Source organism: Atractosteus spatula, chromosome 3, assembly GCF_055471065.1.
Source record: "Atractosteus spatula isolate fAtrSpa1 chromosome 3, fAtrSpa1.hap1, whole genome shotgun sequence".
Lineage (NCBI taxonomy): Eukaryota > Metazoa > Chordata > Actinopteri > Semionotiformes > Lepisosteidae > Atractosteus > Atractosteus spatula.
In genome coordinates, this window is record NC_142708.1 from 70,350,546 (window position 1) to 70,420,297 (window position 69,752).

The 69,752-nt window shown below is 46.4% G+C and overlaps 3 protein-coding genes and 4 non-coding genes across 8 annotated transcripts; 4 read left to right on the forward strand and 3 right to left on the reverse strand.

The window, feature by feature from the left end:
• Nucleotides 1-2,474: 2,474 nt before the first annotated feature.
• nat16 (N-acetyltransferase 16) lies at nt 2,475-31,198 on the reverse strand. Of its 2 annotated transcripts, XM_088912211.1 has the most exons (4): nt 31,062-31,198; nt 20,353-20,575; nt 18,696-18,920; nt 5,496-18,133 (listed from the first exon to the last, which is right to left on the reverse strand). In XM_088912211.1, the coding sequence occupies exons 1-4, from the start codon at nt 31,196-31,198 to the stop codon at nt 17,570-17,572; spliced, it is 1,149 nt and encodes a 382-aa protein (XP_088768337.1). In that variant the 3' UTR covers nt 5,496-17,569. The 2 variants fall into 2 exon arrangements, with proteins under 2 accessions (XP_088768336.1, XP_088768337.1); XM_088912210.1 differs by lacking the exon at nt 31,062-31,198 and having other exon boundaries at nt 2,475-18,133; nt 20,353-20,611.
• A 2,652-nt stretch (nt 31,199-33,850) lies between these two features.
• Nucleotides 33,851-33,924, forward strand: trnan-guu (transfer RNA asparagine (anticodon GUU)). Its single transcript has one exon. It is a non-coding gene; the product is annotated as a tRNA-Asn (tRNA).
• Nucleotides 33,925-41,527: 7,603 nt separating this feature from the next.
• On the reverse strand, nt 41,528-41,601 carry trnan-guu (transfer RNA asparagine (anticodon GUU)). The gene has a single exon. It is a non-coding gene; the product is annotated as a tRNA-Asn (tRNA).
• Nucleotides 41,602-41,986: 385 nt separating this feature from the next.
• On the forward strand, nt 41,987-42,060 carry trnat-agu (transfer RNA threonine (anticodon AGU)). Its single transcript has one exon. It is a non-coding gene; the product is annotated as a tRNA-Thr (tRNA).
• A 621-nt stretch (nt 42,061-42,681) lies between these two features.
• Nucleotides 42,682-42,763, forward strand: trnal-aag (transfer RNA leucine (anticodon AAG)). The gene has a single exon. It is a non-coding gene; the product is annotated as a tRNA-Leu (tRNA).
• Nucleotides 42,764-43,019: 256 nt separating this feature from the next.
• On the forward strand, nt 43,020-49,031 carry snapc2 (small nuclear RNA activating complex, polypeptide 2). Its single transcript, XM_088910788.1, has 5 exons — nt 43,020-43,064; nt 44,727-44,940; nt 46,016-46,189; nt 46,891-47,509; nt 47,953-49,031. The coding sequence occupies exons 2-5, from the start codon at nt 44,734-44,736 to the stop codon at nt 48,711-48,713; spliced, it is 1,761 nt and encodes a 586-aa protein (XP_088766914.1). The 5' UTR covers nt 43,020-43,064; nt 44,727-44,733; the 3' UTR covers nt 48,714-49,031.
• A 2,331-nt stretch (nt 49,032-51,362) lies between these two features.
• Nucleotides 51,363-56,615, reverse strand: LOC148838579 (mucin-17-like). The gene is made up of 8 exons (XM_088911210.1): nt 56,554-56,615; nt 55,783-55,922; nt 55,291-55,365; nt 54,422-54,584; nt 53,257-53,418; nt 52,773-52,864; nt 52,111-52,325; nt 51,363-51,407 (listed from the first exon to the last, which is right to left on the reverse strand). The coding sequence occupies exons 1-8, from the start codon at nt 56,610-56,612 to the stop codon at nt 51,363-51,365; spliced, it is 951 nt and encodes a 316-aa protein (XP_088767336.1). The 5' UTR covers nt 56,613-56,615.
• Nucleotides 56,616-69,752: the final 13,137 nt, after the last annotated feature.

Below are 69,752 nucleotides of genomic sequence, written 5' to 3' on the forward strand. Positions count from 1 at the left end.
GTTCACGCTTGCATCACTCTCTGTCCCTCTCCACCTCCCTTCCTGGAGACACAGGTGGAGTAAAGGAAGGCATGCATTTATCAGTTCTTTTCAACACAAGATGCCCGGCCACTTTCTTCATGTTGAATCCCTAGGAAGACTCAGGGATCAGATCCCTGGGGAGAAAAAACGCTTAGTGAGGAAATGCAAAGACGCATGCTAGGTGGGCCAGATGGACTTCCCTTCTTTGTGACCTTCCTCCTGTTCTCCTGTTCTAATTCAGGACATACTCTGGGCATCTGCTGTGAGAGGGGGGGTAGAAACAGGTGTGTGCCATCTTCCCCTTCACTTTCTGCCCGTCCCGTGCTAGTTCTGAAATAGCACACAGAGCTTTTACACCAGCGATGAGGGCACCATTGCCGTTGTGAACCATAGACATGTGAAACCACCCTAAAGAAGCCCTTGTTGTGGTGGATCATGGAAAGGCATTGTCTGATGTACTGTAGTTAAGCACAGAGAAGGCATGAAGAAAGAAATTCATATCCAGAGACTGAACAGATGCAATTGTCAGCAGCTTTTCGAAAGTGTGCTAAGAGATCACACCATTTTCTCCTGCTCTCTAGTGATACTTTGATAGCCTGTTATAAATTTCTTCTCCTCCATTCTTCTTTCTCCCTGACTCTCCCCTTCTCTCTCTCAGCTTTGTGGTCCCTCAGGTGTAACCTCTATATGGCTCTTTCTTTGTCTCTTCTCCCAAAGTGCCTTCTTTCTCTCCCTGTCTCCCTTGTCTACACATTCCAACTTGTCTTCCCACCCTCTTCCTCTCTCTGTCCATCGTTCTTCATCTATAATGTAAGATTTCCCTCGTGGGTCACTCTCAGCCATTTGTGTGCTTGTGCCTGTCTGCCTCCTGTCTCTGGTTCTTATTCCAGTGCTTGTGAGCCCTGAGCCTCCAGTGCAAAGAGGTGGGGCTGTCTGGGTAACACACCCAGGTGCGCCTGGGGTGATCAGAGAGCACACTGAGGGGAGGTGTGAGTGTGGGGTAAGGAAAGGTGGGGCAAGTTATGTAAGATGCCTGCTGTCAGGTGCCAGTTTCTTCTCTGACAATGGATCCTCCGGCATCTCAAGGGCACAGATATTTAGGAAAAAGCACCCGACACCTGCTGCTCCGTATGTGTTAAGCCTTGCGCGCAATGCGCCTAGCAGTCAAGTCACCATGAATCTGATGAAGCCACAGAAAAATGCCTTTGTGCTTTAAGAACAAATAAGGTGGAACTTTAAATATCACAGCAAAAGAAAAATCTTTCTTAACTGGGTGCCAACAAGACATCTTTAAAACATTAAAATGCTACTTTCAGTGTATATTTACATATCTATCGTTCTGCAAAAATAGGCCTAGATCTAACAGTCATGTATAACCCCTCTGACTAGGAGATGCCCTGGCTTTCATCAGTAAAAAAAATGAGAGACGCACAAAAAAAACTTACTGACTTTCACCCAGGCTGTGCTTTAAGGAAGTGTGAAGTGTGTGACTGTCAGTCATCTCTAACTAACTATAACTGTCATCTCTTTCAGCCATTGCTGATTGTCCTTCCTGCTTTGAGCATAAGCCGGCAGTGGCTAGTGTGGCACTACACGCGAGGGGCGTGTTCAGAGTGGAGGCAGAGCCCTGGAGGAAGGTCGACGCCCTGCCTTTGGAGTGACAGCTGTACGTACTAATCAAAGATGAGCTGCAGCTGTGAGGGCGCTTTAAAAGCACACTGAGCACCCCCCCGAAGAGGATGAGCAGGGCACACCCCCGGAAGGGGAGGATCGTACACTGGCAGCCCCGGAGGGGGTTGTATCCCAGTGTGAGGCCATTTTTCTTCTTTTTATTTTCTTTTTCTTTTAGCCTGTCCCGTCCTGTGTCTATACCAGGACAGGCTTACCTTTTCCCACAGGTTTAGTTTTTATTTTGGCCTTGCGCTCCCTGCCTGCTCTCCCAGACTGGACCCCGCGAGATAGGGCGTCCAGTCTGGTCCCTGCCACCAAGTGGGGTTCTTTTCCCCGGGCTGGACCCTGTTAGATAGGGCAAGTCCAGCCTGGGCGCCGCTCTACACGACGGCGCAGCGCCGCTGTACTTAACGGCACATTTTTGTATTGTTCCTTTTTGCTTTGTTTTCTTTCGTTTTTCGCTTCGACTTATACCGTTGCTCGCCACGGCTCCTCCCACTGCCGCGTTCTTACACTAGCTTTCCTCTTCTTGTTCGCTTTGTCACGATTTGCCGTAGAAATACAGCTAGAAAGGAAAGAGGCGTCTCTACGTGAGGAGGGGGATGGAATGGAGGTTAAAGAACAATCAGAACGAATTGGACTGATGGCGTCAGGAGAGAGGGATGGGAAGATAGGCTGACCCAAAAACAAGATGTACGTACACTTAAAATCACATCAAGAAGATGATCCAGAATATGTAAGGACATCAGAGATGGACAAGCAGCTGGGTAGAGGGACAGATGAGGTTAATGTATTTGCGTCATTTTATTCTTAAAGAGCTAAGAGTGTCAAAAAAAGACCCCAAACACAATCAGGACCACTGCCAGTATTGAATATGAAAGAATACTTTTTTAGATTTTGTTGATGGCATTGTTTTTTTTTTTGTTGTTGATTTTTTTTTTAGATTTTTTGCTTATTATTTATTTGGGAGGTGCAATACAGGGCACATTGTAAATAGTATCATTGCTATAACTAATTAATTCACAACACAAGATCAGCACCTTGCTGAGACATTTTAAAGGCAGGATAGAGGCACAGCCTACAACACAAAAACACACAATAACACACATGCACACAAGCACTACATACTAGCTAGGCCAGCTAAGACAACACAACACCATACAGTGCATATCCCAATGAGAGAGACGTCCATGATCCTGAAAGAACTAGGCATGGTTTAAGAATTAAATATGACACAATTTTTAGTGTCTAAGCTGATTAAGTACAAGGAATGCTAAACAGCTTTAAGATTAGAGAATTTAAAACTGCTGAGTTTGCCAACATCCTCCGACAGCAATGCTCCGAGGATACAATCTCTTTACCATTATAGTTCATTAACTAGTAAACTAATGGCCATAGCTGTTTTGGGAGGGAAATGGGCATCACAAGCTGTTTGCATATAGGGGGACGATCTACACAAACCTTGAGCTTCAACTATATTCATTTTGTACTCAGCACAAAAAAGGGATGGTTTTCAAATTCCACTCTTGTCAGCACAGGGGAATTAGGTTCTCTTTACCCTGATTAGGACCAGCATATCAGTGCCTAGTACTTAGCAGCCAGTCATCCCATTGAGCTTATTGACTATAAGCAGCACTGCAATGATGCTCTTCACTCTAGGGAGTCCGATCAGCCAATCAGCACTGTAAATTAATTTCAACGAGAGTGGTCAGCCTGTTCACTATAACTTTGACTGCCATTCAGCAGCACCAATATAAGCTGTAGATGTAATGGAGGGGATAGGCACTGAGGGCTGGTATAACCAAAAACAAACATCCATCTGAGATATCCTGGACTTAATGTCAAGCCCAGCAGCTACCCATGACATCCTGGGACTCTGCCTCATTCCAACTTCCTGGTTACTTTTTTTTTTTTCACGTACGCTAAAGTTCTGCTGGTGTGGACAATAAAACACTTTTCCTCAATGAGCTGCTTCACAACCGTTGTAATTTTACCTCCTAATAAGGTATTTGTATTTTGATAAAACAATTCCTGTTGATAGAATCTACTGACAATGCTAGGTTAGTGTCACAGCTTTGAGACACTCATCTCCAGGTTTCTTGTGTGTCAAAAGCTCCCTGTGGACAGGCATGCTTCTGCATCTGAGCAACGGAACGTTACCGCAAAGTGTCAAACAGGTGATGTGTGAGAGGCAGCGAGTTCACAAGTGTATGGAGCTGACTTACTGACGGGACCACAGTTAGTGGTTAGACATGACGCTGTTATGGCACAGTTGTGAATTGGGTCCACTACTGAAGGAGCTATGATTTTGCTAGCAGGTGCAGACACCACTCCAGCAATGTTCGCAGGCCAGAACGGATTTTTACATCAATTCCATCACCGTAACTCTGAAAACGTCATTCGGACTGGTTTGTGTAATCTTTTTACATTTTCTCAAATACCAACACGCAGCTCTCACAATGCCTTCCAGCTCTTTTAAATATGACACTACTTTATACTTAGGCAAGGGTAACTAGGCTCACGACCTATATCATTCTTGGGTAGTGATCAAGAGCGTTCTGGGAATTTCTGGGAATTGTGTGTTTCTGAGATTTCCAAAAGAAGTGATTGCAATGTACTGGAATTAGTGAAAAATGTCCTGTACCAACCTCTGCAGTCCTCACAAACTGTATCCACAACACAACCGTATGTCTATATAGAGTATCCATATGTGTTAAGTATCTGTTATGCTTCCAAAACCTTTCAACATTGAGAATTCAAATCTTTTCTGATCCTGTTATTTTGGAGGAGTGAGAGTGAATAGAGGATTTCAGGTTTACTTGTTTACAAGCCTCATGGTGTATCAAGAAGGAAAATAAATACTTTTAGAACTGTGGAACAAGCCGCATTTAGGATAGACAAGCTTGGAGAAGGGACAGTAAAGGTTTCAATGTACAGAGTTCAGTTATGGTAATGGTGAGGGCAGGGAACATGCTGGGTTTTAGGGCAAGAGTTAAATCCTGGAATTAATTTTGGCTTGTTTGAGTTAGGGTTTGGTTGAAGAACATAGGCTTTGGGCCAGATTCATGTTTAGCACCAGATACAAATTTAGTATTAGTTTTAGAACTTAGGGTTTTGTTGTAGAGTCTGGCTGGACCTGACGTTCGGAATTGTGAATTTCAGGATGAGCCGGGCATAGAGTTTAGAAAAAACCTGGGGCAGCATCAGGGGAAAAAGTGAGATTCACAGCTGAGCAGGATTTCTAGTTCTCTTTAAATCTCAGACGTTGTACGTCTTGTGCAGAAAAATGTAGTCTACCTGAGACATTAACTCCTGAGGCGTGGAGTGTGTCATCACTGGCGTGACTGATCATCTTAATAAAATATGATTTGCGAGTTTGAGAGACGTGACCATAAATAATTCTTGAAAGATCAGCTGGAGAGAGAAGGGTGTCCAGTGGCATCATTGGAAAAACCCGACAATTTCAAGTATACCCTCACTACTCGGTGAATTGAAAACACTCCAGAAGCAACCAAGACCTGCCTTTTTTTCTCATTTTGTCAGTTCCACAATAAGAACACAGCTGTGTTGATTGTTTTTTCCTCTGAGGATAAATAAAGACAAGTAAAATATGGTGTCAAACTGGGATCTGTTCATTTGGATGCTGGGAGGGGCTGTCGGAGGGGTTGCAGGATGTTCTGCTAACAGAGGCCTAAGTGGATAAATCTGGAGAGCTTTTCCACAGTCCCAATGGAAACATTCCTAGGGCATTTATCCTACGGAACATATGAGGTGACCCCTGCAGTTCTGTTTAAGATCTTGTAGTTTTCTCTTTTGTTTTTACTGGCACCAAACCACAATGAACATCTGCATGATGGCCTCAGCTCAAAAGGATCGCATGCATTTTATCGACAGATTCCTCTTTTAACGACACCAACAAAAAGCACAAACAAGGGATACAACTCAAAAAGCAAAGCAAAAATAAAGGCCTGAAAAAGACAAGGCGACGCGAGTCCGCAGTGCTGTTTCGACTCTTTGACATTATTTTTTTCTTGTTCACTGCTTTCCTATCTCAAGACTACTACAGCACACAATGAGCGGGGCTTGTCTCTGAAACACTACAGCAGCACGATCACCGACTTCAGCAAGCTCTACAGTTCACAAACATTGGCTTTTACAATGCAACAGCTTCAACCTTTGCTAACAATTAGGTTTATATTCTAGTTATGAAAGAACTAAATATGTATATAGAGATTTACACTAAATTACTTATCGTTTCTATAGAGTGGTTCTCCTCTTAAAGCACACAAGTACAGTATTGTTACTATTGTTATTACAATGTTATGAAAATGCAAGCAAACAACGAATACCGATTACTAATAGCGCCAACCCAAAAATAACAAACTAAAAAGTTATTTTATACAAGCTTTAAAATATATGTTCATTGAATGGCTAGGTTTACAACGAATTTTTTATATTACTATTATTATAGTTATATTTTTCACTAGACTTTTCTCTAACGTTCTCGTCAGTGTCCTGAAAATTAATGAACCAGTGCCCCCATCCCCATCTCCCATTCTGATGCAGCGTCTGAAGACTGCCTCCCCACCAAAAAAAAAAACGAGGAGAATTAGAACAAAATCAAACGTTAAGCGATTTTTACTCGTTATTGTTGTCACAAGGCTCGTTGTAAACCTATCCTCCCGTCTAACGTTCACACCCCATTACTGTCACACAGTGCAAAAACCAAGAAACTCCCATAGACCTCTCGCGGTTTGTCATTTAAAAATCTTGTATTTAAAATAGTAATGCATCTTTTTTTTTTGAAACATTGAACATAAAATCGGCGAATTCAAAGGCCCGAAAGGCGCTCTCCATCACAAGCGTCGTCGGCTTGCCCAGCGATTGTAAACAAACATTGCAAGAACTGGAAAATATACATCAAGGAACATTTTGAACACCGAATCATCCTTTTTTTGTTTCCATTTTCTGAAAACATCCTATCACCCGCCTCAGTAACTGGCGTGTTGATATTTTTTAGACAAATCTTTATTTCCAAGCGTTTGAAACAAAATCCGAACTGTAATGTAGACAGGAACCGGAAGTTTAAATGGTACCCTGCCCGCCAAATAGACAATGGACTGTTCCACTATTTCATCATCTTAAGGGGAGAACTACATGGAGACTAGTTGAACGCGAGTCATGATGGCATTTCTTGAAAATTTGTGATCGATTTATAATAAACTAAGTCATTATATGGAATGTCTCGTACTTTTAACCACTGTTAATGTTATATACCACTCATTCTTAAAATATGAACAATTATACATATCCCCCCTTTTTTCAGAATGGGTTTTGTCCTTCCTTTTGTGCTGGCGGGGGTATGTTTTCTGTGCTCTCCGATTTTCTTCACAAAATTAGTTTAATGGAGGAGTAATGGTGTCTGTCTTCAAACATAGAACTTTTGGATTAAACAATTTTACCTCCTCTAAATGTTTTGTTATGAGAGCAATAAATGTGACATGAAAACCGCAGCCCTTCAAATGACTTTTGAAAGACCTCTACAATGACGGTATTTATATTATCCATATGTGCCATACTTATTGGCCACTAGGTGGGGCAAATGAGAAAATTGAAGACTGGATATAGACGTATTGATTTCAGAAATTAAGAGGTGAAGGGTAATTTAACATCTGGCAACTGTCTTGATTTGAATGAACTATCGTGAGTGAGAGGCTGAGGACAGGTGAGCTCAGTAATTAAGAGCAGGATTTGCTTTCAAAAACCAGACAGCTGACAGACCGGCTAGCAAGAGGAATGTCCTTTCATGGCAAATCCACTCTGTTGTTACTAGATTTTATTGTTTTAAAATGTTATTTTTTCAGATAATCTCGTCCGGAGTTCAAATCATCATGCAGGATTATAAACCTGCTGGATTAATGAAAGCATTGCCTTTGGCTTTCCCATTCTCAGACTTTGTGCGCAAGAACAAGTGAGGGGATTAACTGAGACTTGGATTTTTGCTTTTTTTGAGTTTGCAGAATTTTCTCAGAAACTTCCTGAAGTAAACTTAGTGCAAGGCTGGTCATAATAAAGACATTTCATTGCCAGCAACTACTGCTGCACGCTGTATTGTTGTGCATTTGATAAATAAACTTTGATTTGATTTGAGAAAATGCATGCATTCCACAGTGGGGTTAAATACCAACTGTGGGCAATACATGTGGTCATTTGTATTTATAGGAGTACTGCACTATTTCAACTGCAGTGCAAAGGGGTGAATGTTTTAAAATAAAGATGATTCGGTGTGTCTTACATCCAAAAACCAGGAATGGCCACAGGCTCCCAAGACTGAAATAACAGTGCCCTCTGTTGGGTGTTCTCTATGTAGTACCTCCGCACATGACTCCAGAACACCTTTCTCTGGGGTCATGCTCTAAAATGTCATAATGGCACACAGCCATACAGCGGAGAGCTGTGTGGATGGATTTTCAACTATGGGTGTGACTTAAGCACATGATGTAAAATGTCTTTACCTAACATTTTGTAAAGTGCAAGTCCGTGTGGCATCAAGCCTCTCTCTAAACGCATTGATTTATGTAACTGTATGAGAGGCCTACACAGACCAGCTGCACTATGTATTGTATGCCCCAGAAAAAACTACTGTTGGATCCCTACTTGCGACTCTAAGAAGAACACCCAACAAGTCTCTCTCAGTGTGCAAACAACACATACCCCCTCCCTCCCACTCCTCCATTAATATTCAAGTTCATTGCTTACAGTTCAAACAGTGTTTTGCATTATGCAATAAGACCAATGAAAAGAGGAAAGCAGAAGAAGAGGAAAAAAAAGCAAATGTTCTGAGCTCAGATTGTTTCGCTTTATCAGTGCGTTATTCAGTCTGCTGCCACATGGTCTCTTCACTGTGCCTGCTCTTAAATTTCGAGAACAAATTCCTAGGTTTTTCAGAGATATGCCAGCTGCTATGTGGAAGCCAGAAAAAAGATTTTGCAGTCTGGCTTTTGCGTTACTGCATGGGCCCACAGATTGAAATTACTTATAAATATGCTGTGCACGCGTGTGTGGTTCTGTGATTGGTCAGCATGTGGCTGGCGACAGTGACAGAGGGAAGAGAAGGCTAGCATACCCTCTGCAATATTGAGATGGTTTAGGAATGTGTAGAACTTGGGTGCACTGCCTCTTGCGTACTCCAGTTCAAAGTCTCGCCATCTATCCCTAATGAAATGAAATGAGATTTTCCTCTGCGTTGCAGACAGTGTAGTCACAGCTCAGATCCTTGCCACCCTTCATATTGAAGAGGACAGTGGTCCCCCTTGCTGGTTTTTGTACTCTTCTTTCTTTTCTTCTATTCATTTTCACAGATGTGAACCAGTTAGAAAAATATATATTATATAAAAACATTTATATTGATCAGAGAACATGGCTGCAAAAATAATAAAATGACAGGGAAGGAGAACAAAAAAAAAAAATTTAAATCCAAAATATGACATCGTGTTATTAAACAATGATTTTTCTTTTCTTCTGGTGAAAGCAAAATCCCCAGACACTGGGATTTCAATTTCTGTACTAGTTTTTAAACAATTAGAGGGTAGGTATTTTGCTTTCCGAAATTCTAGAAAAATAAGACTCTTTTCATTTGTTGTTCAACAGTAAGTTGCAATTCATTAGCTAAATCGCCCTTCAGTATGAGACACTAATTTGAAGCAAGAAAGATCTACGTTCTGTTGCTGGAATTGTCATAGGCTAGCACCATTCAGCATCTGCCCTAGTCTGGGGTTTTTGTTGTAAATGCTGACTGTAAAGTGGTGAACCAGAATGAAAGGAATATACTCCTTTTTCCATTTTTGGTTCACATACTTTTGTGAGGTGCTTTCTTTCCTAAGCCAGCTGTTTATATAGGAGGAACATGGGAAAATAAGGAGCCGTGTCCAATAGCTCCTTTTTTCCTGTGCCCCCCAGGTGCTGTCCTCCTGAATGAATTGGTAATTGAATCGAGGCAGACTTACACTGCCTCTCAGGTAACAGGTCTCCCTGTGCTGACCCTTTGCCTTTGTTTCCATTACTAGAAGCGAAAGTGGAAAACTCACCCCCGACAGAGAATCTCAGTTTACATGTGCAACCTATTCAGAATCTCCCCAGTTAAATCCATACCTTTGCTCCCATCATAAACTTTTATGTCTGCATAATGTCCAGTTAAAAATCCTAAACCTAGGTCTGGGTGAAAATAAAGGAAATGTGTTCACACTCTATTTTTTCTTCTCTTTTCAGCATGGAATAAACCTTTACTTGTTCCTTTGCAGTCTACTCATGCTGACGCAGCTACAAACTGGAACCATAAAGAAAATATGATTTGTTTTTCTTTTGCTTCTCTAATGCTCTTGCCACATTATTCTTCCAAAATTTATTTAAAAAGTGGCTGTCAAAAAAATGCACCTTGGACCAAATAATCATGGAAGAACCATGCTTCCTTTTCTCTGGTTATGCTGCTGCCTATTTGGTCTTTTTTCAAGGTTTGGATAATAGTTACAGCTTCCTTTTCAGTCGTTTGTCTCTAGTTGCCCAGTGACTATTTCACTTTATTGTTCTTGAAGAATGGTCATATTGATAGGCTGTTCACACCAATTGGAGGAGCTTAACTGCTCTCAGTGATGTCACTGCAAGCCTGCAGGTGCATAGCAGGCCACAGGAGGTGCTGTTGAGCTGCCTTTTAAAATAACCTTGACTATGACATGTCTAATAACCCAGCCTTTGTGGCACTGACCATGTGACTATGATAATTTTCCACTGTATTTTCTTCCCTGCTGTTAGTTAGGTGATTGTCCTTGTAAAATGATGTGTAGATCTCAGCCTCATCACTGACTTCAATTCAAAATTGCACAGGTATGTCACAGCCGTGAGCAAAAGTAACAGAAATAGAGGATGTATCACTCAGGAGGCAACTGTGACATAATAAACCTATCTGGTCAGTTCTAGTCAGAACAGGGAAGGAAGTAAATATTTCCTTTCAGCAACACCTTTTACATTAGCTTTTCCAATTGCTTGTATTCAAAATACAGCAGTTCCCAACAGGGAAAGCTACAATGCCACGGTTTAAACGGTTGACCAATGGCAAATGTCCAGTTTAACATTTTCTGATCTCTCCCTGCTCACCACCTGCTCCTCCACCTCACATCTCTAATCAGAAGAAATTAAAAAAGATCCATCCTTCTTCTAAAGGATGGGTGGGTTGTAGATAGCCTGATCTTAGGTAAAGATCTGTGGTAACGAAAACAATTCGACTGGAAACAGACTCCCTTTATAGTACTCAGTTTTCCATTTTTTTGTTTTTACTTTGAAAATAGATTGCTCGAAAGCAGATCTATCAGAAATGGGCTATTGGACTGAGATTTGAAAGATGTTGTATGGAGCAAATATAGATGGGGGGGGGGGGGGGTTGAAATGATCAGGAATTATTTTGACAGAGAAAATCAGAAACAAACCAAGTTACTAAAACAGAAAGAAATGCTATATATAATGTAGAACAGAACCCAACAAAAAAAAAGGAGAATGAGGAGGATTTCAGTGTTAACAGTTCTGACAATCCCAGCATGTGAATGCCATGGGGGAGTTAAATTCAGTAGGCGGGTCTACTGTACCTGCAAAGTCGCAGCCACGCGGCTCTGCAGAATACGAGATACATAACTGTAATTGTGCAGGTCACCAAGAGTAATTCATTTTGTTGTTACTTCCCAAAATATCCAGAACTCATTCCACCTTTACCTATACCGAAAGAGTGCAGTATGACCTCTTTGCAGCTTCCTGTTTCTAGCTGTGACTCCCTACAGACTCTATCCCCAGCTACACCTCTGGCAAAAGTGGGAAAAGTCTTAAAGTGGCAGAGGGAAAATGACTTCACTTGTCTAACAATCCTCCCACAGTTTTATAAAGTGCTGCAGAGATACTCAAATACTCTGGTGAATAAAAGGGCACAGTACGTTCACACATGGACCCATTCTTTCATGTCAGACTAGTCTACCCAGCCTTTACTGCCCTTTAATATGATATTACCATGTTTCCATTGTACTTGACTGCACTAGACCAAGCAAATGCCACACTTTTCCATGTTAAACATCCAATAATTGACTATACCAACATTACAAGCTACTACTAGGAAACTAGGACTACATTATTACTACATCATAGTGCAGACAAACATGGGAAGTAATGGTAAAACCTTTGAAGAACAGTGAAAACCAGGTAAATAGTGTACATCACAGAGGAAATGTATGGTAAATGCAGAAAATCACCTTTCAAGTCTTACAGTTGCACAACCAGAAGGCATGACGCCATTAGATTGCTTCAACATTCTGTCATACGATTTCATAGTGCCCTCTCAATGCAATTAAATAGAAAAATAAAAACACAAAAGGAGATTATTGATAGCAGTCCCAGTACATGTATATGAAGGATATCCATGTACACACACTGCACATATGAAAACTGTTTAAAAATATAGGTTTGTAGTTTCCTGGTGTGCTGAAGGGTTTCTGTTAGTGCCCTCAGCGCAGTGTGTGTTACTGGGACCATAGTCTAAAACGATCAGAGCCTCTCTAGCAAAGGACATCAAAGACAGAGGGAATGGGAGAGTAGGAGCTTTTTTGATGAAAACACTGCTTGTAAGCCCTGTCTTATTCTTTAGTTTTGAGATACACAAAATTCAAACTTTGAATAGAAAGAAGTTGCCTTGGAAAACCTAAAAACTAAACAATGGATGAAGGCCTTTCTGAACAGGGCTAATATATGCTTGTGCAGGAAGTCACAGGCAGTGTGAGGACATCTCTCCCTTTCTCTCTGTCAGTTTGCCTGTCTTATCTAAATGCCCTTCAGTTTCTATCTATTTAGTAGGGCTGTGCAATCAGGGTATCAATTAATCTATTGTATGAATAACTCACAGCATTTACAGTGCTCATCCAGATTTTGATATATACTAAGAGGCATTAAAGTGCAACAAAGTATTGGTTCCAATACTCATTTGTTGAGTTGTGACATTTGGCACTGGGTTTGGTGTTGGTCAGGATGAGATGGTGGCTTTGATCATAATGCCCTTCCATTCTCCCAGAGCTTGTAGCAAGCCCAGAAGAGCAGATCAAAGATCAGAAATAGGACAGGGAAACTGCTGTGTAGTACCTCTTCCAAAATATTCAGGGTGAGGGTTACGGATTCCAGCACTGTTGATTTAAAAGTCTAAAATATGAACTTGTCCATTGGAGAGTAAAGATGCAGTTCCACTGCCCACTTCTGGGGGACAGCAGCTGTTGGCCACATTTGCATGGGATCACAAAGGCCCAGGGTGGGCCAGCCCAGCATAGTATAATATCCCATAACAGATAATACAAGGGGGGGTGCTGGTTATCTAGCAATTATAATTTAAACACAATGCAAATGACCTGTTTTGTTATGTTGTCACTTCCAATTAACCTTCTGAAATGCAAACCATGCAGCTCAGGATGCCAAACCCACTGTGACCAACTTGTGGCCTCAAATCCTATATCAGATTTCTGGGACACATCCACAAACACTGGGCTGTGATGTAGAAACCAGCTAAGGCTGTGCCAGGGGACTTGTGTCTGAATCCCAGGTTGCACTGCTGCAATACAGGAGCTGATTGGCAGGGCAGTGCAGCGGTGAAATGCAGGGCACAGTCTGGGATCCTTTAAGACCACCCACTGAAGAGCACAACCAACTAAACAATTCACCCATTGTATCTGGATCCTTGTCAGCAGTTTAGTAACCCAATGCAAGTGTTAACCCACAGTGCAGAGCCCCATGACCTGTTACTTTTATGCCCTAGAGGAAACTCATCTACAGCAGTTACTGCCACAGAGCAAAAGCCCAGGTGAGCTTCTGCATCAAAGCCCTTGTCTGTGTGTCATCTGATAAAACTTGTCTTCACTCACATTAATTGCTTGCTTTGGAGTGATGGATTTTGCGTTCCTCTCTGTTGGCAAAATGTCAGATGTCAGCAGGGGGTTCAGATCTTGTTGTTCTTCAGACATTCCTTTGTGGTTTCAGCAACTTGCTCAAGATGCCAGTAAGAGACTAGGCTGTAACTGGAGCGCACTTGCAACTCTGACAATAGGTTGACCGAAATGAAATGCCCCCTCTCCCTTGAGGTCCTGGATTGGAAGGGGGATTGGGTTTGGGATTGCAAATGGGTGGGGTTCTGCGGAAGGGTTAAAGTGCATTCTCAGAGCAGTAGACTTCTTCCTAGCCATCAGCAGCAGCCGGACTAGGTCACTCTGTCCAGAATATGGAATGAAACCATGCTCTCCAAGCTCTTCTCTGGCTCAAGCTCTTAGCTGATGTGAAGTGGTGGTCCGTGTGTCTGGATCTTTAGTGACGATAAACCAAGTGGACATGTTTCCTCAGATGAGTGCATAACTTTAAGAACTTCTCTTGTGAGGTGGAGAAAAACACCAATTTAATATGTACAGTAAGGTTTTTTCAAAAGGGTTGGTTGCCAGTGTACTGTAGTAAGTCAGTCATTGTGTCAAGTAATTCTTTGTGTTACTGGATGTTATGAACAGATGGTGTAGAATCTGAAATCTTGTGATTCACTCTTTCAGTCATTGGAAATGTGCTGTGAATTGTCTTAAAGTCAAACATTGCCAAACGAGATTATAGATTTGGACATTTTACAAGTTTCTTCTCTTCCAGTAATTTCCAAAATATATGCTTAAATTTATATTGTTTTCCCAGTTTTTAGATGTCACCAGTCTTTGCAAATACAGAAAAGGGAGAAACTTTGAGATTGCAGTTCTCGATATCCTTCCTTTGACTTTCATTGGGGGAGAGGTGTAGGCGAAATCTTCGTTCGTATCCATTCAATCTTGACAAAAGCACATGCGTCAAATTAAAAAAAAGATCAACGTCCTTTTGAAACAAAAAATCCCAAAGTAAATGCTGAGTTTTCTTTTTCCTATTCACACTGGATGTGGTTGTCTCTCCCTTTCTTCCCGTTCACAGTGCAAACAGAGTTTTTTCTGTAGGCGCATTGACTGAGGGAGTGGATGTGTTTTTATGTGTTAACATGGAGGCTGACGAATTTTTCAAATCGAGGGAGAGGAATTTGCTCGTTGCAGTATGGTTCGCCATTAAGGAATCTCCCCTCCTGCTCCGTCACTTTCCTCCAGGTTCAACGTTTTAAATGTTCCCTTCCTGACAGGAAACCGAGCCTCCCTAAAGTGCGGACCTACACTGATACCTTTTTCAAAGTAACACCTGTCCAAAGCGTGAGACAATCTAGCTGTTTGGTTAAGTAATACTGGTAGCAGAGTGCTCACTGTTAGGAAATTAAAACATCGGATTCTTCCTTTGCTTTTTGAATATTTAAAAAAAAACTAATCTGGCTCAGAAGTGTGCCAATCACGAGTACTAAACTAAGGTTAGAAGAATATCATAGCATCTTGTCTTCCATCTCTATATGAGAATTGACCTCATGAGTATCAAAATTAAAAAAGTATTAATTTTTCCTCATTATTTGCATTACCATCACGCGGTGACGAAATTTAGCTTTGTACACACACACACACACACACACGAAAAAAGGCAAATTTGCACAAAATCATGTACTGGGATGTACATTGACTTTTCTGTACAGTATTGCATGTCCGCAATGCCTTTCGCCGTTCGTATGTTTGTCTTCTTCCTGTGTAAAACGCATCCCTACGTGTGCTCTGACGTGATGTCTATTCATTTTCCTGCCATGCATCAGAATCATCTGTGGTCCCTGTGTCCTGCTGCTGTTCCGCTGTGTCCTGATCATTTATTTATTCTTTCTGCTGGAAATGAGACTTGCCTATTCGCCTGTCAGAACTTGATATGCGCCGAGCAAGCGTGATAGGAGTGTTTGAAAAGTATCTCGCAAGGTGAGTTCTTTTTTAACAGCAGCAAAATGGTCTTCTGTGCATTGAAATGAACATATTTTCAATGTACAAGTCAGACCAGTAGTGTACCAATTTCTGATGCCATGCCATGGTCAACATGTGACAGCATCCTGTTATTTCTTGCAGCGAGTCTCCCTGTCTAGTTTTATGGGCCTATACACCCTGAAAACAGTTTTTAAACAGGAACTATCTCAGGGTCTAGATTGTTGTTATCCTGACTGCAAATATCCGTAACTATGTCATCTTTTTAATACCTATTAACGGATGGTTTAGAATTTAGCTTGCAGTTGTTGGTTTAAAATGCTGTTTGCTGATCCCCCCCAGGAAAAGCAAACTGAATCTCTTCACATTGGAATGCCACATAAATACGTTTTAAAAAATGGAAATATTGGGGACAATAGCAAGTGCTATTTAATTCTAAATAATAAATAAATTACGAGAAGATAAAATATCTACAATATTCCAGCGTAGGGCACCGCCATTTTCTTTCCACATCTAAAAAATGCCACTTATATATTCCATATATAAATATAATTCCTCTTTAGAGCATGGTTCACTCATATATAAATAAGACAAACTCTGTAGTGCTACATGAAAGGGGTTTTCATAAAAGTAAATCAAAGTACAGATTTGTTTCAAACTTTGAGTCTCTAATTAGGAATTGAATGCAAAACTGTAAATCACAGTAAAATAAATGTCTGTGTGAGTGCCAGGATAAGATTTTAGCATCTAAATCAGGCTAAATTGCACTCACATGACATCATACATAAAACCTGAATACTTAAAAGTTTTTGTACTGAAGGGAACAAGCTGCTGTTCCAGTATTTTACTCTGGTATTATCCTTCCTGGGTGAAATAGCAGCTAACCACAGCAAACAATTTCAAATAAAGTTAAGAGACTTTGACTAGGAATTAGTCAAATTTCTCATGCCAATATAACTGTCTTTGTGACCCTCTGTGACACCGACACCACAAAACCCCTACGTAGTTGATTGCTTTGCTCGATGGAGAACGAGAGGAAATGAGGTTGATGCATTAATTATTACTGTTAATACTGTACTGTACAACCTCAGAACGATTCTTGGAATGAAGAGTTAACGTCATTTTTTATCTGGGCAGACACAAATACCTTATCATCTCCTGGCAAACCTTTCAGGGATTTTGGACCTGTGCTCTGCAGAAAAACAGTTTCCGTTTGCTTGAAAACATTGCTGGGTTTTATGTGACACACAATGGGCTGTAACCATTGGTGCCTGTTCTCTTAAGTGTATTTTTTCTATGTTGGCCAAAACCTCCTTCACTCCAGGTCCAGATCACAGGCTAGTGCTACCACCACCAGGTTTGTGGCTTTCAGAATGACCATGCTGGGGCTCTGCAGATGATTACTTCTTCAGAAGAAACAGAAAAGTGTTGCTGCCAGTCTGAAACACCATGGGTCTGCTACCCGGGTCCCTTGTTTTTCAAGGGTTTAAACACTGAATCAGATAAATACGTAATAAATATGCGTACATGTGCGGACCCATTATTGGATATTAGCAATGCGATATACGTTCAGCATGGGTTTTGTGCTCAAATTTGTTAGTATTTCAGCACACTGGAAGTTTAGCTTGTGGGGACAATTTTCTTCTTTCATTTTTGATTACGTTTTTTGCTTAACCACTGTTATCCAGTGTTCCTTTGCTTGTTTTTTTTCCCTGACCCCCCTTTCGTTTTTAATCTCCTGAGGTGGAGGGCAGGGGCGGAAGGTGAGCTTGGAATATCTGTGATGATTGTTTCATCTTTGCTGCTGTTATTAATTGCTGTTGCTTTTTTTTTTTTGCAGTGTTTCTTTTGCATTCTGCTTTTCGGTTCTTCACAGAGTGGGAATCCTGCTGTACTGTTTTTCCTCCTCTTTCTGTGTTTTCCGGGGTGGCGGGGGAAGGTTGGGGGGTTAGGGGCACTGAATGGGCATCTCAGGCGAGGTCGGACTCCACCACGCACTGCTCGGTGTACCCCTTCACCAGCTCCACTCTCAGCGTGTTGCGGCAGAAGTCGGCCAGGGGCTGCCACAGCGGTGGGTCGAGGAACAGCTGGCACATGACGTGGCCATGGAGGCTCTCCGTGTGGCGCCGCAGGTGGGCAAGGAACTGGCGCCGCACGGGCTCCAGGTCCTTCCCAAAAACGTCGATGTTGAGGTAGTACCAGTCCTCGCCGATGGGCACGCGGAAGGGGAAGGTACACAGGCTGGCAACGCTGGGCGACTCCGCGTCGTCCACCATCCAGTCGATGTCCTTCTTCAGCAGGATGGTCATGTTGCTGGCCAGGGGCTTGAAGGGCTGCCAGTCCTGGACGATGGTGGCATTGGGCAAGACGTCCCGCGCCAGCCCGGCACTCAGGAAGAGGTGCCGGGCCGCCAGGGGGTCCAGGCGCACGGGGGCTGCCGGCTGGGGGGTGGCTTCGGGGGTCAGCGCCTCCAGCCCCAGCTCCTGCAGACACAGCTTGAGGTCCTCAGCTCGGAAGCGGACGAGGAGGATCCCCTAGTGAGAGAGAGACAGAGAGAATAAAGGTGTTGTCCAGGAAGAAGAAACTCATTGAGCCAGCATGGCTACATGGTTACCGTGACGTCCTCACAGTACCCTAGAGAAACACTGCAATTGCACCCATGACTTCCAGTTTCTCACGTCCTAAAAGTCTGATAAAATGCAATAAGGTTGTAGACCATCAAAGGTATGATGAAGTTACCTTCCACGCTTTGCTGTCTGAATTGTTTTACTCATGAAAGTTGGCCTCTTAAATTGCCCAGCCTTGGCATTCCTTGCCAAGGCTCACAATGAGTCACCCTATAGCAACACTGATGTTAAATGGCAACACTTGTAGAAAGAAATAAATTGATCTTTCCATTGCCGGTGTTGGTCTTACTGTGTCAGCGCAAGCATTACTCTCATTGCTTCTCATTGTGTATCGATAGTGGCATTAGTGTTAGTATGTCAGTGTCAGTATTAGTCTTATTGTTGCAGTACTAGTTTGTACAGTTTTATTCTGGTTGTGTTAGTGGATTAGTCTGTTACAATGGACCAGTACGTGACTGTGCGTCTATACCTGCTTGGTGATGAGTCGGTACTTCTGAAAGTCTTTGGGTCCCAGCCTGTCGTCCCGGGTGAGGCGGGTGACCTTCACTTCAGGGTATTTGGCCTTCATCAGCTGTGAGCAGAACTTGAGCAGCACCCCGGCCACACCCTTGCCCCGCTCTGAGGGGGCGACACGCAGCCCCTCCACCAGCACGGTCTCCCCATCATCAATCACGCAGACTGACTCCAGGGCAATCTGGCAGGAGAGAGCGAGAGTGAGGAGGCGTGGTACAGACACACAGGGGGCGCCATGGTACCACTGGAAACGGCCACGAAAAGAGGTCAAAAGTGGATTCTACTCCATCGCTAGTCACACATATTGACTCCCTGGCACACTGCAGAGAGCGGGAGGGGTCGATATTAAGTTTGAGAGGGAATCATTACAGTCCATCGATTATCTGACACGTGCTGTTTCTATGACATACTGTATATCTGGTGAGAGAGGAAAATGATGCCATAATCAATAGGGTTTAAAACTGTAGCATTGGACACGCCAGTGTACTGTAACTACACTTAACCTTGGCACTCTGGGCACAGCACTCTGTTAATACTGGATTGATTTTCAAGCACGAGGAGGGAATGAAGTGACGCCAATACAGTCTGCATGTCAAGGAGGACAGACAATGGCGCACTGTGCTGGCCTACTCCAGTTTATTCTAGGTCCCCAAGTACCACTCTGGCTTGGCAGCAAGCTGTGGTGCTGGGACCTGTCACTGAAGGCCCAGGCAGCGTTGTCTTTGTGGGGGTGAATTTGCAGTGCTTGATGTGAGTGAATTCCAGCGTGTTCAGTGTGACAATGCCCTGGCATTTTGATACGTGCGCAGCAGAAAGGCCTGCTTTCCGTATGAGTTTGTGGTAATCATCACCGTGTTCACCCCGGCCTGTCTCATAGAGTCATGTACAAAGGTAGTGCTTGCTTTGCAGCTCAAGATTTCGGAATAGTTTGGAACTGACTGACTAGTGCTGTAAGGGCCCACTGGCCCACATGCCTGCTGGCTCCATATGTAGACACATTTGTAACTGTATTCACTCTAAATTTGGCAGCAAAAATAATAATCAAGAGTCTTTGCTTCTTTATCCACCTACTTGAAAACAATTAGGGCAACTATTTGCAAATATTTATTTCTTACAGTGAAGGTAGTACAGTATGTCTATCATTTCCCTATGGACTGTTCCTAGTTGTTATCTACTTGTATAAAGGAGAGCTGAGTTCGTTTTTTGTGTGTGTTACAGTAGTCATCTAACCCAGTTTAAGGGGCTGAGCTTAAGACATTCAAACGTGACCTATTTTTCACGCTCAACAGTAGCACGGTGTACAGATGTGTGATTCTCAACGGAGGCATTTTAAGGATAATTCAAGGGTGCTCTTGCAAATGTCCACTGTGGTCTCCCACGGCAACAACACACTAAAGTGTGTAAGGAGTCTTTCGCACCAGTCTTCAGGCAGGTTTGGCAAGGCAAAAACCTGGGAAAAGCACTGGGCAAGTCCACCACGCAGAAGTACCATGTGGATTTATTGGAGTAACCAGATCTGAGAGGGTGCCAGGGGACTGTCCTTTTATCTTGGGTGAGAAGTGCAGCAAGCAACATCAATGTCCTAGCAAGAGGAGCCTGGTAGGAACTCATACCACTTTGCCTTGCTTCCGTGCCAAGATGACGGTGCGGTTGGGCTCCTGCAACCAGGCCTTGTAGCGCGTCGGCAGGTAGTCCAGCCCTCCGTAGATGTCTTGGCTCATGGCCATGATCTCTTCAAAATCCTCCTCCGTTGCCACCGCGAACTCCAGCTCAGCCTGGGGGTCGACTTCGGGGGCAGGGGAATGTGACAGGCCAGTCTCAATCTTCATCCTGGAGCTGAGAGGTTCGAAGGGACAGCATGGTTAAACCGAGCTATGCAAGTAGTCAAGCTCTACTCATCTATATAGCCTGAGCTGACAGGAGACAAAGGGAGAGAGGAAGATGCAGACAAGATGGGTCACATACTGCACACTCTAGAGAGCCAGAAGAGCTAGAGGGAGACAGGTGACATAGAGATGGATCTGAGACAGGGAAACTAGCGCTTACATGGTTACGTGGTGACATGGTTGCTGGCCATATGCTCAAAATTCTGGACATGCACAACTCATAGGCACTCTCGGACAGTTCCAGGCTGTCTGTACTGGGAAGGTGGGCATGGGACCAGAGCAGATTTTGATCTCCTCTTGATTCCTGGCTGGTTCAGAGCCCTGTTTTGCAATGCGTGACTGGACAATTTGGATCAGCCTGGCACAACTGGGCGCCTGGCAAACCCCCAATTCCAATGGCTGGCCTCAGAAATTCTACCCAGGGGCAGCTCCCACAGACAAGCAGCCCTTTTCTGGGTGGGAAACTGAGAGTGGACGGTGAGGGGGGGGTCAGTTTGGTTGCCCACAGTCAGGAGATGTTTCATCTCTTTTTCTGCAAAAACATTGTGTCAACCAGACTCACAGGCAGAGGTGCTGGAAGAGGGAGAGGGCTGTACGTGATGTCTTAAACACGTTCTTTCACTTGAAATCCCAACTCGCTCCTGGTAGGAGGACTCTATGTTGCGATAGAAGCAATATTATTATCAAAATTGAATAGTTTAAAATGCTTATTAGACATCATCTCTGAAAACATCAGTTACAGAAAGCATTATTTCATAAGACAGGAAAGAAAATGGTTGTTGATTCTTGCATCTCTATAAGTTTGTAAGTCGGCAAGAAATTCACAGTGGAACAAAAGTTACTACAGATAGAAAACCACAGATATGTGTACAGATATGTACACATACTCTGGCACTGTCCATTTGGAAAGATCAATATCTATAAATCAGTGGGATTCTAGAATCGACAATCTGTCTTTTCGGATGTCTGAGCACCATCAGTCACGCGTCCAGAGCCTGGATTATTATTATTTAGTATTTAGTATATATTATTATTTAGTTGCTCGATGATGAAGTTGGACACATTATTATACTTTGTTTTGTGTCCTCAAATTCTGAAGTGGGGATATTCATGATTTGTCAGTAAAATGTGAAAAACTTTTAGTTTGCTGGAGCTCACATAGGCGTAAAACTTGAGAGACGATGGTTCTCTGCTTCACAGCTACTGTACAATATATGACCTTGTCCTATATCTGCTGCTGAAGTTTTCATGTGGCATATCTTATCTCCTGGCAGCTAGTGTAACACTCATCCCATCTCTTCTTTTCTTGATATGTTTCTCTGAAACTTCTTTAGGGCACTTAAAACCCACGTGTTGCTTGCACTGATACAGACACACACACACACACACACACACACGTATGAGACGGCCACACTCCTATATTCAGTCAGACATGACTCTGACACAATCCTGGGTGTGCTGAAAGCCCCAACCTTGAATGCAATGTATTTTAAGGACAGATGGAGGGTTTAATCCAGGAGGCACACAAACACAACCAAATTTAAGGTTAATCCTCCAGATGGAGTCATTGGTCGTGATAATGAAGATTGTTGTTGTTGTTGTTGTTAGTTTCATTGTGATTATTAGATCTATCCCTAGACGAGAAACTGTAGTTACACTACATGCGTTTCGGAGAAAAAGCGGTGAGGAGGCAAATATCGTTATATAATCAAGGATTGCATTGTGACAGATGTGCAATCGCCTCTCGTCTCTAAAGAACAGACTTAAAAAGCTTTTGAATGGTTTACACTTAAAACAAACTATAACCAGTGACTGCTGCAGAGCAAGAAAAACACAGCAGGTCTTATCTTCTGGTGTGGCGATGGTAGTGCAGTCAATATCACTTGTTTTCCTGAAACTGCGCAGTCTATGTTCACCGTAGTGTGGTCATACTGGCAGGGTTGTGCATATGGCTCCGATAGTTTACCAAGGCACGATCTCATAGTCTTGATGGTGATCCCGCGGAAATTGAAAATATTACAGAAAAGGCATGCAACACCCACCATGGTTTATTTTAGTATACTAGGGGGAATACTCTAGTACAGGTGTCTTGAGCTCCCGGAGGAGCTATTTTCTTCTGTTTTCTTTTGGTCCGACCTCCATGCTAAATTAAATAACCCACTTACTTTGTTAGATATATAGCATTTTTCTTGAGGTCTTTCACAGTTTTTTGTTAACCGAGTGTGATTGTACAAGCATGTGTGGTTACGCAGGCACATCTCTTTGCTTCTTTCTCTCTTGGCTCACCAGGGGCTCTGGAATAAAACCCTAGCATTTGCCTCTTGTGGTCTAAGTGACACCTTGACGGTCTGGAAGGTGTTCAAAAGAAGGTTGGGATACCTGTATTTCCCCGTCAGTTTTACCCTACATCATCCTGCCTCACTTGCCTCACCTGCCTCCCTGCTCCTGGGTTCCGCAGTGCAGTGGAACAGGAATGTCCTCCCATTTCTTAGCATTAATTGTGCCTAACCCTGTCACAGGTTACAAGAGGGTGTGTGTAGCGGTCAGCGGATGTGTTCCTGACACTGCAGTCTCTCTCTCTCCCTTATCAGCACCTTTCTCCCACCCTCCCTCACCCTGCTCTCTCTCCCTCTCATTGCTGTCAGCAGGCAGTGAAGGGTTTCCTCCAGCCAGGAGAAGGGGCTCTGTTTACTTTAGATGTGCTGTGGCACAGGCTCCATCTGCCACTTGTTTTTAGAGGTGAACAAGGATGATATTGTCCTGGTTAATAAATGTTCCCATCCTTTCACAGGAACTGTGTCTCGCAGAGCCCCCCTCTTTCCCTCCCTCTCAGCCATGTGTTTATATAACTCCTTTGCTGGTGAAATCCCATGATGGCGGTCTGATATTTTAAAGCTGAGCTTTTTTTATCCTAATTTATTCAGTTCATTTCTGCCTTTCTTAGCCTTTCTTCAAAGCTTTACTGTGTCTTTTTCCCAGTTGAGCACACTCCTTTAACCACACTGTGGTTGGGTGGAAAGGATGGTGTTTTTCCTATTGTTTTATAAATGAAAGATGCATCTGAGCCTACGGAAAGAATCAGCTTCTGTTCACCCTCCCAGGCTGAATCTCAGCCTCCCGATTAAAGAACACGAGCGCAAAACTGAAGCCAAAGGTAGCCTAGCTTGATGTTCAGGCTGCGTGTATGCATTGTTTCAAAATCAGCTGCATTGACTGTACACTGCCAATGTGACAGATGAGCATCAGCACTGCCTCCTCAGCCTTCAGACTCACCCCCTTGGTGGATCTCAGGTGATGCGGGCTGCACGTTGGGCGCAGCGCATAGAAATAACGTAGAATCCCCGCGGAAACATTTTCTAGGCATCGCTTCAACATGCTCCACCAGTGTTGAGTAAAATCATCTTCCGACCAGAAAATGAGCTTAAAAATTCCAAATGTCTTTGGGAATTCACAATAAAGTTTTTGTTGTGTAAATGCAGATTCCTCTAAAAGTAAAGATTGTGGCCGTAGGTCTGTGAATTTACAGATATGCATTTTAACATACAGTTATGCATAGTCATGCGCATCACAGTAAGAATGTGGAACCAGGGATCTTTTCAAATCATTAAATATTTAACCCCCAGTCTCTCATATTTACTTAAATATTTAAGTCCCTGGTTTCACGTTCTTACTGGGACATAACAAAAACGCATTGGTAATATAATCACTTATTTCATAGTTTCCCATTTAAAGTGGATCCAAGCTTTGATCCCTGAGTCTGCATTGCCCACTAAAAAGTGAAGAACATGAAAGCTACATACCTTCAGTACTTCAGCACTGCACATATTTAATTGATTTAATTAATTCGTTATTTAACTTGAAGTAAGTGCATTATCCATACAATGAAAAACGTACATGTATATAATTTACTAGTTCACTTTTTTCATTATGTAAGACTGCCACCCCCTGGTCTAAGGGAAACCCATTCTCCCTGTTGTAATTATTCCATTATTGCATTACATCAGCCCATTATTGGTGTTACGTCTGTTACAGGCCACACTTCCATTCATACTGCATAGAGAAACTTTCCTCTGCCCGACAATAGTAGCAGCTGACATAAACATGGTATTGAAGAACTTCACCAAACTGATAGAGCTGTATGACTGGAACTAGATTTGCTTTTATTTAAGGTTAGCCTAGCAACACAAGGAAGCTGAGAACAGAGCTGGTTGATTAATGTGATTTTGCATCCCTGTATAACATCCTATCAATCTCTATCAATCTCTTTCATTATGTAACATTTCAAAGATTCTCACTGAAGCTTCCCTCTTCCTGGTTTTCACCTCTTTCTTTCTTATATCCTCTTTTCCTTCTCTCTATCTTTTTTCTTCTTTTCTTTGGGCCTCTCACATCTTTCTTTGCTCTCTCCAGCTGCTCCTTCCTCCTCTCGTTTGTCTTTCTCCATTTGCTGTCAGTCCTATCCCCACCTCCTTCTGTTTCTTCTGCTATTAAAATGCCTGCCCTTCATCAGAAGCCTGTTTTCTCTTTCTCACAGAGTACCTGGGATGCCTGACCCAGTTTCATTGGAGACTTCTGCTGGTACACACACGCTCGTGCATAGACACATGCCTGCAAACACACACACAGACACAAGGAAACACACAAGTTCACACTCATCATTATGTGTGAACATCAAGGCACTTTCTTGTTCTTAAAACTTCACGATCATGCTCATCGTCTGTCAGATACATTTCTCCTCTCTTCTCTGTTCAATCCCTCACTGCTCCCTCCCCTTCCTCCCCTCTCTCTCTCTTGTTATGTTATGTAAGACAGTCATTAAAAAATGGATTACAGACATTAACCCTGACAGATTCATAGCTCAATGAAGAGTTTGTCTGTGGGGCTGGAGGGGAGAGCTCTCAATTCTGTTTGCCATACAAACACACATGCACACACACTCACCCAACGTAGGTGATTTCTTATCAACGTCTGCCCCTTCCCTAAGCAATACCAGAGCAGTGGTTGCAGGTCCCAGTTAAAGCCCATCCTTGGTGTGGCTGGTGCTGGCTGGCAATGGGAGGTTTTGCCCCTCTCATGGATTGGACACACAGGTTGAGCAGTAGTCATGTTGCTTTTGTGCTCTGCCTGGGTTTCTTCTTTACTCCCTTCCTTGTTTATTTTGAGATTTAGGTCTCAGTAGGAATGACAACACCCAAGATGAAAGCGTCATGAAAGGATTATGGAGTGAAATTGTGGCTTAACCCGCTCGCCTGAGGGCTGACCTCCTGGCCAGAGGACAAGGAGGCCAGGACCCCCTTGCGGGGTGACCAAGGGGTAGCTGCAGAGGTGGAGATGGGGTGGAGGTGGGGTGCAAGAGACATGCAAGAGAGAGAGATAGGGATCTCGTAGGTATTTATAGCGTTTTGGGAGAAGAATGGATGTCAGAAGCAATTGCTAATTACTGACGGCTGAGTCTGATTGAACTTGGTTGTTGTCATCCCTCCTGAACCTTCATTATAAACTCCATTAAATAGCTTCACTAGACTGAGGGGCTCATACTCTAGATCCTTTGTCACCAGCTGGTGTCCTAGAGAGCCTCCATCCCAGAGCTTTTGTGGAGAATCACTACATCGTCACCTTCCAAAGGCATGGAACCATTTAATTGTGATCAGTTCACAGTGACTGTTTTTTTACATCAAGTCATCTGGCAATCATTTGTAACAAATTGTCCGCTTTCAAAAACCACAGTTTCCTTTCAGATTGTTTGGAATCGGGTGACCCTACCTGGGCTATTGGACTGGGCAGATCCCTCCTCTGAAAGTTGACTGCAGGACAACTGACCGCAGTCAGTTACACGCATGGCACATTGTCTCCCCCTAAGTCATCTGCCACCTACTAACGCCCTATCTTTCTCCTGTGCTCTTAATCCTTTCTCCATCCTTCTCCCCATCTTTCTTTTTGTCCTCCATCTGTCACTTCTCCTCCATCTTCTGACTCCACTTCCCCGTATCCCTGTACCCTCATCTCTTCTTGCCCTTTCTTTCTCCCCCTGCACTCTCATGCATGCGGGCAGTCTGTCATTTTTTGCCCTGGTGCTTGCATGAATCGCCCCCTCAGTTGTGGCAGATGGTGAGCAGGCAAGCAGGCCACAGGGCTCATACCAGGTGCTTTTGCTGCAGTCAGAAGGGGGATGCTGTACAATGGCAGCACATGACAATAGCTATTAATTACAGCAGCTAGGAAGATAGACGTGTCTGTGATGGCGCAGTACATAAGGTTTGTTGATTAAGGGCAGCAGAGAATCCCAGAAGCACACATGTGCATAGACTTAGTTACAGGAACACAGTCACACAGTCTGTAATGTGCTTGCACACATGCACACACTCACACACAGACTGTCTCTCTTTCTCTCACTCACATCCGTGTGTATGAGACAAAGCAGAGGCAGCTGTGTGCAGAAAAATACGCGTGCATCTCTCAAAGCACTCTGTCATTATTAATAATAACGAGGAACTGACAGATGTGCAAAACACATACGGATAACAACTTAAGGCAAATAGAACCCTCAGGTGAGACTCAAATTAAAAATCCCCCAGAGAGGGACAGATGAGAGCACTCTGCAGTGATTTTTTTCATGGCACAGTAAAGCTGACTATATAGGTCATCACCACGTGCTTTTCTTGGACAGAGGTCTGTCTTGTCTGGTTCTGGCTTCATCCAAACACAGCATGGATTGCGTTGTTGTTGTTTGCTGCTTTTTTCAAATAGACTCTTTCCCACCGCAGGATACACAATTGTCTTTATTTTACTGAACTGATGTTCCTGCTTCTGTTTGAACTGTGAGCGCACCTGCCAGGTGACAAGATGTGTTTCATGTGGTGCTTTTAGCTGCGTTCTTGCACCATCTGAATGTCACGATCATAATCCCTCCCCTTAAGGGGGCTCCGGCTCTTTCCCGTTTTAGTTGGTTTTGTGCACCTGCCTCCTATCCAGCCTAACAGCTGTTCTTCTGTTGCTACAGTACTATGGTGTATAATACATTATATATATTCTTATGGCAATCTTCTGAAACATTAGTAAGAAACTACGTATATTCTCATAGTCCATGAGGATAAAGCTGACATAACCCAGAGAAGTGCTCTAGATTCTTATAGTCCATGTGTACAGTGACACAGGCCAGTCATAGGGCTGTAGGCTCTTACAGTCCATGTAATAATAATAGTAATAATTTCTCACACTTATATAGTGCTATTCTGGGGAGTACAGTAGAGTCCAGTACACTGACACAGCCCAGTCACAGGGCTCTAGACTCTCACAGTCCCTGTGGAGTCCAGTACACTGACACGGCCCAGTCACAGGGCTCTGGACTCTTACAGTCCCTGTGGAGTCCAGTACACTGACACAGCCCAGTCACAGGGCTCTGGACTCTTACAGTCCCTGTGGAGTCCAGTACACTGACACAGTCCAGTCACAGGGCCTTAGACTCTTACAGTCAATATGGAGTTCAGTACAATCCCCCATATTCATTCAGCAATTGTTTTAGAGTGATTCATGTTGCCCTTGCCCAAACCTGCACCCACAGGACAGCCTTTATAACCACCCAGCTACAATATTGGAATGCATCTGCTGTAGCATTAACAGAGCCACTCACACATGACCACCATACACAGTATTGTTGGGGCAGACTCTTGTGCAGACAGTCCATTACTGGGCTAGAGATTAGTGTCATGAGAAGTGGATTCATTCCTATTCACACTGTCTCCTCACTTTCTGTGTGAGGCCTCTCCTATCTCCTCACCTGTAAGCTGCAGTCTCCTTCTATTATTTTGTGTCAGATCTCTGCTGTCTCCTCTACCAACAGAGCGGTGTTTTCTGCTCTGTTGCTGCTAGAACCCTACTGCCTCCTCACCTTGACATCTGATCTGTCTCTCTCGGGTCTGGTGTCTCTTTTCACCCTGTGTCTTCATCTCTCTGTTAGCATTGCACAACGTGAGCTGGTCATGTACTCCATTTGTATTGTCTTCAATGCTTTAAAACATTTTTTTCTGCTGTGACAGGGCTGAAACTATTTTGTAAATTCATTAAACTCTAGTTAAATGGGTAAGTAGATAAAGGATGGATTTAGGCTAGTATTTATCTTTGCTGCTGAAAAATAATGTATATTGAAAGAGGAAAAGATGGAACTGAAGAATGGCTATCTGACTTTTATGTCTCTCTTTTTTTTTAAATTGGCACGTGTTCCTTTCTCCCTAACATCCTCCTCAATGCTTTCAGTCATGTGTAAATAAAACAGTTCTACTTGCTTCCAGTCTGAAATTCCAAACTGCCACTGGGAATCAGATCACAGCCATCCTCACACACACTCGCACTTGAACACACGGACATGTGCTCTTGCACACAAACTTAAAAAAAGAACTCGATAGCATATCACACAAACGACACCTGCATAGCTCCCGATAGAACAGTGTCAAAACTGTAGCAAAACCTATCGTTTTAAACACGGTGACACAGTGGGAACACTTATTAAATGATAGTTAGGGCTGGTTGTTAAGTCTGAGCATTCAATTGTTAAACCGGACTCCTATTACTGGTTCACCCGTTTCAGATTTTAGATTTAGAAAAGACCTTGGATTTAGAAACTTGGATTAATTTTAAACAAGCATTAAATATAGACAGTGATTTAAGCTTTGGTGATTAAAAAGAAACAATCTTTGATTTTAAACTGGTTTAATGGGTAGCCCGTATTGGAGGCTTGAGCGTCTACAGCGTATACGATTAGAGTATAATGAACCGAGTACTGTTTTGTGAGTGTGAGAAACAAGCAAGATGTCCTGTCATTGGTTTTTTATTAGAAAGTACAATATGTTGAGATTCTGAACACCAAATTGCATTTAAAACACTTTGTTATGCTTACAAAAAATTAGAATTGTAGGAATTTTTCCGATGTATTTAAGGGAAACATTCTCGAAACCCTGCAGTTTTTTAATTTGATTTTAAGGAGGGGGATAATGCATCACTCCGTTTTTCCCGTTTTTTTCTCTCTTCAAAAGGGAAGATACATCTAACACGACGCGTTATCGTGCACCGTAGACAGCTCCAGTGTGGATTAATCGTTAGGCTTTGAAGATACAGTTGGGATTCTGATATTACTAGATCTCGCAGTTACTGTACCTACTGCTGAACTGCTGAGCGCTCCCGAGCACAAGGTGTGAGGAAGCTCGTGACTCCGGCGCGCGGGCTGGCGCTTTGAATTGAGAAGATCAGAGAGGTCCGCTCTGTACAGTAACAGAAGGCACCACTGCGCACTGCTTTCTCACAAAGTCTCTTTCAAGGTCTTTGCTTGTACTTTTTTTTTTCTTTTGGAATGAACTTGAAGTCTAACAGCTTCTTAATGTTGAAACTGGCATTGTTAGTCCTGCTCTTCGACGGACGTTTCCAGACATTTGACAATCTTGCGTGGTGTACGTACGTAACTGTAAACCATAAATGCACGACTGTGGTTTTTCGCAGTAGGTGTTGTTACGACATTGCCCCAATCCCCCACAGAGACAACCACACACACACACACATTCGTCCGCACACAACCACACACACACACATTCAGTCCTTGGAACCTACACACGCATCGATTTTTCATCAAGGGGGACAGAATCAAAAGGATAAATATGAGGAAAGCAAAACGCGTTAGGGAAAAATGAAAAAAAAAATAATTTGCCCTTGAGTCATAGAAGGTATTTTCTCTTCTGCCGTAACAATATTATCAAAAGCTTTCAGAAGCGCCACACATTTGTATTTATAAGCGTGTATGGTCTGTTCCTAATTCATTTCTCTTTGAAATACAATAGAATTCTCTATGATTTTCGTATTCTTTTCATTGTAATGTATAAAGCCTGTGTAATATCCCTACACATAAAGACTGTGGTTCACAGTAATTGCAAACACACAGTAACACGCAAACACAGAACCCCGAACCCGTCTCTGGACAGCGGGACGGGCTCCGACGGAGCCAACTGTCCGGCATCCATCGCTCGGCCTCCGCTAGGAAGATGTGAGCAATAATTCCTGAAAGCGACGGCTTACATTCACAAAGCAGCTGGAGCAATAATAATAAAAAAAAATAGATAAACGTATCTGCACCTCCCTGTAATCAATTCTTTAATTCGGGCCAGACAAAATGGCCGATAGGCATAAAATAAAGGGGAACGGGGATAATGAGAAGAGGGAGAGCAGACGGATCCGGCGGGGGTAGCTGGACAGAGAAATACGCTAAATGCTCAGAAACCCCTCAGCCGCCTGACACGTCTGAGCGGCAGCACAATGGCTTCAACCTGCACTTGCCCCCCAGCATCACTCTGCCAAAATGGCTCAGCCGCAGTATAGCGGTATAACGCCGGATAAAATCGTTTTTTTCCCCGTTGCGAATTCGCTCGGCTAGTGAAGGAGGCAGGTGCGTTTACCGTTCGCGGCCGGTCGGCTCTGGCGCTGTGTGGCGGAGGCGTGCGCGGGGCGTCTGGGATGCGGATGCGGGGATGCGGCGCTGTTTTTTCCCGAAGCCGGTGTTTTCTGTCGCCGGGCGAACTCGCTTCTTCCCCATATAAAGGACTACCGCGTGGCCCCTCCCCCAGCCTTGCAATGCGCCCCCCCAACCCCCCTCCCCTCGCCACTTCACAGGGCGAGCAGAGCCGCCGATCCGAAGGACAGTGCCGATACACCCTTTCAGCAGGCCAGCCTGTCTCACCGGCGGTCTTCAGCGCCGAGCACCTGACGCCGGCGCGACGCGTTTTTCCATCAGAAGACATATAAACGCGAAATGTTAAGTGTAAGAAGAGTTAAACCATTTGTCTTATGTAACAACGTAATTATATATGTACATTTTGGTGTTAGTTAAATGATGTACGGATATCAGGGTTGGATATTAAACTGTACCACAAGGTCACCGTTCCCTGCTTAAAAATGGTTCAATAGGATGTGCCAATATCACAATAACATTTCGTACAGCATGCGTACTGTGTTGGCCATTGTAGCACTATTGATTCATCATGGAATTTGCCCAGTCCGATCAGATCGGCGATCAGATCCGATCAGATCGCCCTGTTACCCTCACTTGCCCTGCCTTCCAACCAAGAATGTGCGCTTAACCCGTCTCCTTCAGCGCTGCGCTGCGTGCGCAGCTCCCGAGCCCGGAGTGCGCACCAGTACCCCGCGTTGGACTCTGAAAGGGGAAACCCATCGCGCGATGATTACAGGGTCGCCTCTGAGATGAGCAAGCCGGAGGGGGGGTCGGAGAGGAGAGAGAGGGAGGGGCGCCTAATAACCTCATACACTCGCATACTGCACTTTGCGTACCAGGGCTGTGAATAATACCGTGATTTACCACACGAACCGTTTATCAGAGTCCTACAAGGCCAAATCCCAGATTTACTGCGCAGCGATGACCGCCGAGAAGGCGATGAATTAGTGGTAAGAAAGAGAGCCTTGCGGAGCTGAATCCTGAGACTCCGGACTGGCGATAGACCTGCCGTGGTAAACGTGTCAGGGTGACGCCGGGTTCGGGCTGAATTCAACGCGCTAACATAAAACTAGCAGAGCTCTCGCTCGGCAGAAGGCATCTACCTGACCTGCTCAGATCATCACTTGAAAGTCATTATTCACGTTAATTGGTTATTCCTGCGTTTCCTTCATAGGAATAGCTTGTGAAGTGGCTTTGGCTCAGTAATGTCATCTACAGTACAAACTTTACTCTGCTTTGCCCGTTTTTCAATATGATTCTCCACACTTTACTGCGTTTTTACTATGCTCTCGTGGTACTTTACCGCACTTTACTGTGCCTATCCTCCCACCATCCTCTGCTGCACATTACTGGGCTTTAAGGGCGAACCTTTTTAAGCTTTAACCGAAGATGCTGTCCAGAATACTAACTAAAACACGCAAGTGCCCTTTTTAGAACAGTAACCTGAAAAACCCCTCACAGGTGTAATGCTTTCTCAAGTCACAAAACTAGCCAAAGCGAAGGCTGAAAGTGAAGATAGTACAGGCACCCTGTCACGCTCCTTGTTAAAATGTTGTGAGAAAATGTCCGTCAGGACGCCGTGGCGAAAGGCAGTGCAGTTATACAGTAGTTCCTCGTCAGTTTCTTATACGAAGCAATTTACGTCCGCTCTCTACACCAGGATTCTCACTAGGATAAAACTCAGGTTTTATGTATTGTGCAAATAACACAGTATTAACATCCTGTACGCAGCCGTGGTCCGTTTCAGAAACCCAAATGCATTTCTCTTTTGTAGTGTTCATGTGGTGAGGAGACGGTGGATTGCGCAATACAGAAGCTGCAAAGTTGTCACCAGTAAGACCGTGCGGGCGTAGCTAACACTGCTTGCGATCAACTCCAGCAGCATGACCAAGGGGAGTTCAGAAAGAAAGCAGAAGTTGTTACATGTCCGCAAAGGAAAAGCAGACTATGCTTGGTTGATTAGGATAAGAACCTTGCTAATTGAATTCAGTGTTAAGCTCTAAAGTCTGCCTGGTTACTGCTACAGATAGATCATACAGAGACAGAGACAGCTGATAGCAGGTTGCTGACTTTTACTTGCTCTGAATTCCCTAGGTCTCTATTTTGCATTTGAACCGACGAGGGAGGGAAAGGTGGGAGTGACGTAGATAGGACTAAGGGAATGCAGAGATTTAGAAAGAGGGGGACAAGCAGGCGGGACTGTGATTGGAGATGACGTGGAGACAGAGTAAGAACATTACCTGCACGGTCATTGATCCATCACAGAGTCAAACGATTGACTTAAATTACGAGAGCAGGATTGTTCCAGTCCTGTACATCAATGCCGAATCTATCAGGGCGTGCTGGTATTTTTGGTTTAAGATTTAAACTCCTTTAGTTTTATTACAAATTAGTTATATTAATTACTTTCAGTTTCGGGATTTGTTCCGTCTTGATCCTATTCTGTCATACTGAAACCTGGGGAATAGACAGATCTGCGCCCTATACTATGGACGGGTGAAGTCACCTGCCTTTAGATGAACTTTTCTCAAGCGCTGTGTTAGCGAATCCCCGGTTCAGATCCAAAGTCGGGCAATCGAATTATTTACTGGCGTCAGTCTTAAAGCGCATACAAGGCACAGTGTGCTCATTTTGGAAGGTACAGTATGGGATCAGGTACCAGACCAGAAGTGGACTGAAAACAAACGCCGAATAAAAGCCGTGTTATTGTTATGGATCTCAGGATAGCATGTCAACGTCTCTGTGGCGCAATCGGTTAGCGCGTTCGGCTGTTAACCGAAAGGTTGGTGGTTCGAGCCCACCCAGGGACGCTGCACTCCTGTTTGCTGCTCTGTTTCTTTTCCGTATTTGAAGAAAAAGAATCCCCCAATTTAAAAATAAGTGTCACAGACGCACGCAGCACTGCACTTAATGAAGATTAATAGAAATGAACGAGTACTATAATTAATACTTTTCCAAATATTCCACATAGGTGATTCATATTCGTCATTTCATAACGTTATTGCTGTCCTTGAAGACACCCACAGAAGGTCGTTATTTGTTTCTACATATTTATGAGCTAGCCGAAATGAATGTATAGAAGGTAACATTCAATACCTGCAGTGTAGAGGGGATGAAAGGCGCCAGATGTATAGTTAACAGAACCAGCTTTTTAAAAGCAACTTTTGTAATCGATGTATGATAATTAGTCGTGATATATTTCAAATTTTCCACTCCGATGTAAAAAAGTCACTTTTTACAGACACGTATTTCAATAATGAGATACAGAAGCAGAGCACAGGGAAGACCTTCAGTAGACACAGAAGAAAGAGACACAGTAGAGCAGAAACAAAATACATCAAACATGATATCACATTTCCAACACTAAGCGTGTACTCTTGCCACCCCCTTCGAACTGCCAAACACAGAAAAGATCGTCTCCTACCCTCCCATTCCCTCCCCCCAAATAAAGGACCTAAAGAATGTTATGCATCAGGCAAAAAAGGGAAATTGCAAGAATTTTTGAAGAATTGCACTTTAAGACAGCAGCCATGTCACCCTGGAACTCACAGCTCACAGCTGGCAGCCCACTGAAGCTCAGCAGGTGTGAGCCTGGTCAGTACCCGGATGGGAGACCTCCTGGGAAAAACGAAGGTTACTGCTGGAAGAGATGTTAGTGGGGCCAGCAGGGGGTGCTCACCCTGCGGTCCATGTGGGTCCTAATGCCCCAGTATAGTTACAGGGGAAACTATACTGTAAACAGGCACTGTCCTTTGGATGAGATGTCTGAGGTCTTGACTCTCTGTGGTCATTAAAAATCCCAGGGTGTTTCTCGAAAAGAGTAGGGGTGTAACCCTGGCGTCCTGGACAAACTTCCCATTGGCTTCCTAATGATCCCCATCTCTGGACTGGCTTCGTCACTCTGCTCTCCTCCCCACTGATAGCTGATGTAGGGTAAGTGGGGTGGATGCTGCAGATTGGTGGTGGTGGAGGGGATCCCCGTTACCTGTAAAGCACTTTGAGTGGAAAATAGATGACGTACTGAATTACTATCTGCAGGTAAAAAACACTCACGTTGGCTAGTGGGAGGACAGGAACTCAGCTCGACTAAACGGGAGGTAGGGTTGGCGTGACGACGCCTACAGGAGGAGAGGTGTGGTTGACGGTTGTTGTCGTGAGATCATAGAGAAGGTTTTGGGCGACATATGACTGTGGGTGTCGAGTTTACAACTTCGGCAAAGAGCTGCAGTTTGTGAGCTTTAAATAAAGTAATGAAATCTAGTGAGCAGGGGACTGGAGACATTACCTACTCGATTAGAATATAATGCCTTACCACGAACACATCCAGTTTTTCTAATTTAGTAATGTTTTTCGCCATCACTTAAACCAGGCGCGGACATCTGTACAGTACGTAATTTCAGTCTCAGTAGCTCAAGATAAGGACGTAACACTGTAACACTGGTTGATTTGGCAGACACCTGTGGATAGACAATGTTGGGTCTGTGTTCCCAATGGGTCAATGGTCTGTTCGATTCGACACGGGAGCCTTTTTACTGACATTACCGGGAGGTGGAACTACCAACACAGCAGCGTGATTCTTTTCAGCATTTCTCAGGTCCAGACTCTTGCATACAAACCAGAAAAAAGTATGTTAGAGATTTCAGGCCTGGTAACTTAGGCATGAGCACAGGCAGTCCTATACAGTCAATAAGATTAACCAACATGTTTCTTTGCTTTGAAATATTGAAAACAAGGACAGTTACACATGAGAGGAATCACTTTGCTGTCTCTAGACCATTGGGTAGTCAGTAACTTGTTCTTGAAGGAAGCCTGGGGTATCAGCTTCAGCAAGACCGCTGGGCCTGTATCCCGTTGTTCACACAACCTTTAGGTTAAAGAAGTGCCTCCTGTTCTCAGTTTTAAATGTGCTTCCATGTAGTTTCCACTTGTGACCTTGGGTTTGTGTTTCACTGTTCATTCGGAAAATGTCTGCTGGGTTGATTTTGTCAGCACTTTTGCCAGTGTTGCGTACTTGTATCAGGTCCCCCTGGAATCCCTGTAAGGCCTAAAAAAGTTTGGTTTCTTCAGCCTACCAATGTAGGACATTGCCTTAAGCACTAATGTGTATCTGGTTGCTTCATTCTGGACTTATTCCAGAGCAGCAATATGCTTTTTTTATGTAGAATATGTAAATGATGTTTTTCAAAGAACTCCATGAACTTAGTTAGGGAAGATGTACCTTTTCTGTGTTTCACTTTTTTCATCTTACAGAGCTTGAAATGGATTTAACTTGTGGGCATTCAGGACTTTGCCAGATTCGCTGAAATAGCTAAAAAGAAAATGTGAGAATAAACATTTCTTATTTTAGACTGCAAGAGTATGTTTTTCTCTGCTGAAGCCTATCACTGGAGTATCTCACATAATACCTATTAGAATTCCAGAGAGACAGAAGAATCGTTTATCATGATCACTTGCATAACCAACCTGATTTCCTTTACTGAGCTAGCCTCATTGTTTGATCAGCTGGGTAAATGTACTGATTTGCTGCTGGTCCACAGATCTTCTTATTGTTATCTAATATTATTTGCACGTTTTAAGCAGTCATCTCGGGGGAGATGAAGGAAAGGTAGACGTATTTGTCAGAGTAATCATTTGAGAAAGTAGTTGAGATCTCGTGTTGCATGTTAAGCAACTTTTAAGGTAATGTGCCACACTGGCAGTGGAGTCTGAGAGCGCTGATCTAGCCATATGGCACAGTGCTGGTCTGTACCCACGTGGTACTGCACAGTGAAGCCTAGGGTGTTTCTCAGAAGTACACTCCTGGCCCTGGCTAAATGATCAGCAGCTGTACTGAGGCCAAATTCACATTCTGTGTTGGACTAACTGGAGCGCTTTAGCAGACAGAATAATAATAATAACAACATCACTTTATTAACCCTATACAATTACTTGCATTGGGAATTTGTCTTTTCACATACCCCAGCTTGCTCTCCATGAGACACTCAGACAGGGAGAGAGCCTGGGGTCAGAGCGCAGGGTCAGCCCTTGTACAGCGCCCTTGGAGCAGTTGGGGTTAAAAACCTTGCTCAGGGGCCCAACGGAGTAGGATTCCTCTGCCAGCTAGGGGATTTGAACCAGCAACCTTCCAGCTACAGATCCTTAGCCACAGAGCCACCGCTCCACCCAATGACAGACATGCAGAATAAGTTTTGTCCACATCCACTCCAAGGGGTCCTGCGTCCTTTCCTGCCAGGGGAACGTGAGGGTGACCCTTTCTCTGGGCTTGCCACCTCTCTTGACTCTTTCAAATTCAAAGAGCTTTATTAGAATGGGTGATGCATCAAAGTGTCACCAAAGCAATACCTTACTCTTCCATTCTTTGGATCTCCTCCTCCCTCTGACACCGTCCCCCTGTCCCTCTCCACGTCTCTCTGCCTTTCTCTCCTCTTCTGTCCCTGCGTTTGATTTTCTCTCCGGAAGACCTCTATGCTGCAAGGTAGCTGGGCTCCCTCTTGGAGAGCGAGAGATGGAGACAGGTAGAGAAAGTCATGAAAGGTCAGTAATAGATCTGTGGCGCCCTGGTCAGGAGAGCTCTTTGCTGATTGAATTACTGAAGGAGGGCAGCTTTTTCCTGGCAGCTCAGATGTGTTAGAGAAACACAGTGGCATTTCTTTCCATGTGCCCGGTTTTCATTGCTAATTCATTATGTCTGTGGCTGCATGAGTTCTGTGAGTTCATCCTGCTGCCTGTTGCATAGTGTGGTGCACAGAGAACCTAGCATGCTGAAGTGAGCAGGAGACAGGAGCCTGTTGTGAGTGGTCGATTTCCTTCCAGGTTGGTGATTTCTGGATGAGGATTCGGATGACCCTGGCAGAGGTGATTGCATTTGTTATGGAAGAGCAATTGAACTTAGCCTGTCATTTCAGGATTTACAATATGGGTTTGCTGCGCTAACACACAGTAATCTTTTTCTCAGTGAAAACTCTCACATGCTCATACCCCCCCACCCAATTTGCAGAAGCTGCGAGTCGTGGTGATTGGCGCTATGGCAGCAGGGTGTCTGCTGGCACACACCAGGACACCGTCACACTCCCCAGTGATGTATGACTTGAAGGAGCATGTTAGCGGCATCTGGGTCTATGAGGATCATGCCAGCATCTAGAACAATGGGCTTGCCAGTGCACAGTAGCTTTTATAGACACTTTAACAGTGCAGTAACACTGGACTGACCAGAGAGAAAACTCACCTGTACACAGGTATACTGATAGGATGCAGACTTCACATGCTATCTGCATGCATCTGGGCATAGGTACAACAATAGAATTCATTCGCCTGTGCACAGGTGTTTTTGGTTGACTTACGGTATCTACAGTTTGAGCCTCTATGCCACTGTACCACACATAAACGTACACTGAAAGAAAATGCCATGTATATCAAATAAAGGGAAAAAGACAGGTTAAAGCCCATCTGCAACAGCCTGACAATTATAGCCTGAGTGTCGTTTGTGTGTGTCCCTCTATGATCGCCCTCTCTCTGTCTGTAAGACCAACCTGCGAAGGAAGTGATGATGTTCTCTGACTTCCCCTTTGACCAACCTGCCCTTTGTCCTGCTACATAGAGAGGTGCTGCAGTGCTAGAGAGTGAGCTACTGCAATACTCCACACATTGGGGTACACTGGCCCTGCATGACCCTGATACTGTTACTCCAGCCAGCGCACAAGTGCTAACAAGATGGAAGAGCTTGCCTGTCACAGTTATGGAACAGGTTTTTTTATTCCAGGGTAAAGATTACAGAGTAGATTTGTCATACTTTGCACTGCTGAAACAACAGACACTTCTGTGTAACGAAACAGTTCTTTCCAGACCCTATGCGGACGACACAATCCAGGGTGGAGTGAGGAAACACTAGGAAAAAGTCATGCAGGAATCGGGAATGAATACGGGGGGGGGCGTGTCCAAAGTGCGCAGGTGTCCAGGAGGTAATCCAAACAGGAAATCCAAAAACCAGCATAAATCCATGGTCAGGCGATCCATCCAGGAGATTAAAATGAGGAACCGGGTCAGGACCGGTGGGGGGAACGGGAACAGGAACGGAAAGTTAAAAACATAACAGAGCCAGGCGATTACAGGTCCCGGGCTCGCACGATATGGGAATCAGTGCAGAGCCCCACGAACTGAGAGGGTGTCTGGGACAGGAAGGAGGCTGGAACAAGGGGCAGGTGCACAAAATCAGGTCCGAAGTGAAAGGGCCCTTAAGGAGGAGGGACTACAATTGTGACATTCCGGCTGGTGCAATGTAAAAAGGACATTGCTGTAAGCTCTTTCAACAATGAACTGCGCGCCAGTGAGGGTGAAGGGCTTGAATCTAAGACGCATCTGAAACAACCTGGTCTCAGTTTCATTTTATGACAGGGGGTTCACGTGTACATTTTAAACCATATCATGTGGCCCTGCTTTGTTCTGAAACGTCTAAGCTTTTTTTTTCACTCTTCCTCACAAAGACGTCTGGTTTAATTTTAGACCAACTGGGGGGGGGGGGCGTAGGTCTAAAAATAGCCGGTGGAGTGGTGTGTGGAATCTATTACATGTGCAGAAGCAGTGGAGTTTGATGGGCTTATCAGCACACAGACACCTTGCCCAGAGCTGACCTTGGGGAGGTCGGGGCGGTGATGGCCCACACTGCCCACTCTAAAATCGCCAGCTCTGCTAGGACCGTAGGCCTTTCCAGGACTCCGACAGAGGCTGCTTGAGCATGATTTCCCCATCATTCCGGCTGAATTTAAGATTCTTTTTCACTGCTCACATTTCAACAGTTTTTGAAACTTAGGTCCCGGACTTCCACTGAACTCACTCTGCAGTCTTGGGACCAATCAGGCTTACAGGAGTGAGACAGGCAGGGTGCCTGACATCGGTCTAGAGAATCACCCTCAGACCTTGGTGCAACTGGAATGCCTTTTGTTTGCTGGACAGGCAGACAATGACATGATTGCATATAATGGTATACACTGGTACACACTGACTGACACACTGACTGACAGAACTAGAGTGGCACACTGAATGACACTGACTGACAGACTCCCCGACACACTCCCTGACACACTGACTGGCAGAACTATTGACTGACACACTCCCTGACACGCTGACTGGCAGAACTACTGACTGACACACTCCCTGACACGCTGACTGGCAGAACTACTGACTGACACACTCCCTGACATACTGACTGGCAGAACTACTGACTGACACACTCCCTGACACGCTGACTGGCAGAACTACTGACTGACACACTCCCTGACACGCTGACTGGCAGAACTACTGACTGACACACTCCCTGACACGCTGACTGGCGGAACTACTGACAGACACACTCCCTGACACGCTGACTGGCGGAACTACTGACAGACACACTCCCTGACACGCTGACTGGCGGAACTACTGACTGACACACTCCCTGACACGCTGACTGGCAGAACTACTGACTGACACACTCCCTGACACGCTGACTGACCGAACTACTGACTGACACACTCCCTGACACACTGACTGGCAGAACTACTGACAGACACACTCACTGACACACTGACTGGCAGAACTACTGACTGACACACTCCCTGACACACTGACTTACCGAACTACTGACTGACACACTCACTGACACACTGACTGGCAGAACTACTGACTGACACACTCACTGACACACTGACTGGCAGAACTACTGACTGACACACTCACTGACACTCTGACTGGCATTACTACTGACTGACACACTCACCGACACACTCACTGACACACTGACTGGCAGAACTACTGACTGACACACTCACTGACACTCTGACTGGCATTACTACTGACTGACACACTCCCTGACACGCTGACTGGCAGAACTACTGACTGACACACTCCCTGACACAAATCCACAGCTCATTCACTCTGGTTCACACCCCTGCCTCTGAGATCTGCTGCCCCCTCCTGGTCCATCTGTGACACTGCCCCCGGCTCCGTCTCCGTCTCCTCTCATCTTCTGTCAAACCCCAGCTTTGCGATTTTGAGCCACTGTTTTAAGTTCATTTGTTAAAAGGTAATTTTAGGAATGATAAAGTCTGCCCTAAACCTTTTTCATAAGTAGTTTCTTTAAAATCGACCTTTCCTATTCTCTATTAATAACTGAAGTTTGGCTTTTGCAGTTAAGAGCTAGCCTCGGTGATCTGGCTACATTACCCTCTCATCTTGTACAATTTGGCCTGCGTCACAAACCTGGTGAAGAAATTGCTCACTTCCAGCCCCGATTCGATTTGCAGTGGGCCTTGCAGTGTGTCACCCATGGGTGCGCTCCACGGCAGGGGTGAGTAACAACGAGTATTGCCGTAGGTGAATGTAAGCAGTTAACATATGTAATTATTACAATATATCGAAAAAAAATTAAAATAAATCTCGCGTCCCTGGGTGGGCTCGAACCACCAACCTTTCGGTTAACAGCCGAACGCGCTAACCGATTGCGCCACAGAGACTACCTTGCTCAGAGTGATGGAAATTGTGTTCTTCAAGGTGTTTTAATTAGATTTCCATTTACAGATTCAATTTAATTTAATTAGATTTCCATTTCGATCTTCACACATACGGGGATGTTAGCACAGTATTCGAGAAAGTTAAGAAATTAAAAAAAAAAGCATTCAAATGTTTGACCGCTGGCTCCACACCGAAGAGAACAATAAAATCGATATTGTAACTACAAGTTAGAATTTAGCTGGTTTGATAGAGGCTGTCTCTCTCAAAGGCAGAACTGTACAACCGGAGTCTTTCTCCGATCTGTCGTTTCTCTCTGTCGCAATGTCAGAGTGAATCACGTCTCTCGCTGCTGTATGGGCACGGCGTTCAGCGCTGGTGCCATGCGGCGGCGCCGTGGCTTAGTTGGTTAAAGCGCCTGTCTAGTAAACAGGAGATCCTGGGTTCGAATCCCAGCGGTGCCTTTTGTGTCGCGTGTTCTTGATTTTACCAGCTAGGTTGTTGAATTATATTTCTTATTATCCTCGCCATCGTGTCCTTAATGACGAGGGTGTTTAAATCGGCTGATATTACACGGCTGGTTGTCTGATATTATCTTGGAGCTAATTTGAATAAAGAGTGTTTTAAGCCTCCCATTTTGCCTCGGTCGGGAGTTTTGGATGGGGTGGTAGGTGGCCTTTTTTGGGAAATGCATATGCTGTAGTTCGAATGAAACAACGAATTTAGACATTTCTCGAGGCTTATCGAACATGGAATTAGAGCTTCGCGCATAATGTTGTTTGATTCGGACGCCGAGTAGCCGCACTAATCGGAACCAACACTACAATGTCCTCGCAAAAAAACAGTTGTTCAGCGGTGTAATGAACAGTATTTCAAGTGAACGAACATGGCGCTAAATGAGACCAGCTCAAAGCACGAAAAACGATTTAAAATGACAATGAAAGAGATAGTGATATTTAGCGTCACAGGGAGAGCGAAACCTATTTTCCTTACATTTCTAGTGCTAATTTGCTGTTCGTCTTTTGGATTAACCCAATTATTCGGTAAACTACAATTGACAATAAGGAAGCATCAGTATATCGTGTGGTAGCGTGGCCGAGCGGTCTAAGGCGCTGGATTAAGGCTCCAGTCTCTTCGGAGGCGTGGGTTCGAATCCCACCGCTGCCAGGATATTCTTTTTTAACCTTGTAATGATAAATCATATTTTCTAAATCTAAGAATGCCTCTTGGTTTCTAAAATCAATCCATTGTTTAACCTCTCTGATTCTGTATTGGTGCTACTCAGACTTCCAGTACGTCACGCGACGGCTGGATCTCATTAGCACACGAAAAGCGCGTTTGTTTCTGCGCCGTTCGTACGCAGTGTCGCCAAGTTTGGTCTCTATTAGCGACCCGTAGGGAGAGGGAAGTGTCTCTTTCTAGTAGGTAGTTTGAGTTTTTCTAAGCAGCAGCGCTTGACGCGTTAAAGGTGAGTTGGTGTTTTTTTTTTTGTCGTTTCAGCTCAGCAGTCGAGTTTGTTGTTGACTTTACACGAACACTGCAAAACACAAACAAGAAAACAGCCGTTGTAAACCACCTAGCAAAGCAAAGGAGACTGGCTGTTGTCCTTACCGGCTGCAGTATTACCTAATTAGATGTGCTCGACTGCCGCATGAACGTTATGTATCTTACCCGAAACGCATTTAATTAAAAAACTCAGAAAGGAGGAAAAAGGCGGGAATAAATAAGCGCATAGGCAGAAATACAGTCGGGAAAAAAAGCTGTATTGAGGTTTGATATTCCTACACAAATGCGTAAGATACCCTTATACACTATCATGTTATATACAGTATATTACTCATGGAGACGAGAAGTCCATTTCTTCACGATGTATCTTTGATTTACGTCGTGTAATTGTGATCGTGAAAGGGATTCTGGGAGCCATTTTAGGATATTGTGTGGAAACCGAGCAATTTGTCTCTTAAATCGTCCCGCTTCTTTATTCCACTTTTTTCCAGGAATTCCTTGGTATTTGGTTTCGCAAGTCTGCAAAAAGGTTATTATATACACTAAATGCATGTATAAACTGAATTCGCTCACTTTGTCTGGGTAATAAAAGCGTTGGCACCACTTTTGAATGTGAATGGTGCCAATAAAAGATTATTATAAAAGAAAGGAGATTTTAGAACAGAGCTGCAGGACTTTCTATCCCTCTCCATTGCAGAGCCAGAACAGACATGATATAACCATCAGGCTTTGGAAAAACTGGTCACTGAACACGGGATTTTGAAGTCGCTCTGTGATTGAAATACCACAATAACCAGAAACTAAACATAATCACAGCCAGAATCAATACCTGCTTTTAATTTTTGCTCACCTCGTTTTTCTTTTCTGTCTGTTTATGTAAAAAATTGTGCGAGTGCGGGAAAAGCTACCTAGCTATGTTGTTGAAGTCGCTAGCCTGGATTCCTTAAGGAAACAGCAGGCACGGATACTCAGATCAGTTACCTGCTAACTGCCAATAGGCTGAATGTGTTGATAGTCCTCCTGTTATTTTTGTCCTCAGTGTTATTAATACAATTACATCCAGTGCTCATACATCACTGTTCTGTGCCAGAAGACATCAGAGCAGGATGATCTGATGTCGCTGACTTGTTAGGGAGTACTTGATCTGGAGATTCAGTATAAATGAGGGCTGTAAATTACTGTTCTGAAGGCATATTATTTAACAATACTGTTTAGTTTGTTTTTTTTAATTTTGTAAAATGGACAGTGTGATGACAATTGATTTACAATATTCTGTAAAACTGTTATGCTTAAGTAGGGAGCTGCGTCAGCATGCTTAGGCTGCAAAGGAACAAGTAAAGGTTTATTCCAGGCTGAAAAGGAATAAACTTACTTGATCCTTTGCCACTGTAAGGTTTCTTTCACTTGTTGATCGTATTCAGCCTCAGAGCGAAATAGCGGAAATTCTAGTACCTTTATTCGCATACGTGAACACATTCGTTGGCCGTTGTAGGGTTTTCTCTCTCCTGCACCGGCACAGTTTGCCAGGTGGAGCCGTCAGTCAGAGGGTGGGATGAGCAGATCCTTGGTCTCCCCCCCCCCCCCCGGTCGTCTTAGCGCTCTTTCTGTTCTCCACCCTCCTCAGGGGAGCCATGAAGCCGCCATCCCGCCGCCGCGCTGCCCCCGTGCGCTACAGCACCAGCGAGGAACACAAGGCGCCGCCGCCGCGGGTGACCTGGGCGGCGTGGAGCATGTCAGAGCGGCGCCGCCTGCTGGCCGCGCTGAGGCAGCAGAGCCGCTGCCCGGAGATCGACCTCCCGGCTCTGCAGTCCAGGGTGCCCGGCCGCAGCGCGCAGGAGGTACAGCCAGGGCGGGTCAGGGCTGACAGAAACGCCAAAAACTAAGAAGAACGGATCTGTGTTTTGGGTGATCGCTTTGGAAGGGTGGGTGTAGGGTTTGGTGGAATCAGGCCTTCGGCTCAAACCGGATTCTTTCCCAGACAGGGGAGCTCCGTGGATTCAGACTGTGGAACTGCGCCACCACAGCTCCCTGTCTTCACCTACTCGGGCCTCTGAGAAGAAGTCCTGTTTGTTTTATGTTTATGACTCTGTTGTTCAGTCATTCAAGTCTGTGCAGGACAGTCAGTAGACTAAGGAACACTTTGGATGGTTCACTTATTTGCAGCTATATGACTTCATAATTATATTGATTGTTATTGTATCATAATAACAATAATAACAATTCCCTTACACTTATAGAGCACTTTTCTGGACACTCCCCTCAGAGCACTTTACAGGTATTGGAGACTCCCCTCCACCACCACCAGTCTGCAGCCCCACCTGGATGATGCGACAGCAGCCATAGTGCACCAGTACGCTCCCCACACACCAGCTCTCAGTGGGAGGAGAGCAGAGTGATGGAGCCAGTTCAGAGAGGGGGATTAGTAGGAGGCCATGACTGATAAAGTCCAATGGGAAACTCTTTTCAAGAACCACTCTGGGATTTTTAATGACCACAGAGAGTCAGGACCTCGGTTTTATGTCTCATCCGAAGGACAGCACCTGTTTTACAGTATAGTGTCCCCCTCACTATACATGGGCATTAGGACCCACACAGACTGCAGGGTGAGCGCCCCTTGCTGGCTCCACTAACACCTCTTCTAGCAGCAACCTTATATTTCCCAGGAGGTCTCCCATCCAGGTACTGGCCATGCTCAACCCTGCTGAGCTCCAGTGGGCTGCCAGCTGTGAGCTGTGAGCTGCAGAGTGATATGGCTGCTGGCTTATAAATGATCTCAACTGCTTGTTAATACTGTAGAAGAAGCCAAAAAAGTGTCTCATGCGCAAGGGTGTAAGGAAGGTGGCAAATGGGCAGAGTCATTTGCAATCACACAGCAGTGAATAAGAGTGTCTTGCACCCCTCCTCCCCACACAGATCCTGGACTTCCTGCAGTTCCTGAAGGGCCGTGTGAACACGCAGGTGACGCAGACGCTGACCCAGCAGCGGCAGGAGCAGCAGAAGAACAAGGTGCCCGTGGAGCTGTGGGCGGACCTGGCGCAGGACATGGCCGGACAGCTGGAGGCGCCCATCACGGCCGCTTTCTCGCAGGTGCGCCGGCGCCGACCCTCTGCGTCTTGCTAAGGGCTGTGTCCCACGCCCTCCCTGTGGTAACTTGCAATAAGCACACGTTAATGAACTTCAACACGCTTTACTGTCATTTAACGAACAGCTAGCAGCAACTCCTCAAACGGCAGCCCAGTCTGTTTGCTTACACTCACTTCACTAGCACAGAAAGGCGGACAACCAACAGATCCGGTTCCAAGGTCAAAGAGCCTTTGACCTTTGGGTTACGATAACCTGCAACAACTATAATGTGTATGTATACTTCGGTCTGTATTCATTTCTGTCCATATAAATACAACTGTGACAGGTTTTTTTTTTCATTTTGCAGGTAATTACACACATATATAAGGTGACCATATAGCTCTGTGGTCACTGAGACAGATACAATATAACCCAAAGCAGCGTGAATGTGGGTGGCTCGGGTTTGTATATTAAACTGTGAAGTGTACAGATTACTGAGTCAATTATTGTAAAAGTATTCTGGTATTGCTGTTCCTGCCATGACTAGTGTGCCTTAGTGCTGGCAAACTGTTGTGTAATGAGGTATACAATAGTAACATACAACAACAGAAGCACACGTGTGCAGTATGGTCAGTTCCTCCCTTGTCATGTGGACTAGAAGAAACCGTCTCATTTCCTCGATAACGTGTCTCTAACAGTCCTGTCTGAAAATGTCTGTGTTGTAGATGTTGGTGATTGCTGCCACAGAGCCTAGTAGCCTCTTCCATTCTTATCCTCCTCGATCTGTGCAACAAGTGGACCGAATCATCCAGGTACCCAAACGCCTACGGCATCAAGGCCCGTTCAAAGAGTTCCAGAAAGTTGGGTCTTCCACCTCGCGGACGCCCTCCACCAGTTGGAATCCCGGTGTGCCAATTCGTCTGTCCGTTTCTGCCAATCGGAGCCCAGGAACCCCATCCGGCAGCAATCAGAAGCCAACGCCCCCATTGTCTTCTCCAGTGAGAGCCAATCAGACCCAAGGACATCAAACGTCAGCCAACAGCAGCCCAGCTGCAAGCACATCGTCCCCTTCCAGTCTGCCAACACCTTCCCCTGGCCCACAGTCCTCTAGTCAAATCTCCGCCAGGCCTGGCTGCCTGCTGGCCTCCTCCACCTCCGTTTCCAGCTCGAAAGTGGCCCCTGCCCCCACGCCTCTGATCCCGTCCAGTGCTGACCAGTCCACCGTGCGCCACCCCACACAGACTCAAGGGTCTGGACTGCCGCTGTATGTGAATTTTGAAAAGCTGTACCGCTACTTCAACCCTTTGTCCCATAAAAAGAAGGAGCCCAAGCTCACCGCTCTGGGTGAGTGCTGGCAGATGCTTTTGCTGCCATTCAGAACCTCCTTTGGGATACAACCTTTGTATCTCCACACCAATTTTGGGAACCTCTCTCCATTTTCTGATTAGTTTTTAGATAGTCTTTAACAACTGAATGCTCAGTTTTTATCTGTCATTTGGTGATTACATTCTCTGATTAAATTGCTTTTCTATTGAGTTTCCAGAGTTCTGTAAGTGAATGTGATATCAACTGAAATGGTGCTTTCCGCCAGAGCAGATTAAGGCCTGTGAGCTGGGCATTATTGGGTAGAATTGTAAAATTCTGTCACTTTTACTCTTAACCCTCGTTCTTTCTGTATTTTCCTCCACCTCTCCTTTCTCTGCAATTTTTCTCCTTTTCTACCCCAATGTCGCCCACCCCCTGCCCCCATCTCTCGCACTCTGCTTTCTTTCCTCTCCCCGTCTCAGAGAGCGCAGTAATGCTGGATCTCCTGCTGTCTCTTCCGGAGGAGCTCCCCCTGCTGGATGGCCGCGAGCTGCAGCACCACCTGCGCCAGGTCCACAGCCGGCTCAGCTCTCCTGCCGAGCCCCGCCCCCTCGCAAGTCGCAAGCGCCATTCATCCCCTGGGGCCAGCGAGGCTGCAGGGGCCGCCTGCAAGCTGCCGGATGAGGTGGGAGAGCCCAGCTCAGCCGACAGTCGGGCTGGGGACATTCCCTGTCCTCGGAGTAATGATTCTGGAGCTGGGATGGATGCCAGGTTGACCAGTGGCATAGAAAACAGACCCACGTCCTCCAGTGGCATGGCAAACACTGATGGCTCTTCCAGCATGCCAGCCAACATGCCTGACAAGGAAAAGCCCGATGAAAGAGAGGTTATCAGGCTGTCCCTTATGAATGACAATAACAATGCAGACACAATGGAATCAGTCACCAGTCAAAGAGGGGTTTGCTCAGCAGCCATAGTGTCCACCAATCAAGAGAGAAGAACTGCAAGCTCATCCAGTCCAGAGGGAGGTGCTTCATTATCCCTCAGTGAGCAGCCAGAACCAACGGCAATACCATCTGATCGAGATCCCTCCCACTTGCGTAGCTCAGATGGAGCCAGACCCCAGGCAGGTGCCAACAGAGCCAAGCCGGACTTTGCAAAAGCAGGGTTGTGCCCTTTGAACCCTTTCATGATCCCGCTGAAGCTTCTTGTGAGGTCAGAATCAAGACAGAGAGTCGGGTGAAGTCTTACATTATGTCATGGTGCAAGCCTACTAGGAGTAACTTTACTGTGTGGATAAGTTATATTTTAAGTCCTGCATGTTACATGTACCGGGGCAGTGTTAATTTGCCAGAAATTAAAATGCTCTTGATTCCCAGTTTAAGGTCAATGGTGTAAAATCAGGATTACACTGTTAATAGTGCGCCAGAAAGTGTTATGGTATAGCTAGTAGTCCTTCTGTTCTTAATTGACTTTTTTGTATATCACTCAGTTCAGTTGTTCATCTGCAGTTTTATTTTTTTAAATAATAAAATGTAAAGTTTATCTCTTTGTACTGCTAGAACGGTGTTTCTGAGATTGGGGTTCTGGATCCCTGGTGGTCTCTGGAGAGGTCTGGTCATGGTTATGCAATCTGTATTCGAGGTTTAAAATCTAGATCCAGTCATTAAGATCCAAGGTTGATTAAAAACTACAGAGAAGGAGCTGTACACACACAAAGTGTGTTTCACAAAGCAACGTGCTGTGAGTGAACTGCCCTTCCCAAGAAGGGCACTATTAATCTAAAGTTTCTTTTAATTGTTTTATAAGCCTGTTGAAATTTCCAGTGGAACAAGTGACCACACATAATGCTGCTAATTCATTTGAAGCTGTTGCATAATTGTTGCCCCCACAGTAAAACGTCCCTCTTTTTATAAACTGCAAATGTTAAAAAGGAGGAAGCCATAGACAGTCCTGGTCAACAGAGGGATTTATTGCTTTGTTGTTGCGTTTAGTTCATAGCTTAGCCTTTTTAGCACGCCATCCTGTGCTCACCTGGTTAGAACATCTATGTTCCTACCTGCACTCACTTGCTAAATATTAGGAGCCCCCAGTGAATAATGTGTTCATGCCTCTGCAAGCAGCTAGAACAGCGTTTGGGTTTTGAGATCTCTGCAGTCTGTTCCCAGTCTTCCAGCAGGATCACCTTCGTTTGCAGTTGTCATGAGGGGCAGTGGTTCATGACAGAGTGACCTGCACGTTCCACTGATTTCCCAAAGGATTGAGATATCGGTGATTGGTCTGGTTGTAGAAGATGGGGAAAGTCCTGTGTCCTGCTATTGAAGCCAGCTCTCATAGTTGTGGCTCTGAGGTGGTTTGCCTGTTGGACTGGGAGAGGGGGTTTATTGCTCTGAACAGAAGCATACAGCACACCCTCTCCATACACGCACACACCTGTCGCTGACCCAGCATCATTCAGCCTCCATCACAAATGACCAGCATTGTGTTTCCAAGATGCCTTTATTTCCTTTAAGAGCCATAAAACAGAAAAATCGGGTTTGTACATTCAGTCCTAACTTGCTAATATTATAGCGAGCCTCCAGTGTAGTCAAATGTTAACATTTTTACAAATTCCAGGTCAAGACATTGTCAGCTCTCTTAGAACAATAATAGAAGATGATATTGATGATTTAATATAATGACATGATATTAAAAATTGTATAAAAAACAGGACACAAGTATAAATAACTTGAAAATAAATTTAAATATTTATTTAGGCTTAGGAATGTGGGAGTATGGAACAAACTATTCGGCCACATTGAAGCTGATACCTTGGCCCTTGGCTAATTTCAAGAAAGGTTAATTTTCCTCCAATCAATTAGCTGCCAAGCAGGTTAGAATAGCCAAATGGCCTCCTCTCATTTTTGTATATTTCTTATGTTTTCTAATTAAGTAATTGAATAATCTAGCTACCTTACTATAGTGATTTAAATGTCAATTTCAAGTCAACTCAGGCTGTTGACCTAACTATAGTGATTTAAATGTCTATTTCAAGTCAACTCAGGAAGTCAGTGATTAAAACTCAATACAGTTTTAATCATTGGGTCTGATACCAGACAGCAGCACATGAGTGTAAGGTGCTATGATGTACTGTGCAAAGAGGCAGGAGGAGTTGAAGCCGTAAGCTTTAAAGCACCAGCGACTGGACTATGACATTGGCTAACAGGGCTCAAATTTTACTTTGAATATGTGCCCAATCCATGACGTATGGACATTGGCCATTGCCTGTTTAGGGTTCAGGCTATGTCACTGCCCAGTTGTGACCACATTCACCCAGGTGGCACTTGCTGCACAGCTTCCACTGGGATTAAGTGGGCTTGAGTCAGCTGCTGCATCCACCAGACATCTCTGTAACCTTCCAGATGACAGTGAGACAAAAAACATAACTGCTGTGTAACATGGAAGAAAGTTAGCACCGTCCATTTAACTCAAGGTCTGGGGCAAACGTTCTGTTAATGAAACACTTAGCAAGATTAGTGCCAAGAGCTGCAGTATGAGTCATACTTTGGATGAGACCTTTTTGCCAAGGTTCTGAGGACGTGGTCATTAGAGATGCCATGGCGATGTGTGCAGAAGTAATGCCTGGGCCATATTCCGCTCTGGGCTTTTAAACAATCTGATCAGCCTCCTCCTTCAAAAATGTGCAAAGAAAAAAGTTTGTCATGTCCAACCATGGTGGATGTGTGGAATCCCAGTGATGTCTTCATGTAGTCTTGTGCCCACACTTTATTCCTCCTTTTCATCCATGTGGCACTTCTTGCTTTATCCCAGATTCGTGCAGAGCGTGTGGAACCATTAGGTCTCTCCCGGAGCCTCAGAGGCCACAAAGAGAAAGTCTAACAGAGAGGAACACTTAGATCTCAAAGGATCTCCGGATCTGGGGCCGGCTGATTCTCATCTGCAGACAAATTAACAAGTAGTCACTAACCTGCTCACTTTCAAAGTATCACTCAGATAACTGAGCAGAGAGAGAAAACCCTCTGTTGTAGGCACTGGGAGTTCACTAGGGAAAAAAACACCACCCAGGGATTGAATGCTTGTGAATGCTTGGTATACTTGGTGTGAAAAGTGTAATTTAACCTGCTTGGGTAATAGGTAGCCTACTGGCCACAGGATGAGGTGGCTTGAACCCCAGTCCGACTGAGTGAACCAGGGACAGCAGCAAGGTGGAGATAGGGCAATAAAGCAGAGGAGGGATGCTCAAGACAAATGAGAAGGGAGGTGTTTGAGTTCAGTTCATGTAGCTGGTTTGGTGGTGAGCATGATGAGGTGCAGCTGTGTTAACTAACTTGTCGTTGTTACCCCTCCCAAACTTCAGTCAATAACTTCCATTAAGTAAAGTACGATAAGTGCCACACCAACTCAGTGTGACCACCATTTGTTTCTGTGATAGCTGTGATCAGCACTTATTGTCCTTATCCATGTGTTCCCATTTGTATGTGGACAAAATTTAATGGCCTCATGGTTTCCTTTTTCACCAGATTTCTTTGTCCAGGCCAGTTATTTTTTTGTAAGCACCATCCATATTCGTATCATTTATCAGCCTGTGAAGAACACAGTACAGTGCAATGAGTGTCTTGTTGTTATCAGTGCTGACTTACCGGGATCTGCTCGTTCTCCAGAGAGATGAAGTGCTGGTTGGGCCAACCTGGGTGCCCGCTTTGGAGACCAACTGGCGCCCTCTGGTAAGGCGAGCTGCAGCCCGCGCTGTTCACAGAGCTCTGGTCACTGCCCAAGCTGGTACCTCTTTTCTCTCTGGTGTTACAGTGGGTGTTCTCCTCATACACCTCATCGTAGGGCACGCCGGCCACGTTGTCTTCAAAGCCAGAGAGAAACAGTAGGTCAAATGTAAAGAAAAAAAAAGAACATGCGTAATATCCTCCAAACCCAACACTGCTTGAGTAAGGAGAAGAGTTTGTTCAGAAAAGGAGCTTTGGGTGGAGTGTCCAGAAAATTGCTTTATAAGTGTTAAGACATTTAAAGAGAAAGAAGGAGCTGCCACTTTCTGGAGATGGATTATTTCCTCATAAAAGAGAAAAGAAAAGACATAATACAGGGAAAAGGGAAAAAAATGGTGTCATTACTTCTGGAATGAACCGGTAGTTGTAGAGACAGAAGAGGGAGAGGAAGACACAAAAATTGAATTATAGAAGCCGAAAGTGAAAAGGAATCTACAGAATGGCAAGAGAAATAAGGTAGATACAGGAGGGGTGCAAGGGAAGGCTACAGGAAGGAGGAGAGAAGGTTAGTGGGAGGCAGTTACCTGCACCAGCTCTTCTCAGACTGTCATCTGACGGCCACTCAATGTCATCCTCCACCCACTGGTTCACCAGGTCATCCCTGACGTCTCTCTCCCTGGGAAAAGCAGCTCCGTCAGAGAGCAAGATCGTGACAGGAGCCACGCCACTTTTCATTTTGTCATTCTTCACCGGATGACACAATTTGAAAACAGCAGCCTTTCACACACACAGACATGTGGCGAACCTCCAGTCTCAAAGTCCCGATCTCCCGCTGTGCTTTCAGCTCCCTCTCTTTCTCCCTTCTGTCTCCCCACCTCTCCCAGTTCCTTAACCTCAAAATACTACAGCATCCACCTTCCCTTTCTCTGTCTCCCCCACTTGTTCACTTTCTCACCCAGCCTGTCCTCTTGCTCAGTTACTCCTCCTTTCTCTCCCAGTCTCCCCTGCTCCCCTGGGCCGTCTCTCTCCCAGTCCATCTCTTTTCATTCCAGATGCTGGAGAACTAACCTCTTCATCTGCCTTCTCTTCCACAGCAGGTAGGTGGACAGACCCACAGTAATCCCCAGTAAGGCCACAGCTAGGACACCGATGGCACCAAACACACCGTCTTTGCTGATGGGCCCAGAGCAGTCACTGCCCAGGTACCACAAAGAGTCTGTCTGACGGCAGCTGTGAACACAGGCATAGAAGAGAGGAGTCAAAGCCATATTTTCATACTGTGACAGTGCGGGAGTGGGCGGAGCCGTGGTGAACACTGGTAGAACATGGAGGAAAGTCGGCAAAGAAGGTAAAAGTCAGGCCCCGTCTGAGGGGGCGGTGGCATCGTTGTGAGGTTAGGAAAAACCCCAAAAAACCCAAAAAGGGAAAAACCACAAGGAAAAAGAAAATATTGGACTGTCCCTATTTAGCAGGGTCCAACCTGGGGAAAATTAACTGCTTGGAACTGCGTTATCCAGACTGGACTTTCACTCTTTAATGGAGTCCAGTATGGGAGAAAGGGAGCATGAAACCAAAACCCCAAAAAAAGAACTCTTCCTGCCCCGGTGGGAGATACACGGCGGGACAGGAGAAAAGACAAAGAAAATAAAACAAAGGAAAAAACGACGGCCTTATGCTCATGTCACAGTCAGGGACAGCGGGACTGTCAGTGGAATGGTCTCCCCTTGCGGGGGTTTGCTCGTCCCTCTGGGGATGTGCTCAGTGTGTTCCTAGGCTTGTCCTAATTAGCCAGGACAGCCGTGGTTGTGGCTGCCTCAAATCCCTTTAGGAAGTGTCACTCTTATTCCGGACTGGCGAGCTAAGGGCTATACAAGGTGTAGCACTCCAAATCCATTAGTGTCGTTAGTAATGGTGTTTGGAGTGGTCGTTAGGACAATAAATGAAAGCCCGGTATTTGCTTAGATACGAGAATATATTTTTGGCAGCTGAGATTCTCAGCTGTCCGTTTTGTGATTAAGAACTAGTCATCAAAGAACTAGTTCCTGTAGTTCACCAACAGCCTATGGAGTGCTCACTCTCAAAGGGTGCTATAGAAATTATGACGGATGACTCATCAATCTGTTTGTGCCCTGTTTCAAAATGAACTGCCCGTTGGCTTTAGTATTGATCCGAGATCTCTGTCAGAAAAGACAATTTTACTGGTTATATCAGCGGAGATACAAGAGCATCTTACAAGCAGGTGGGTCCAGCTCTGGTGACCCGACAAGTGCCCAGGTTGCAGGTTTTCCTTTCTTTGTGTCTGGGGTCACACCGGGAAATGCAGGATATTCCTGAGTTATTTGTGTAAGTAGTGAAGTACTGCCTGAAATCTTCTGGGATTAGTTCGTTGCACACAGCTGTGGAGGGAACACAAAGTTACACAGTGCACAAAGAGAGAGATAGTCTTGTATCCCCAAGTAGCAATTTGTTTTACAGTAGCAGACAATATGAAGAAAACACATCCAAACATACAGCACACATATACAGTACATGCAGAAGAGGATCATCTGCTGAGCAGCGTTATGGCCATAGGTATAAATGAAGATTTAAACCTGTTTGATTTTAGATGGGGAAATATATATCTGCATTCTGAGAGGAGTAATTGGAATTCATTAAACAAAGAGTGTGAAGGGGTGAAATATGCTTTACGCACGACTTACAAATGATAGATGTGGGTTAGGGCTGAAAGATAAGCACCAATGACTTTTTGACATGACATAATTCCCAGTATGTTCTTACTCTCCAGATACAGATTGTACTTGCAACTCATTGCAAAAGATAAGGCATATTCAACAAAAGACATGATATAAAACAGGACCTGCAACAAACTACCAACCTTAAAATGTTAAATCTTCCTTAGGAAAAATAGGCTCTGTTGCCCTTTTTTGAAAATGTGCCTGACATTGGCCTCAAACTTTAACTTGCAGTCGAGAACAGTGTCCAGATATATTTAGCTACCATTTCCACTGATTACATGAAACTATATGGTAACCCAACTCTCTCTCCAAGTCCAACCTCTCCCACTCTCTTCTCCAGGCTCTCACTCCTAGCCTCAGTACTCACCACTTTCGTTAAATGTGTTAGTGTCGTTGCTGACTGTGACATTCGTGATTGCAAAATTTGGGCAATTTTCTTTATCTGAAACAAGGAAACAGAATCGCTGTTACAGTCAGGGGTCTATGATTTTTTTATTTCAGTGCCAGGTTAATAATAATAAAGGCTTATTATCTAAGAAGAAAACAGTAATTAATAAGTCATTAAAAATTAAATTAGCACAGTGCCATTAAAATGCTCTGTGAGGAACAGTAACCAGAGTGCCTGTAGTGTTGTGATATCACATAGTACACTCGTAGTAACCACAGTGTTAGCATAGTGCTGCAGTATCACCTAGTGCTGGTACCATGACCACATTATCAGGGAACTGCTGTAACCATGTCCCACCATGTACAGGTGTAGTAACCCCAGGACAAAACTGGTTAATTTATTTATACACCAGATACAAGCTATGTCTTAGTTAAGACTTCATTGGTTCCGGGTACTGGTGACATCTATTACCTGTTTTCTCAGTGTCACACTTCATTGCATCTTCCAGAGCCTTTTCCACTTGGTTGAGCGCTTCCTCATACTCCACTGCTGGCGTCTTCTCATTCTTTATCTCCAGAATTACCTCATGGTCTACAATGATGCTGCCCTTTCTGTGGGAGTAAACAGGGAGAGCTGAGCCAGTGTCCCTTCCCATGTCTTCCTCAAAACCTCCTGGGGGTGTGCTCTATCATGAGTTCTTCTAAAAACAAGTAGAGGGGCTGTTTTTCCTAAGCGAAATCACGCAAAAACAACTGAACTTCTGTTTTGACTCTCCTGTCAAGTCACAGCTCTGACAGCATGCCCACTCAAACCTTACGAAAGCCTCAAGAAATAATGCATGAACTTTAAGGTCCCAACATACAGAATCCTGGATCTCGTCTCCTGTATATTGAAGAAGTGCAATGAGAGATATGCAAAAAACGTATTCCATTATTGGTTTCTCAATCTTTAAAATACAAATTCATTTTAATTCACTTTTTGAATAAATCATAAAATATCATCACTGAGACCATAAATGTGTCTGACAGGGTACTCTGAAAGAGTGGAGAAAAAATCAATTTGACAGAACTCATCACAGGCTGCCATCAGAGCAAAGCTGACCATGCTTTGAGCAAAAACCCATTCTGTTGGCTTAAGCTACTCTAACGTAAGTAGATTCATGTGGAGCCTCTTGCTACCTTTCTTGTGTTCTGGAGGGTGTGGGACTTTTTGACCAGTTAGCAGAGCATGGAAACACAGTACCTGATTTTCAGTATCTTCACTCCTTTGTAACTGGGAATATTCCTATACACTTTCCCCATCTGCAGGAGAAACAATAATGTTGACAAGCATGTAACAGAAGTACAAAAAACATCTCCAATGTTGGGGTTGGTTTTGGAATCAAGGTATAGTGGTGGGTTAGGCTCACTAACTCGCCTGGTTTTTGCTAACCAAACAACTTGGGCTTCATTCACATTTATTGTTCACAAGCAGAACAAAATTAAATCCAGCAGTTCAGTCAAATTCTTATTATAAAGAAATTAGTTGATGGATATAAAGGGATAGTGAATTTAATACTTTGGCGTTAACTCGCCTGGCTGAGGAAATGACAGCGCTGCCCCCACCCCTCACTTACGAGGAATGAACCAGGGAGGCAGCTGTAAGTGGATGTGTAAGATAAGAATTTGACCGACTCCTGAACTTGTTGCATAACATAATTTTGCTTCACCTGATCCATGAAGTTCATTGCAAATTCTTTGTATGCTGGTGACGATGTGTTGCTCAGGTCCTCTGTGTAACTTTTTTCGATCTTCACTGTGACGTTTGCTGTCCTTTCATAGGTATCTGTAACAAATGTGTGAAAAGAAGCTTTCTTACTCAGTCTTCACACCACGCAGCTACACGGGACTAATATTCCACAGCCAGGAATAGCTCTACATACGAGTACAGGACTCCCACTTCTTAATTTAAGTCAAAATCTGCTAAATTGATCAGAGTTTTTCTAGATATGAAAGGTAATCTTTAATAGCATTTATCTTCAAGAAAGGGTGTTATTTAAGGACATCTTGTAAAAAGCTGAAACAATGGGATGGTTTTTACTCTTAGGGAAACATTCTTGCAAACTTCAAAATATCAGGCCTGTTGTGTTCTTATAAGCATTTTCAATTTCATATGCAAAATATCCCTAACTGAAACTTATGATGCAGGAATTTTTTTACCTGGGGACCATTTTTACAGTCCACACTGCTTTACACCAGCCGAAAGAGTTGTGCCATTCCTGTACAATGCTGTACTGTACAGTATATGCCAAAACACTACAGTGCTTTTCTAGTACCTTAGTTCTGAGTCCATATTGAAATATGGCTCAATTTAAGTAATTTGAGTACAAAACACCAGGAATAAGTGATAGTGTTATGCATCATATAATATCTGTCCCAAGTGTTTGAGTATAATTGCTATAGTCAGTGTATAGTAAAAACAAGTAGTTCATGCCAGTCACAATGAGCAGTGTTGCCAGCTTTCCAAATGTAACAGTCTCTAGATCAACCTCAGTCTGTTGCTTTTCTAATGCAAAGGACACCAGAGTAAATAAATAGTTCTGAATTATGGCACTGGTTATCTTTTGCATATGCAGCAATGCAAGGCCTGGAAGCCTAATCAATACTGAACGATGGCAATGCAGTGTCATATCACCCATCATAACTATTACTATTTTTAATTTATTTGACTTGCAGTTTTATTCAGAATTTACTGATTCAAATAACTGAGCATTTCTCAGACACAAGCAAAGTACTTGCTCATAGTAAGGCTGAATAATTCAGTGAAGCTGAATTCCATAGTGGCTAAATTCAGGATTTAAACCCACCACCTTCCAGGTCTGAGCCTAAATCTCAAACCCCAACTCCTTAATTAAATTGAGCTACTGCTTTTTCCTCCTTCATGTCCCTTCCAGGTTTGTGGAGCCCAATCATCACATCCATTGTCACATGTATTATATGTGAATTAATTCTTGTTCCATTTAATATTAAATATTGGTAATAACAGTTTCAGGATGAAAAGGTGTGATGGTGGAAATAATGACAATAATATTATCTGTAATTGCATTACATTAAATGTATCCAGTGTATCTACATCTCTGCTGACTTTCATTCAAATCGTTAGATTTGTAGCTGGTTGCTTTTGACATGAAGTTGTTGCTAAATGTCTCTTCAACTCTTTGGATTGAGCAACAGGTTGGATAAGCCGGCAATACTGACAGAAGGGAAACATACCATAATATGGTGTGCAATTGTGTGATGGCTTTGCACATGAAACACTATTTCACTTTAAGTGAACATATCTAACTTGTGCTCACTCTTGGAGCATGTTGAGCCGTAATACTGACATCCCTTTAAATGAGGATTGAAGAAATCTACCACAAGGGAGCTAATCAATGTGTAAATATAGAGCATCGTTAACTCACCAACTGGAATAGATCCCAACAAAACGTCACAGAAAGTGCCCTCATAATTGGGAGGACAGCTGCACACACCATTCTCATATGTGCCCCCATTTTTACAGATGTTGGCAGTTGTGCTTTCTTCAGGCTTTCCAGTGGTAGGTGGTTTCTCTGTTGTAGGTGTGACAGTAATGGATATAACAGGAGTAGTTGTGTCACCAGAGGAAGAGACACTAGCGGATATGACAGGAGTAGTTGTGTCACCAGGGGAAGAGACACTAGTGGATATGACAGGAGTAGTGGTGTCACCAGGGGAAGAGACACTAGGGGATATGACAGGAGTAGTTGTGTCACCAGAGGAAGAGACACTAGCAGATATGACAGGAGTAGTGGTGTCACCAGGGGAAGAGACACTAGGGGATATGACAGGAGTAGTGGTGTCACCAGGGGAAGAGACAGTAGTGAATATGACAGGAGTAGTTTTGTCACCAGGGGAAGAGACACTAGGGGATATGACAGGAGTAGTGGTGTAACCAGGGGAAGAGACACTAGTGGATATAACAGGAGTAGTTTTGTCACCAGGGGAAGAGACACTAGGGGATATGACAGGAGTAGTTTTGTTACCAGGGGAAGAGACACTAGCAGATATGACAGGAGTAGTGGTGTCACCAGGGGAAGAGACACTAGGGGATATGACAGGAGTAGTGGTGTCACCAGGGGAAGAGACAGTAGTGAATATGACAGGAGTAGTTTTGTCACCAGGGGAAGAGACACTAGGGGATATGACAGGAGTAGTGGTGTAACCAGGGGAAGAGACACTAGTGGATATAACAGGAGTAGTTTTGTCACCAGGGGAAGAGACACTAGGGGATATGACAGGAGTAGTTGTGTCACCAGGGGAAGAGACACTAGCAGATATGATAGGAGTAGTTTTGTCACCAGGAGAAGAGACACTAGTGAATATAACAGGAGTTGTTGTGTCACCAGGAGATGACATACTGGTGGATATAAATGGAGTATATGTGCTAGAAATTGTAGTGACAGTAACATTACTGGGAGTATTAGAAAAGGAAGTGAAAGTAACTGCAGTGCTTGAGAGATCAGCTGATGTTACAATTGCTGAAGTTCTTGGTAGCTGAGATGTAGTTGTTACCATTTCAGAAGCTGTAGTTGTTATTTGAGGCACTGTAGTTCTTGGTATTTCACCTGAACTTGATGGAATTTCAGATGTAGCTGTTGCTTTTTCAGTGACTGTAGTTATTTCAGTCAATGCAGTAATTGTCATCATGTCACCCAATGTGGTTGTTGATGGCTCAGCTGAAGTTCTCGTCATGTCAGCTGCTGTAGTTGTCGGTGGCACAACTGTTCTGGTCGTCATGTTATCCACTGTAGTTGTTGGTATCTCAACTAGAATTGTCGTTATGTCACCCATTGGAGATGTTGAAAACTCAGATGTAGTTGTTCTCATTTCACCTGAAGTAGATCTTGTTGGCTCAGAATGAGATGTCATTATGACACCCTTGGAAGTTGTTGGTGACTCAGCTGCAGTTGTTGTAATGACACCCACAGGAGCTGTCTCTGGCCAAGCTGCAGTTGTCGTCGTGTCAGCCGCCGTGCTGTTTGACTGCCCAGCCGCAGTTGTCGTCCTCTCAGCCTCCATGCTTCTCGTCGGTCCGTCTGCAGTTGTCATCGTGTCAGCCGCCTTGCTGGTTGTCAGTGCGGCCACAGGTGTGGTCTTGTCAGCTGTTGTGCTGGTTGGCTTCCTGGCCGCAGTTGTAGTCATCTTGGTTGCCGTGCTGGTTGGTAAGCCAGCCGCAGTTCTGGTCATGTCAACCGCGGTACTACTTGGGTGACCTGCAGCAGTTGTCGTCATCTCGACCGCTATGCTGGTTGGCTGCCCTGCGGTAGTTGTCGTCATCTCGGCCGCTGTGCTGGTTGTCAGTACGGCTGCAGATGTGGTCATGTCAGCCGCCGTGCTGATTGTCGGTCCGTCCACAGTTGTGGTTGTGTCAGACTCCGTGCTGGTTCTCAGTGCGACCGTAGTTGTGGACTTGTCAGCCGCCGTGCTTGTTTTCGGTCCGTCCGCAGTTGTCGTTGTGTCAGCCGCCGTGCTGGTTGTGGGACTGTCAGCAGTTGTCATCGTGTCAGTCGCCATGCTGGTTGTCGGTCCGGCCGCAGTTGTGGTCGTGTCAGCCGCCGTGCTGGTTGTGGGACCGTCAGCAGTTGTCGTCATGTCGGCCGACATGCTGGTAGGCTGACCGACTGCAGTTATGGTCGTGTCAGCCGCCGTGGTCATTGTTAGGCCGTCCGCAGTTGTAGTCGTGTCAGCTGCCGTGCTGGTGGTCAATGCGGCCGCAGTTGTGGTCTTCTCAGCTTCCGTGCTGGATGTCGGTCCGGCCGCAGTTGTCGTCGTGTCAGCCGCCGTGCTGGTTCTCAGTGTGGCCGAAGTTGTTGTCCTGTCAGCCGCCGTGTTGGTTTTCGGTCCGTCCGCAGTTGTCGATATGTCAGCCGCCGTGCTGATTGTGGGACCGTCAGCAGTTGTGGTCATGTCAGCCGCCGTGCTGCTTGTCAGTGAGGCCGCAGTTGAGGTCTTGTCAGCCGCAGTGCTGGATATCGGTCCGGCCGCAGTTGTCGTCGTGTCAGCCGCCGTGCTGGTTGTCAGTGCGGCAGCAGGTGTGGTCGTGTCAGCCGCCATGCTGGTTGTCGGTCCGGCAGCAGTTGTGGTCATGACAGCTGCCGTGCTGGCAGTGGGATCGTCAGCAGTTGTGGTTGTGTCAGCCGCCGTGCTGGTTGTCGGTACGTCTGCAGTTGTGGTCTTGTCAGCCACCGTACTGGATATCGGTCCGTCTGCAGTTGTCGTTGCATCAGCTGCCATGCTGGTTGTCAATGCGGCCACAGTTGTGGTCGTGTCAGCCGCCGTGCTGGTTGTCGGTCCGGCCGCAGTTGTGGTCATGACAGCTGCCGTGCTGGCAGTGGGAACGTCAGCAGTTGTGGTCGTGACAGCTGCCGTGCTGGATATCGGTCCGGCCACAGTTGTCGTCATGTCAGCCTCCGTGCTGGTTGTCAGTGCGACCGCAGTTGTGGTCTTGTCAGCCGCCATGCTGGTTGTCAATGCGGATGCAGTTGTGGTCCTGTCAGCCACCGTGCTGGTTGTCAATCTGGACGCAAATGTGGTCGTGTCAGCCGCCGTGCTGGTTGTCAATGCGGCCGCAGTTGTGGTCGTGTCAGCCACCATGCTGGTTGTCAATGCAGACGCAGTTGTCGTCGTGTCAGCCTCCGTGCTGGTTGTTAATACGGATGCAGTTGTGGTCGTGTCAGCCGCCGTGCTTGTTGTCAATGTGGCCGTAGTTGTGGTCTTGTCAGTCGCCGTGCTTGTTGTCGGTCCGTCCGCAGTTGTCGTCGTGTCAGCCGCCGTGCTGGTTGTCAGTGCGGGCGTAGTTGTGGTCCTGTCAGCCGTTGTGATGCTTGTCAGTGCAGCCGCAGGTGTAGTCGTGTCAGCCGACGTGCTGGATATCAGCCCGGCCGCAGTTGTCGTCGTGTCAGCCTCCGTGCTGGCTGTCAGTGCGACCGCAGTTGTGGTCGTGTCAGCCGCCGCGCTGGTTGTCAGTGCGGCCGCAGGTGTGGACTTCTCAGCCACAGTGCTGGTTATCAGTCCGTCCGCAGTTGTTGTCATGTCAGCCGCCGTGCTGGATATCGGTTCGGCCGCAGTTGTCGTTGTGTCAGCTGCCGTGCTGGTTGTCAATGCGGCCGCAGTTGTGGTCGTGTCAGCCGCCGTGCTGGTTGTGGGAGCGTCAGCAGTTGTCGTCGTGTCGGCCGACATGCTGGTAGGCTGACCGACCGCAGTTGTAGTCGTGTCAGCTGCCGTGCTGGTGGTCAATGCGGCCGCAGTTGTAGTCGTGTCAGCTGCCGTGCTGGTGGTCAATGCGGCTGCAGTTGTGGTCTTATCAGCTGCCATGCTGGTTGTCGGTCCGTCCGCAGTTGTCGTCGTGTCAGCCGCCGTGCTGGTTGTCAGTGCGGGCGTAGTTGTGGTCCTGTCAGCCGTTGTGATGCTTGTCAGTGCAGCCGCAGGTGTAGTCGTGTCAGCCGACGTGCTGGATATCAGCACGGCCGCAGTTGTCGTCGTGTCAGCCTCCGTGCTGGTTGTCAGTGCGACCGCAGTTGTGGTCGTGTCAGCCGCCGCGCTGGTTGTCAGTGCGGCCGCAGGTGTGGACTTCTCAGCCACAGTGCTGGTTATCAGTCCGTCCGCAGTTGTTGTCATGTCAGCCGCCGTGCTGGATATCGGTTCGGCCGCAGTTGTCGTTGTGTCAGCTGCCGTGCTGGTTGTCAATGCGGCCGCAGTTGTGGTCGTGTCAGCCGCCGTGCTGGTTGTGGGAGCGTCAGCAGTTGTCGTCGTGTCGGCCGACATGCTGGTAGGCTGACCGACCGCAGTTGTAGTCGTGTCAGCTGCCGTGCTGGTGGTCAATGCGGCCGCAGTTGTAGTCGTGTCAGCTGCCGTGCTGGTGGTCAATGCGGCTGCAGTTGTGGTCTTATCAGCTGCCATGCTGGTTGTCGGTCCGTCCGCAGTTGTCGTCGTGTCAGCCGCCGTGCTGGTTGTCAGTGCGGGCGTAGTTGTGGTCCTGTCAGCCGTTGTGATGCTTGTCAGTGCAGCTGCAGGTGTAGTCGTGTCAGCCGTCGTGCTGGATATCGGTCCGGCCACAGTTGTCGTCGTGTCAGCCTCCGTGCTGGTTGTCAGTGCGACCGCAGTTGTGGTCTTGTCAGCCGCCATGCTGGTTGTCAATGCGGATGCGGTTGTGGTCGTGTCAGCCGCCGTGCTGGTTGTCAATCTGGACGCAAATGTGGTCATGTCAGCCGCTGTGCTTGTTGTCAATGCGGCTGCAGTTGTGGTCTTATCAGCCGCCATGCTGGTTGTCTGTCCATCTGCAGCTGTGGTCATGTCAGCCGCCGTGCTGGTTGTCAATGCGGACGCAGTTGTGGTCGTGTCAGCCGCCGTGCTTGTTGTCAATGTGGCCGTAGTTGTGGTCTTGTCAGCCGCCGTGCTTGTTGTCGGTCCGTCCGCAGTTGTCGTCATGTCAGCCGCCGTGCTGGTTGTCAGTGCGGGCGTAGTTGTGCTCCTGTCAGCCGTTGTGATGCTTGTCAGTGCAGCCGCAGGTGTAGTCGTGTCAGCCGCCGTGCTGGATATCGGTCTGGCCGCAGTTGTCGTCTTGTCAGCCTCCATGCTGGATGTCAATGCGGCCGCAGTTGTGGTCGTGTCAGCCGCCGTGCTGGTTGTCAGTGCGGTGGCAGGTGTGGACTTCTCAACCACAGTGCTGGTTTTCAGTCCGTCCGCAGTTGTTGTCATGTCAGCCGCCGTGCTGGATATCGGTCCGGCCGCAGTTCTCGTTGTGTCAACTGCCATGCTGGTTGTCAATGCGGCCGCAGTTGTGGTCGTGTCAGCCACCGTGCTGGTTGTGGGACCGTCACCAGTTGTGGTCTTGTCAGCCGCCATGCTGGTTGTCTGTCCAACCGCAGTTGTGGTCTTGTCAGCCGCCATGCTGGTTGTCAATGCTAATACAGTTGTGGTCGTGTCAGCCACCGTGCTTGTTGTCAATGCGGCTGCAGTTGTGGTCTTATCAGCCGCCATGCTGGTTGTCTGTCCATCCGCAGTTGTGGTCATGTCAGCCGCCGTGCTGGTTGTCAATGTGGACGCAGTTGTGGTCGTGTCAGCCGCTGTGCTTGTTGTCAATGCGGCTGCAGTTGTGGTCTTGTCAGCTGCCGTACTGGTTGTCAGTGCGGTGGCAGGTGTGGACTTCTCAGCCACAGTGCTGGTTATCAGTCCGTCCGCAGTTGTCGTCATGTCAGCCGCCGTGCTGGTTGTGGGACCGTCACCAGTTGTGGTCTTGTCAGCCGCCATGTTGGTTGTCTGTCCAACCGCAGTTGTGGTCATGTCAGCCGCCGTGCTGGTTGTCAGTCCATCTGCAGTTGTGGTCATGTCAGCCGCCGTGCTGGTTGTCAATGCGGACGCAGTTGTGGTCGTGTCAGCCGCCGTGCTTGTTGTCAATGTGGCCGTAGATGTGGTCTTGTCAGCCGCCGTGCTTGTTGTCGGTCCGTCCGCAGTTGTCGTCATGTCAGCCGCCGTGCTGGTTGTCAGTGCGGGCGTAGTTGTGCTCCTGTCAGCCGTTGTGATGCTTGTCAGTGCAGCCGCAGGTGTAGTCGTGTCAGCCGCCGTGCTTGATATCGGTCCGGCCGCAGTTGTCGTTGTGTCAACTGCCATGCTGGTTGTCAATGCGGCCGAGGTTGTGGTCGTGTCAGCCACCGTGCTGGTTGTGGGACCGTCACCAGTTGTGGTCTTGTCAGCCGCCATGCTGGTTGTCTGTCCAACCGCAGTTGTGGTCTTGTCAGCCGCCATACTGGTTGTCAATGCTGATACAGTTGTGGTCGTGTCAGCCACCGTGCTTGTTTTCAATGCGGCTGCATTTGTGGTCTTATCAGCCGCCATGCTGGTTGTCTGTCCATCCGCAGTTGTGGTCATGTCAGCCGCCGTGCTGGTTGTCAATGTGGACGCAGTTGTGGTCGTGTCAGCCGCTGTGCTTGTTGTCAATGCGGCTGCAGTTGTGGTCTTATCAGCCGCCATGCTGGTTGTCTGTCCATCTGCAGTTGTGGTCATGTCAGCTGCCGTACTGGTTGTCAATGCGGCTGCAGTTGTGGTCTTGTCAGCCGCCGTGCTGGTTGTCAGTGCGGTGGCAGGTGTGGACTTCTCAATCACAGTGCTGGTTATCAGTCCGTCCGCAGTTGTTGTCATGTCAGCCGCCGTGCTGGATATCGGTCCGGCCGCAGTTGTCGTTGTGTCAACTGCCATGCTGGTTGTCAATGCGGCTGCAGTTGTGGTCGTGTCAGCCACCGTGTTGGTTGTGGAACCGTCACCAGTTGTGGTCTTGTCAGCCGCCATGTTGGTTGTCTGTCCAACCGCAGTTGTGGTCATGTCAGCCGCCGTGCTGGTTGTCGGTCCGTCCGCAATTGTGGTCGTGTCAGCTGCCGTGCTGGTTGTCAATGAGGACGCAGTTGTGGTCGTGTCAGCCGCCGTGCTGGTTGTCAATGCGGACGCAGTTGTGGCCGTGTCAGCCGCCGTGCTGGTTGTCAGTGCAGTGGCAGGTGTGGTCTTATCAGCCGCCATGCTGGTTGTCTGTCCATCTGCAGTTGTGGTCATGTCAGCTGCCGTGGTGGTTGTCAATGCGGCTGCAGTTGTGGTCGTGTCAGCCACCGTGCTGGTTGTCAATGCGGACACAGTTGTCGTCGTGACAGCCTCCGTGCTGGTTGTCAATGCGGCTGCAGTTGTGGTCTTGTCAGCCGCCATGCTGGTTGTCTGACCATCCGCAGTTGTGGTCATGTCAGCCACCGTGCTGGTTGTCAATGCGGCCGCAGTTGTGGTCGTGTCAGCCGCCGTGCTTGTTGTCAATGTGGCCGTAGTTGTGGTCTTGTCAGCCGCCGTGCTTGTTGTCGGTCCGTCCACAGTTGTCGTCATGTCAGCCGTCGTGCTGCTTGTTAGTGCGGGCATAGTTGTGCTCCTGTCAGCCGTTGTGATGCTTGTCAGTGCAGCCGCAGGTGTAGTCGTGTCAGCCGCCGTGCTGGTTGTCAGTGCGGCCGCAGGTGTGGACTTCTCAGCCACAGTGCTGGTTATCAGTCCGTCCGCAGTTGTTGTCATGTCAGCCGCCGTGCTGGATATCGGTCCGGCCGCAGTTGTCGTTGTGTTAGCTGCCGTGCTGGTTGTCAATGCGGCCGCAGTTGTGGTCGTGTCAGCCGCCGTGCTGGTTGTGGGACCGTCAGTAGTTGTCGTCGTGTCGGCCGACATGCTGGTAGGCTGACCGACCGCAGTTGTGGTCGTGTCAGCTGCCGTGCTGGTGGTCAACGCGGCCGCAGTTGTGGTCTTATCAGCCGCCATGCTGGTTGTCGGTCCGTCCGCAGTTGTCGTCGTGTCAGCCGCCGTGCTGGTTGTCAATGTGGGCGTAGTTGTGGTCCTGTCAGCCGTTGTGATGCTTGTCAGTGCAGCTGCAGGTGTAGTCGTGTCAGCCGCCGTGCTGGATATCGGTCCGGCCACAGTTGTCGTCGTGTCAGCCTCCGTGCTGGTTGTCAGTGCGACCACAGTTGTGGTCATGTCAGCCGCCGTGCTGGTTGTCAGTGCGGCTGCAGTTGTGGTCGTGTCGGCCACCGTGCTGGTTGTGGGACCGTCACCAGTTGTGGTCTTGTCAGCCGCCATGTTGGTTGTCTGTCCAACCGCAGTTGTGGTCATGTCAGCCGCCGTGCTGGTTGTCAGTCCATCTGCAGTTGTGGTCATGTCAGCCGCCGTGCTGGTTGTCAATGCGGACGCAGTTGTGGTCGTGTCAGCCGCCGTGCTTGTTGTCAATGTGGCCGTAGATGTGGTCTTGTCAGCCGCCGTGCTTGTTGTCGGTCCGTCCGCAGTTGTCGTCATGTCAGCCGCCGTGCTGGTTGTCAGTGCGGGCGTAGTTGTGCTCCTGTCAGCCGTTGTGATGCTTGTCAGTGCAGCCGCAGGTGTAGTCGTGTCAGCCGCCGTGCTTGATATCGGTCCGGCCGCAGTTGTCGTTGTGTCAACTGCCATGCTGGTTGTCAATGCGGCCGAGGTTGTGGTCGTGTCAGCCACCGTGCTGGTTGTGGGACCGTCACCAGTTGTGGTCTTGTCAGCCGCCATGCTGGTTGTCTGTCCAACCGCAGTTGTGGTCTTGTCAGCCGCCATACTGGTTGTCAATGCTGATACAGTTGTGGTCGTGTCAGCCACCGTGCTTGTTTTCAATGCGGCTGCAGTTGTGGTCTTATCAGCCGCCATGCTGGTTGTCTGTCCATCCGCAGTTGTGGTCTTGTCAGCCGCCGTGCTGGTTGTCAATGTGGACGCAGTTGTGGTCGTGTCAGCCGCTGTGCTTGTTGTCAATGCGGCTGCAGTTGTGGTCTTAGCAGCCGCCATGCTGGTTGTCTGTCCATCTGCAGTTGTGGTCATGTCAGCTGCCGTACTGGTTGTCAATGCGGCTGCAGTTGTGGTCTTGTCAGCCGCCGTGCTGGTTGTCAGTGCGGTGGCAGGTGTGGACTTCTCAATCACAGTGCTGGTTATCAGTCCGTCCGCAGTTGTTGTCATGTCAGCCGCCGTGCTGGATATCGGTCCGGCCGCAGTTGTCGTTGTGTCAACTGCCATGCTGGTTGTCAATGCGGCTGCAGTTGTGGTCTTATCAGCCGCCATGCTGGTTGTCTGTCCATCCGCAGTTGTGGTCATGTCAGCCGCCGTGCTGGTTGTCAATGTGGACGCAGTTGTGGTCGTGTCAGCCGCTGTGCTTGTTGTCAATGCGGCTGCAGTTGTGGTCTTATCAGCCGCCATGCTGGTTGTCTGTCCATCTGCAGTTGTGGTCATGTCAGCTGCCGTACTGGTTGTCAATGCGGCTGCAGTTGTGGTCTTGTCAGCCGCCGTGCTGGTTGTCAGTGCGGTGGCAGGTGTGGACTTCTCAATCACAGTGCTGGTTATCAGTCCGTCCGCAGTTGTTGTCATGTCAGCCGCCGTGCTGGATATCGGTCCGGCCGCAGTTGTCGTTGTGTCAACTGCCATGCTGGTTGTCAATGCGGCTGCAGTTGTGGTCGTGTCAGCCACCGTGTTGGTTGTGGAACCGTCACCAGTTGTGGTCTTGTCAGCCGCCATGTTGGTTGTCTGTCCAACCGCAGTTGTGGTCATGTCAGCCGCCGTGCTGGTTGTCGGTCCGTCCGCAATTGTGGTCGTGTCAGCTGCCGTGCTGGTTGTCAATGAGGACGCAGTTGTGGTCGTGTCAGCCGCCGTGCTGGTTGTCAATGCGGACGCAGTTGTGGCCGTGTCAGCCGCCGTGCTGGTTGTCAGTGCAGTGGCAGGTGTGGTCTTATCAGCCGCCATGCTGGTTGTCTGTCCATCTGCAGTTGTGGTCATGTCAGCTGCCGTGGTGGTTGTCAATGCGGCTGCAGTTGTGGTCGTGTCAGCCACCGTGCTGGTTGTCAATGCGGACACAGTTGTCGTCGTGACAGCCTCCGTGCTGGTTGTCAATGCGGCTGCAGTTGTGGTCTTGTCAGCCGCCATGCTGGTTGTCTGACCATCCGCAGTTGTGGTCATGTCAGCCACCGTGCTGGTTGTCAATGCGGCCGCAGTTGTGGTCGTGTCAGCCGCCGTGCTTGTTGTCAATGTGGCCGTAGTTGTGGTCTTGTCAGCCGCCGTGCTTGTTGTCGGTCCGTCCACAGTTGTCGTCATGTCAGCCGTCGTGCTGCTTGTTAGTGCGGGCATAGTTGTGCTCCTGTCAGCCGTTGTGATGCTTGTCAGTGCAGCCGCAGGTGTAGTCGTGTCAGCCGCCGTGCTGGTTGTCAGTGCGGCCGCAGGTGTGGACTTCTCAGCCACAGTGCTGGTTATCAGTCCGTCCGCAGTTGTTGTCATGTCAGCCGCCGTGCTGGATATCGGTCCGGCCGCAGTTGTCGTTGTGTTAGCTGCCGTGCTGGTTGTCAATGCGGCCGCAGTTGTGGTCGTGTCAGCCGCCGTGCTGGTTGTGGGACCGTCAGTAGTTGTCGTCGTGTCGGCCGACATGCTGGTAGGCTGACCGACCGCAGTTGTGGTCGTGTCAGCTGCCGTGCTGGTGGTCAACGCGGCCGCAGTTGTGGTCTTATCAGCCGCCATGCTGGTTGTCGGTCCGTCCGCAGTTGTCGTCGTGTCAGCCGCCGTGCTGGTTGTCAATGTGGGCGTAGTTGTGGTCCTGTCAGCCGTTGTGATGCTTGTCAGTGCAGCTGCAGGTGTAGTCGTGTCAGCCGCCGTGCTGGATATCGGTCCGGCCACAGTTGTCGTCGTGTCAGCCTCCGTGCTGGTTGTCAGTGCGACCACAGTTGTGGTCATGTCAGCCGCCGTGCTGGTTGTCAGTGCGGCTGCAGTTGTGGTCGTGTCGGCCACCGTGCTGGTTGTGGGACCGTCACCAGTTGTGGTCTTGTCAGCCGCCATGTTGGTTGTCTGTCCAACCGCAGTTGTGGTCATGTCAGCCGCCGTGCT

Excerpts from the sequence above, each read along its gene's own strand:
- LOC148838579 (XM_088911210.1), bottom strand. The coding sequence starts at position 56,612 with ATGGGGAAAGTGTATAGGAATATTCCCAGTTACAAAGGAGTGAAGATA. Across the intron at positions 53,419-54,421 it reads AGAGCTGGACCCACCTGCTT|CTGCCGTCAGACAGACTCTT; the intron begins GTAAGATGCTCT and ends CTGTGTTCACAG. Across the intron at positions 52,865-53,256 it reads AAGAGAAGGCAGATGAAGAG|GGAGAGAGACGTCAGGGATG; the intron begins GTTAGTTCTCCA and ends TGCTTTTCCCAG.
- snapc2 (XM_088910788.1), top strand. The coding sequence starts at position 44,734 with ATGAAGCCGCCATCCCGCCGCCGCGCTGCCCCCGTGCGCTACAGCACC. Across the intron at positions 44,941-46,015 it reads CCGGCCGCAGCGCGCAGGAG|ATCCTGGACTTCCTGCAGTT; the intron begins GTACAGCCAGGG and ends CTCCCCACACAG. Across the intron at positions 46,190-46,890 it reads TCACGGCCGCTTTCTCGCAG|ATGTTGGTGATTGCTGCCAC; the intron begins GTGCGCCGGCGC and ends TCTGTGTTGTAG.
- nat16 (XM_088912211.1), bottom strand. The coding sequence starts at position 31,198 with ATGGGGAAGAAGCGAGTTCGCCCGGCGACAGAAAACACCGGCTTCGGG. Across the intron at positions 20,576-31,061 it reads GAGCCGACCGGCCGCGAACG|CTCCAGGATGAAGATTGAGA; the intron begins GTAAACGCACCT and ends CGAACCTCTCAG. Across the intron at positions 18,134-18,695 it reads ACCGACTCATCACCAAGCAG|GGGATCCTCCTCGTCCGCTT; the intron begins GTATAGACGCAC and ends CTCTCTCACTAG.